This window comes from Lissotriton vulgaris, chromosome 11 (assembly GCF_964263255.1).
Source record: "Lissotriton vulgaris chromosome 11, aLisVul1.2, whole genome shotgun sequence".
Lineage (NCBI taxonomy): Eukaryota > Metazoa > Chordata > Amphibia > Caudata > Salamandridae > Lissotriton > Lissotriton vulgaris.
The window spans coordinates 817724449-817796537 of record NC_141699.1 but is presented as its reverse complement, the minus strand read 5'-3'; positions in this window follow the sequence as shown (position 1 = coordinate 817796537).

Genomic DNA, 72089 nt, shown 5'->3' with positions numbered 1-72089 from the left:
CATCAGTGGGTGAGTGGGTGAAGCAGTGCAGTTTATTGAGCAAAAAATAACACAGGAACAGTGCCCTCCATGACGTGTTTCGCTCCTCCTCGTGAGCTTGATCACATGATGCGTCTCTGCTTACTGACGTATTTAAAGTGAAAGAAGTGCACAATCAGCTGAAGAAAATGAACTATGTTAAAATGAAAATAAACAACAGACTAAGGTACTCATTATGGTCTCTAGATCACAAACTAGAACTGCTATATGTAATACTGAGAGAGAGTAAAGTGCATGATTCATTTAACAGCAGTGAACCTGAATACATACATAGTGCAAAAAATGTCAATTTTAAGTCCTGAAATAAAAGACCAAAACCGGTTCATAATAACTGCTGTTGGGCAAATCTCGTCAAGTGCCGAAAATAGAGCACATAGAATAAATCATCTCATTAAACCTAGCATTCAATAAATACTTCGACCATAAAAAAACAGTGCAAATATACAGTAAATATTCATAAATTATGTAAACAATATCCTAAGATGTATTATTCATCACAGTTGGGTCAAAGTTAGCAGCAAAAGATAACGATTGGGTCAGAAAATAGCAGCAAAAGATTCCATAATAAAGTGCAAGTGCAATATTGACAGGAACGTTTATAAGGGCAAAAATGAACCCAAATGCTAAAAACCCAAGACTACAATGTATATAAAAAAAATATATAAAATAGTTCATTTCAAGAAATGTATGCTATAGAGGAATATGAAAAATAGTTAAAATGCCATAAGATCAACCAGATAGTCTATATAAAAACAAAAGGGCAAGTGCCAAAAAAGTACAAAAAGTGCTGTGCAAAAACATCTTATCAAACTACAGCAATGGGGAAACCCTGAATCACTTAAGCCTAAGCGATCCTATAGTGCAAGTGCAAAATCAGTCACAGATCATCCTAAACATACACAGAGCCAAAAAATATAAAAATAAAAAAATACAAATACCACAAAACTGTTACCACTGAAGCAAATGACCATAAAACCACAGCATATCAAAACTGACTATCAGGTAAAGGCAATACAGACAGTTGTGAAGATCCTCGTTCATGTTAAGGCCATTAGGGACTCATGTGTCAAGAGCTAAGATAAAATGGGATTCTCTTTGTCTCAATAGCTTATCTTGGTTCCCTCCCCGGCCGGGGTTGGGAACAGACCCTAAAACTATATACTCCAAGTCCTTAAGTTTATATATATATATATTTTCCAACCATCGATCCTCCATGCAGCGCACAACTCGACCTGTGCAAGTCGCGGAACGGATCAATTCCACATATTAATTATCTGTCAGAGGGATGGGCGGAAACAGAAGCGAGGAGGCATATATGTATTATGTTTAACAGGCTTTTATTCCAAATAAAAAAATTCAAAGTACACAAGTAGGAGGTGCTCTCCGAATAATCACAAGATGTGAAGCTCAGTCTCAGGTAAAAGCTTTAGAAGACTAGGATTTCTCTTCTCTTGGGTGGTTTCCTCTTCTCTTGGGTGGTTACCTCTAGGTGTTCCAATCTCAAGAGGAGGGCCAGGAGGCTCGTGGAGGGAGTGGAACAAAGGAGAGAAAGGAATGGTAAGTAGGTTTACAGCCCGGTATTGCTCTAGAATGACAACCCTTCACCTCACCACCGTGGAAGTGCTCGTGCAAAGAAGTTGAGTCAGAACAATCAGTTTGTTCTAGCTTTTAGACTCAAGTATTTATGACCCTGAGTTGGCTTGAGCGAGTGTGACTTAATAAAGACAAAACAAAAAACTTAAAGAAAACGTCATAAGGAAAGAAAAAGGTAGACCATACTGATAATCCCCCTCCCCGGAGGATGCTCAACGGGTGCTTTTAAGCAAGGCCCGGTTTCTGGAATCTGCCACCCAATCTCCCACCCTGTTTACCCTTTTTGGTCACGTACCACCACTGGCCGCAACTCTCCAGAGTTGCGGCGGGTCCAATGCGTCCTCCGGGGAACACCACTCCTCACTCCACTCTTCCACAGTTGTCCCGTCTTCGGCTTCTCCTGTGCAGGTAACCTTCTTGGCGGCATCTTACTGGATGACCTTTTTTCCCGTGAATCCTCTTCCCGCGGCGTCTTATCCCGTGACGCTCTTTCACTCGGCGTCCTCCCTCTCCTTTTCACCTCCTACTGCAGCCAGGGATTGGATAGTTCCCAGCACACCCTCACTCGTTGATTGGTCCGTGTATCTGGCTGTTTCGGGACCCTCCTGCACAGATGAACCATAGTCCGTTTTTACTGTTTTGGTTTTCCTTCCGCCTTCACCATTACTCACAGGACAATTACGGAACAGGGACTACCCTATTGTGTCAGTTGGTAAGTCGGACTTCGGTGTGGTTGCTGATTTCTTACACTTCCCACCCCTAACTTTTTGTCTACAAGAATTGGTTCTTAGAGGTATCTCAATAGGTAATCTAAATTGGTCTGTTCTTTCCCTTTTCGGTGGTGGACACTAAAACAGAAGGGTTGCAAAGTGAGGAATCAGCACAGTATTCTTTGATTATGTCTCTTGCTATGAGATAGCTATTCTAGAGGGGCATGATCAGTGTACAGTAGGAACTCTCTACCTTCTAAGTAATACAGTAGAGATTCAATAACCCACTTGATGGCCAATGCTTCCTTCGCTATAGTGGCATATTTAGTCTCTTGAGGAAAGAGTTTTTGGCTAATATAGATAATGGGTCTTTCTTCTTGATTGGTGTCGTCAGTTTGTGATAACACAGCTCCAAGACCACTGTCTGATGCATCCGTTTGGAATAAAAACAGCTTAGTGAAGTTGGGACTCAATAAGAATGGCTTAGACATGATAATTTGTTTAAGCTGTTGAAAGGCCTGTACCTCTACTACAGATGGATGACGGAGGCGTCTTTCAGTTTGGACATTCTTTTTGAGAAGGTCAGTTAAGGGAGCAGCGAGATGTAAGAAATTTGGGATAAACCTTCTGTAGTATCCTATCAGACCTAGGAAGGCTCCAAGTTCTTTTCTGGATCCAGAAAAAGGGATTTGAGAGATAGCAGCTACTTTTTCTTCCTGAGGCTTTATGTAGGCTTCCCCCAGTAGGCACCCCAAGTACTTTACTGATTTTGCTGCTAGGTGGCTTTTTACAGGGTTAATAGTTAAGACGCTCTCTTCTAAGGCTTGTAGGACACTGGTTAAATGTTTTAAATGTTCCTCTCAGGAGGAACTATAGATGATTATGTCATCCATGTAGGCTGCAGCAAAGTCTTTATAAGGTTGTAATATTATATTTCATAAGCCTTTGAAAAGTAGCCGGTGCGCCATGCAGTCCAAAAGGAAGGACTCTAAACTGATATAGACCTTTGGGGCGTTTCAACGGCCGTTTTCTCTCTGTCTTCTTCTCTTGAAGGCACTTGCCAGTACCCCTTATATAAATCCAATATGCTTATGTATTGGGCTTTTCCTAGACGTTCTATCATTTCATCCCTCCTGGGGAGGGGGTAAGCATCGAATTGGGATATCTTGTTAACTTCTCGAAAATCGATGCAAAAACTGATAGAGCTGTCCGGCTTTGGCACTATTACTATTGGGGAACTCCATTCACTTTTAGATGGTTCTATGACCCCTTTGTCTAGCATCTGTGTGATCTCTTTCTCAATAGCTGCCCTTAGTGATTCTGGGCTACGGTAAGGGTGTAGGTGTACCTTTTTCCCATGTAGAGTAAGTATCTCATGCTCTATAACATTAATTTTTCGTGGTAAATGAAAAATGAAATCCAGTATTTGTAAAGCGCACAGTTACCCAAGGGTGTCAAGGCGCTGGGGGTCGTCAGGAAGATTAAGCGAGCTATTGCCCAGAGTCACACTGTGCCGGGCTAACCTGCCTCCGGCACCAGGGATTGAACAGTGAACCCCTGGTCCAGAGGCAGGCACCCTGGCCGCTGCGCCACACCTCTTCCCGTAAAAGGGAAAACACTCCTTGAAAGGGTTTTAAACATTCCCTGAGTTCCTGTGTTTGAGGGTCAGGTAATCTGTATCTATGCTCTGTTCTGCTAGCGATTAAGGGGTTCCTATTAAAACAGGGCGTGTTCCATCCCACTTCTTTAGCAAATTAATATGGAAGATTTGAGTGTTCCTCTTACTTTTGTCCATCTTTAATTTGTAGGTAATGGGAGTTACTTTTTCTTTCATTTTGTTTGGGCCTTGCCGCTGTCCTAACAATTTATGCTCTGAGGTAGGCATCATAATAAGAACCATGTCTCCCACCTGTAGTGTTCACTCTCTTGTTTTCTTATCATACTGTGTTTTCAGGGATATTTGGGCCTGTTCCATATTTGCTTTTACAATATCTCTCACCTATTTCAGATGGGTTTTTAGGTTGAATACATAGCCCAGAAGGGGCTTTGCTCCATCTCTTTCTTCTTCCCATTTCTCCCTTGGCATGTCCAATAAAGTTTGGGGCTGTCTTCCATACAATAATTAGAATGGTAAGTATCCTAGACTTTTTTGTTGCCCACACGGTATGGCAAATAAAGCCAGGGGAAGCTACTTTAGGGTGTTTTTAGGGTGGCATTATACCGCTCCACTTGGTTTGTGGGTGGTAGACTGCTGGTCGAATTGACTTGATATTCAGTTGTTGACACACTTGTTGCATTAGTTTAGATGTAAACGGGGTTCACTGATCACTGATTTTTTTTATAAACAAACTTTATTAAGCACCACAAAGTGATTTGAAGTTGTCATACTAGATATAAGATCACATTTTTTTTTTCTTGAATCGTAACATAAATTTCCTTCATGGAGATGAAATATCTTCTTGCATATTTCAAAATAGATAGGACAATATTGTGAGTATATTGAAGACAATAAAGAAAGTTGAGTGCATACATATGATACAAGTACTATTCGGTACAATACGTATTATATACCTAAACAACCCCGTTACCGTATGACCCCCCACCCTCCCTCCTGCCCTGTCGGTTCTTTTTGAACCGACAGGCCAGGAGGGAGGGTGGGGGTCATACGACCTAGTGTGTGTGCGAGTCACTCCTAGTGAGCAGTTGAAATGGGAATATGACCTACACCAGCCCTTGGAATTGAGGACCGCATCCAACTGGATACATTATGGGGTTAGGGTGATATGTGTGGGGCGAAGATCTAGTGTTTTAAAACCTTCCAGCATAAGGTCCCATTCCATTGAGATGGGGTGTTTGCATAGTCCGCAAGACTCTTTACGTTTAAGTGCCGTACCTTTGGGGGCGCACCACTGTACCACCTCCTCCTGCCTTGCAAATAGAGTAGTGCATCTAGGGGATTTCTATCTCATGTGGATCGCTCATATGGCCAATATGAGGGCAAGGTCGAGGAAACGCAGTTGAACTTTCAAAGCTCTTGTGTGCCTACGAAGACCCAGCAAACACTCCAGTATATTGTCCGTGAGTGGTAAATGTGTGATCCCCCCAAGTGCAGTTCTAACCCCCCCTAGTAGTCATGCAGATGAGAGCAAGCCCATAGCATGTGGCTAAAGCCCGCCTCCTCGGACCTGCAATGTGGGCAGTGATGTTGTGCGTCGAGGAACATGCAATGAATTATTTTTGTGGTTACGTAGGATCTGTGTAACACCATGCATTGTATGAATTTAAATTTGGCATTGCGGGATACATGCTTGGGTTGTTTCTGGAATACTCGCCCATGCTTTATCAGTCGTTGCATCTTCAGTTGTCTAGGACCCTTTTGCTCTAAGGTCAGTGAGTGTGATGGAAACTTGTGTCCGAATACCAACGTATAACCATCTAATAAGATGGCTGCCCTTCCCCCTGTAATAGAGAGATCGTACCAGTTTGTGTTGTAGAGGTTCAGTACGTTGAGGTGCCCATGTCTTCCTAAAGTAGTGAGACACTGCTGCATGAGTTAAATAAAGACGATCCGGTACACCAGTGACTTGTACAAAGGCGTCATGATCAAGGAGGGTTCCATCACCAAACAGCTACCCCACCTCCTCTACGCCAGCGTCTTCCCAAACTCGCAGCTGAGCCTTTGTGAGCCTGCCACCATTGGTTGGTATTCCCACTAGGGGAACATTACTGGCATATGGGATCGCATCTGAGGTGCAAAACAGAGCCTTCCTCCAGCAGTGAAGTGCCGTTTTAAGTAGTGGAGGCACTGCAGGGGGAATTTGTACTTTTGGCAATAACAGGGTATGTAAGTCTCCTCTCTCTAAGTCTAGGGTCTCATACTCTATTTCTTGAAGGTTCCTGTCTGCTGTCCAATACGATAGCCATTGAAGCTGACAATTATAATAATAGGCCCTAAAGTCAGGTACCCTCAATCTGCCCTTGTGGGGTTCTAACTGCAATTTCTTGAGGCTCACCCTGCGTCGGCCCGTCCCCCAAATAAGCTCTTGGAGGATTGTGTTGAGTGTGGAAAGGTGGACTGGGGAATCACTAGAGGTAAATTCACACAAAACTAGGGGAGCACCACCATCTTCGAGATGGAAACCGCCCCATCACCAACAGTGGCAGGGATGTCCAAAAGGATATACTTGAGCGTATTGCAGTAATTGCCTTCAACAAATTACCATCAAATTGGTCTGCCTGTGATCTGTATATCTGGATACCTAGATACTTAAATGTGTAGAGCGTTACTTGTTGGGTATATGTGCCAAAATGTAGTATGTTTGGGTGAGGACCGACACAGAGATAGAAATCGTTTGATTTCCCTTCGTTAATGGCAAGTTCTGAGATACGCTCAAAGGTAGAAAAATGGTGGGGAGGGGCTCTACCCGGGCAGAGAGGTCACGTAGGTAGAGGATTATGTTGTTGGTGTAGATTGAGATTAAGTGTGTGGTGCCAACTATTGGTATCCCCAGGTGTTCAGCTGTGTGCCTCAATGCTATCGCTAATAGTTCTAGGGCAACGACAAATAACTGCGGGTAAAGGGGACAACCCTGTAGCGTGCCTCTGTGTATAGAGTATTCTCGTGAAATATGACTTCCGGTGCGAGCTCTTGCAGTGGGGCCAGTATACAGCAGATGCACCCATTTAAGATATTCTGGGGGAAGATCAAATTGTCGCAGGGCCGCTAACACGTACCCCCATGTAATGGAGTCGAAAGCCTGGCGTAGGTCTGACGCTATGCAGCCAGCGTTGTCATAATCCTCCGGGGTAGCCATCATGATATGGTGCAAGCGCCTGAGGTTTAGGGAAGTGCTGCATGCGGGGAGAAACCCACATGGGTCTTTGTGAATTAGGGTAGTGAGGTAGGGCAGGAGTTGGTTAGCTAAGACTTTACTGAGGACCTTATATGTTATGTTATGTTATGTTAGTGCTATTTGTATTGCGCACGGCTGCTCCAGCGAAGGAGCGTCCCGGCGCACCGACAAGGTGGCGAACACAACACAACTGGGGAACAGAAATAATTATTAAGAAATTGAGGAGTGAAGGATTTAACAAAGCTCAGAAAATAAATGAGTTTTAGCGGCCTTGCGGAAGGAGAGCAGGTCACCAAAGGTCCGGAGTTTCAAAGGGAGAGCGTTCCAGAGTGCGGCTGCCTGCACCTTAAAAGAGCGGCCCCCCACCCGACTGAGTTTGAACCGAGGGGCTCCCGCTAATTCTTGGTCTAGCGAGCGCAGAGTGCGGCCCGGGATGTAAGGGCGCAAAAGTTGGTGCAGTAAGGGAGGTGATAGGCCCTTCAGAATTTTGAAGGAAAGGCACAAAACTTTAAAGTGGATCCGCTGCCTAACGGGTAACCAATGCAAGGCTCGCAAAGATGGACCGGCCGAGCAAAACCTAGGAAGACCTACGATCGCTCTGGCCGCAGCGTTCTGCACTCTTTGAAGTCGAGTTAACTCAGCCTGGTTTAATCCTATAAAAAGGGAGCTGGCATAGTCCAACCGTGCCAAAACCGTTGCTTGCACCACCAATTGGCGAGTTGCGGCATCGAAGTATTTAAGGGCAGGGCGCAGATTGCGCAGGATGCCGAAGCAGCAAGCCGCCGTCCTTTTGGTGTGGCCAACGAAGTTGAGGGAAGGGTCCAGCCAAACACCAAGGTTTTTGATCTCCGCAACCGGAGTGGGGGTCGGCCCCAGCTCAGCGGGCCACCAAGTATCTCCCCATAGGTCCGTCCGCTTCCCAAAGATCATCACCTCCGTTTTTTTGGCGTTTAGTTGGAGACAGTTGGACGTCATCCAACCAGCCACCGCCCTGAGTCCTTCTCTGAATCTTGGGGCATCCACCCCAGAGTCCCCGCTGATCGTGACCGCTAGCTGGGTGTCATCTGCGTACGACACCATGGTCATACCACAGAGCTTCACAACCTCAGCCAGCGGCCTCACGTAGATGTTAAACAACGTGGGGCTCAGTGAGGAGCCCTGTGGGACCCCAAGAGACAGAGGATGACATTTGGACTGGTAGGGCGGGGACGCCACACAGAAGGAACGATCCCTGAGAAACGAACGGAACCACTGGTGTGCAGTGCCGATCACCCCTATCTCCTCAAGACGTTGCAGGAGAATGTCATGGGAGACCGTGTCAAAGGCGGCGCTAAGGTCTAACAAAACAAGAGCCGCCGTTTGACCTGCATCCAGAACTACCCGAAGGTGCTCGACCATAGATAACAGTGCTGTCTCCGTACTGTGGCCAGCCCGAAAACCATTCTGGGTGTCGTCCAGAATGTTGGCACGCGACAGATGACCAGTGAGGGCGGTTTTGACATGCGCCTCCGCGAGTTTGGCTGGCCACGGGAGAAGCGAAATCGGGCGGTAGTTCTCCGATTTTGTAGGGTCGAGAGATGTTTTTTTCAAAATGGGCATTACTACCGCATGCTTCCATTTCAAAGGCACCTGGCCTGATGCTAGCGACGTGTTGATTAAGTCGCAAACCGGGCGAGCAAAAACCTGGTCTCTGAACATAGGTGGCTTGAGCGGGTCGTCCGGCGACCCCGACTTAACTCGGAGAGCCAAGGCCGTGTAAGACTCCAAAGAGAGAGAGGGGAGAGAGTCTAGCACCACCTGATCCAGCCGGATGGGAGGCCCCATACTGCTTTGAGCAGTGGAGGAGGGGAAGGCCCTATATATGGTCTGGACCTTCTCCAGGAAGAAAGCCGCCAGCGCTTCACAATGAATATTGGAGCTGATGGAGTTACCGGCCGGCTTCCTTGCCACAAGGTCTTTAAGGGCCTTAAAGATGGTTTTAACAGGATTCCCACTATTGTGAAACTCCAGAGCGTAGTATTCAGCCCGGGTTCTACAAACCGCACGGTGATAAGACTTGACCGCAGCCATATACAGGTTTTTTTTGCTGCTGTCGTACCTCTTCCTCCAGTCTCTCTCTGCACGTCTGCAGACACTTTTCAGAGCCCTCAGATTGCCATCATACCAGGGACTGGGGGCGCGGGAGCCACCCTTACTGGAAACCATCGGGATAAGGGAGTCCAGGGCCCTGGTTGCCCATCCGCTGCTAATAGAGACAAGGGCCGGTAACTAGATAAGTCAAGGCCGTCTTATGCCGGTTTGCGGAGTGAAATGACTAAGGCTTGCATTGTGGAATGGGGTAAGTGACCAGACTCCAAGGCAGTTTTGTATAGCTCCTCTAACTTAGGAATGAGAGCATCTGAGTAAGTTTCAAAGAATTCTATGGGCAGGCCGTTGTGTCCCGGATCCTTGTTCCGCTTTAGACCTTTGATAGCAGCCCGTATTTAGTGTCTAGCAATGGGCCTGAGAGCGTCTTTTGTGTGTCTGGTTTAAGACTTGGGTATATGAAGCCATTTAAAAATTCATCCACTAAAGTGTCTTCAATGTGCTCAGGTTCGTTATAAAGAACACTGTAATAATTACAAACAGCAGCGTTTATCTCCGGTTGAGTGTGGACCATGCCCTTCTTAGGTACATTAATCCGGGCGATGATATGAGGGGTTGTAAAATGTAATGTAATGTAATGTAAAAGTTACTTATAAAGCGCGGCATTCACCGGACGGTTTCTTGGCGCTATTCACTTTATTCAACAAGAGGCAGGGAGCGGGGGGAGAGGAAATTATGAGTAAGTGCCATGGAAGAGGTGGGTTTTTAGGAGAGATCTGAAATGAAGGTGAGAGGAGGAGAGTCTCAGTTCCAGTGGCAGTGAATTCCAGAATGAGGGTGCCAGAAAGGAGAATCTGAGACCTCCGTGTTTTTTGCGCTTGAAGCGGGGAGTTTGAAGGAGCGCAAGATGAGAGGAACGGAGGTTCCTGGAGGGGGTATAAGGGTGCAGGAGGGAAGAAATAAAGGAGGGACCGGTGCCGGCTAGAGATTTATGAGTCAGGCAGCCAGGTTTGAACTTGCAGCGCTCCGAAACAGGGAGCCGGTGGAGGGCCTTGAGAAGGGGACGGACGTGTTGATGTTTTGGTTGGTGGTAGATAAGGCGAGCAGCCTGATTCTGAATCAGCTGCAATCTGCTGATTAGGTATTGTGGGATGCCAACATACAGGGCATTGGCGTAGTCGATCCGAGAGATGACTAACGCCAGCAGTGCCAAGGTGAGGGCTTCAGTGGTCAGGAAGTGGGCGATTTTCCGGATCTTCCGGAGCTGAAAAAAACAAGAGGACACAGTGGCACTGACCTGGTGCTTCATAGAGAGGTCTTGGGAGATGTAAATCCCGAGGCTTTTCACTTTGTCCGCAGGTTGGGGGGGGGGGCGAGGGAAAGGGGCCAGAAGGTGAAGTTCCAGGGGTTGGATGAGCCTCCGACAAGAACGCGCTCCGTCTTGTCGGGATTGAGTTTGAGATGGTGAGTGCTCATCCAGTTACTGATAGGGCAGAGGGTGGATTGGAAATCTTGAGCCGCTTCGTCCGAGGAGTCGAGATTGAAAACGAGCTGTATGTCGTCTGCATAATTAAATGCAGTGACATTCCTACCGTGGAGGGAGTGGATCAAGGGGGTGAGGTAAAGGTTAAAAAGGAGGGGTGACAGGGATGAACCCTGCGGCACACCGCAGGTGACTCTCGTCCGGTTTGCTGTGAACAGGGAAAGACGGACTGATTGATGGCGGTCCGCAAGGAAGGAACAAACCCAGTTAAGGGCCGTCCCGCTGATGCCTGCCTCTTTGACACGGTCGACTAAGATGGTGTGATCGACCGTGTCAAAGGCCGCTGACAGATCTAAGAGCACCAGGGCTTGGCTGATGTTGGAGTCAGCACCTCTGCGAAGTTCCTCCATAACAGAGAGGATAACCGCCTCTGTCGAGTGGGCAGGTCTAAACCCAGCTTGCTGGGAGTCTAGAAAATTGGAGTCCTCGATGAAGGAGCTGAGGACGCTGGTCACATGCGTTTCAAGTACCTTGCTCAGGTAAGGCAGAAGGGAAATGGGGCGGAAGTTGCCCAAGACCGAGGGGTCGGCGTTGGGTTTCTTTAATATGGGGACCACTTCGGCGTTCTTGAACTGGCTGGGGACCATGCCGAGCAGGAGAGAGTTGTTCAAGAGGGCCAATGGAGGGCCGGGGTAGGTCAAAAAAGCGGTCCGGAGAATGGCCGGAGGGCAGCAGTCTGTGGGGGAACCAGATGAGACTTTGTGGAGTAGGGGGAAGAAGTCTACTTCGGGAATAGGGGGGAGCTGGGTCAGGGAGCGAGAATTGAGAAAAGGAGCGGACTCTGAGAAGGACATTGCTGGGGCCCCGGAGGAGATACTGTTTTTGATTTTGCTGATTTTGTCTATGAAGAAATGGTTGAGGGAATCACAGAGTGCCTGAGAGAGGAGGGGTTTGATGGTCACCCTATCCGGGTGTGAGAGTTCCTCCACAATAGCAAAAATATCTTTAGATTTTTGCGCGGAGTTGAGAATTGTTGTGGAGAAGTAGGCAGATTTAGCAGCTGAGATTGCAAGTTTGTATTCTCCAGATAATTTTAGGAAGTGGGCTTTTTCTAGAGGGTCGTAATTTCGGCGCCAGCGACGCTCGGCTTGGCGAAGTCCAAGTTTTAGAGATTTGAGGCTGTCGGAAAACCAGCGATGTGCGTCGTGAGGGCGCTTAGTTCAAATAGATTTGAGGGGGGCGACTTTGTCGCTAGCAGATTCCAGCCAGTTGATGAGTGTGGCTTCCTGAAAGTCTGGGGGACCTACGCCGGGCGGGGCCGAAGATGTTAGAGAGGAGAGAAAGAGGTCGAGGTCTGCTTTATTCCACAATATTTGGGCCAGCAGCGATCCTGACTTATCAGCCTCAGTGTGTTTCAATTGTGTAAATGCCCTATAGTCAAAAACCTGGAGAGTTTCAAGGTGCTCAGCATGCTGGATGGGTACGTCCCGTAAAGGGACCTGTTTGCCTGGGTCACTTACTGCCGCGGGTTCCAGCTCAGATATTTGCTGTTCTATACGGATAAGGTTCCTATGTACCTCCTGCCAAGCCCCAACTGTCGACCCAATCATCGTACCCCTCACGACCACCTTGAGTGCGTCCCATTCTATTTGATTGGAGGAAGCTGTGTTCTAGTTCTCAGAAAAATAGTTTGTGATAGTTGCAGATAGCACAGTACGAAAGGGGGCATCCTCCAGCAGTTGAGGCCATAGCTTCCAGGTATAACCGGGGTAGGCACCCTGCCCCGTGTAAGGGTGATCTCTAAAGGGCAGTGATCAGAGAAGTTCTTGGCAAAGTATGTGGATTGGTGTATTTGGGTGGTAATATTAAGGGAGCACAAAAACCTATCTATCCTAGTATGGAGTTGGTGGACTGAGGAATAAAAGGAGTATTCCCTATGCCTAGGGTGTAGCATTTGCCAAGCATCACTCAGTCCCCATCCACTCGTACTAGTTTTCAGGGCATCAGCTTGCTTGTGGGCACCAGTACCATGCAGGGGGGGTGGGACCTATGTAAGTCCACGTCTAAGACAGTGTTACAGTCCCCTCCAAATATCCAGGGATATGTATCCCACCCCGTCAAGGCGATGCCTAGGAGAGTAAAAAACTTGTCCTGCTCCACAATTGGGGCATAACTGCTACCTAAAACCACTGGTGGGCCATCGAGGGTTCCCCTCAGCGCTATTAAGCTACCCTGTTTTTTTATGCGTCGGTCCTAGTCTGTAAAGGGGACACTGTGGCGAATCCATATGGCCGCCCCTCGTGCAAAAACCGAGTAGTTAGTAGAGAAGATTTGGCTTCTCCGTTTCTTTCAAACTTGCAAGGCCTCAGTAAAGTGCGACTCCTCAAGAAAAACTATTTGTGCTTTACGTCTAAGGAGGTGGGCACTAACCCGGTGTTGTTTATGCATGCCGCCAAGTCCCCGCACGTTCCAGGTCAGCAGGTTATATGATCCTAAAGTGGTGGAGTGGTCAGGCATGATTCAAGAATGTAAGATGTGCTCCCCCTAACTCGGAGCACATTAACTATCGCAGGCCAGGAGTGCCCCTTCCCCTTCAAACTAATAATACTCGGCTCAGCTATTAAACAGTGCTGGGCCAAACAAATAACAAAAACGTACAAACAGCATAGAACGGTGTGTTCGCTTCATGGGTGGTCACCACGCTATCTCATAATTCTGCTCGTGTTTTTACAATGGTTCTGGCAGCACAACGGGACCGGGGGGGGGGGTACTTTGAGCATTTTCGTCTAGTATGACTGGTCGCCTTAGGCATACACATCTGCATAAAACATAATATTGACAAGTCCAGCAAGCCTGAACAAGGCGACACTCTGGCAGTTTGGGCATTAGATACACATATGGCATCTAAATGATATAACTAGTGGTCCATGACAAGTTCAGTTTAACACAAATTAGGTAGGGAAAAGGAAAGGATACAGGTAGGTTTGGTAGTTCCGCCACATAGCTTGTGTGGCTTTGTTGCATCGGTGACCAAAGTGAGCAGGCACGCCTTGTTATGCATCTGCTAGATCATCCACAGTCTGAGGTGTCACCGAGGACAACAGGGAGATAGCTGCTGCTGAACCGGAGTTGGCTGTTTGCTCTGTGTTAAAGGAGAACTCTCGTCGCTGGAAGGAAGCTGCTGTCATAGTAAAACGCGGCTCATCTGAAAGCGCTATTTGGCAGCGCTTGACTTCTACTGCTCGCGTTTCCCGCTTCGCGGGAAACACTCGTGAATTTGGGTTGGTAGGCGGACAGGGAGACCAGGAAACATCAAAGCCCAAAAGCCATCTGGGCCTGGAGCACCTCCCCGCCACGCCCCCCTCACCTGGCTCTAATTGCTCTACTCCCCCCCCTCCATTTTGTCCCTGTTGTTGTTGTGCCTCCGTGTGCGCTGACCTGAGCCCGCCCCGCCTCCCAGCTAAGACGCCCTCGCCCCTCCCCCCCCACCATCCATTTATGGCCAATGCCCCCACGCGCAGCGTCCACGCGCTTCGTACACGCCGAAGGTGCGCCAAAGGTAAGCCCGTCTACGCCCGTCCGCGCCTGGACCGCGCCCAGCGCCAGACCCCCTGGTCCTCGCTCTCCCCAGCCCTCCCGCATTACCTACGATGCCGCCACCCTCCTAGCCCTTAACCCCGGTCGCGCCCCCAACTGCGTCCAAGCCGCTCCTGGCCACACCCATGGACCATTCTCCTGCTACTCCTGCAAATTCATCGGCACCGACACCATCTCCGCTACGACCACAATACAGACCCCTGACCCCAACCACCTACAATGCATCCTTCTCAACACCAGATCAGTCCACAGACACGCCATTGAACTATGGAATCTACTAGACACCATCTCTCCGGACGTCGCCTTCCTAACAGAAACTTGGATGAACGCCTCTTCCGCCCCAGACATCACCATTGCCATCCCAGAAGATTATAAGATCATACGCAAGGACCGTACCGGCACAGGAGGAGGAATCGCTATCGTCCATAAGAAGTCAATCCGCATCTCAACCAGCTCTGACGCCAATCTCACCAACTCAGAACACCTTCACTTCCAGATCCACATCGACCCCAAGACCACACTCAGAGGCACCCTCCTCTACAGACCACCAGGACCCCGCGCAAAATTCAGCGAAGACATCACGGACTTCATCACTCCACACGCGCTCCCCTCCAAAGACTACATCCTTCTGGGAGACCTCAATTTTCACCTTGAAAAGATCTACGACCGCAACACCACCACCCTCTTGGACAATCTCGCCAACCTCGGACTTAACCAACTGGTCACATCCCCCACCCACATCGCAGGTCACACACTCGACCCCATCTTCACCTCCAGCAATCATGTCTCCTTCAGCCACACCACGGAACTCCTCTGGACTGACCACAGCTGCGTTCACTTCACCTACAACAAACCAAAACCCACCAACCACCTCCAACCAACTCTGCAAAGAAACTGGAACAAAATCACCACGGACCAGATCTCCGCATCGCTCCTTCTCAGCACCCCAGCCCACTCTTCTAACGCAAACGAAGCCGCCGCCAACCTCACCCTATGGCTATCCAACACCGCCGACACCTTAGCACCACTGAAGAAACGTCAAAACAAACCTGCCAACAAAAAGGCCTCATGGTTTAACGATGACCTTAAGAAGTCCAAGAAACTCTGCCGCTCCCTCGAAAAGGCCTGGAAAAAAGACCCAACTACTAGCACCAAGGACGCCTTCAAAAACGCCGCCCGCACTCACCACCAACTAATCCGAAAGGCCAAGAAAACAGCATTCAAAGATCGACTCGACAACAACGCCCACAACAGCAAGGAACTTTTCAACATCGTCAAGGAATTTGCCAATCCCCCGGCCAACTCCAACGACATCACCCCCTCTCAAGCCCTCTGCGACTCCCTAGCCTCTTTCTTCTACAACAAGATTGCAGACATCCACAACAGCTTCGACAACCATCCCGGAGACCAACCCACCCAACCATCTGCTGAACATTCTCTCCCCGTGAACACCCTTAACGACTGGAACCCAATCTCCACTGAGGACACAATCCGCCTGATGAATTCCATCCACTCAGGATCCCCCACAGACCCATGTCCTCACCACATCTTCAACAAAGCAGACTCCATCATAGCACCGCACCTCCGAGACGTCATCAACAGCTCCCTCAACTCCGCCACCTTCCCGGAAGACTGGAAACACGCTGAACTCACCGCCCTCCTGAAGAAACCCACAGCGGACCCCACCGAACTCAAAAATTACCGCCCCATCTCGCTCCTCCCATTCCCGGCCAAAGTCATCGAAAAAGCTGTCAACAACCAGCTCGCCGCCTTCCTCGAAGCCAACAAATCCCTCGACTCCTCACAATCTGGCTTCCGAGCAAAACACAGCACTGAGACCGCCCTCATCGCAGCAACAGACGACATTCGAACTTTACTGGACAATGGAGACACAGTCGCCCTCATCCTCCTCGACCTCTCAGCAGCATTTGACACAGTCTGCCACAACACCCTGTTACAACGCCTCAATAACATCGGAATCCAAGGAAAAGCACTTGAATGGATCACCTCATTCCTCACAGGAAGAACTCAGAAAGTCCGCCTCCCACCATTCAAGTCCGAAGCCACCGAAGTCATCTGTGGAGTACCTCAAGGTTCCTCACTCAGCCCCACCCTCTTCAACGTATACATGAGCCCCCTCGCGACCATCGCACGCCAACACAACCTCAACATCATCTCTTACGCGGATGACACTCAACTTATCCTCTCTCTCACCAACGACCCCAGCACCGCCAAAACTAACCTACACGAAGGAATGAAAGAAGTTGCCGAATGGATGAAACAAAGCCGTCTGAAACTGAACTCAGACAAAACAGAAGTCCTCATCTTAGGTACTTCCCCCTCTGCATGGGACGACTCATGGTGGCCGGAAGCCCTCGGAAAGGCACCCATCCCGACAGACCACGCACGAAACCTGGGCATCATCCTGGACTCCTCACTCTCAATGAAAAAACAAGTCAGCGCCGTATCCTCTTCCTGCTTCAACATTCTTCGCATGCTTAGAAAAACATTTCACTGGATCCCCACCGAAACAAGGAAAACGGTCACCCATGCTCTGGTCACGAGCCGACTGGACTACGGAAACACACTCTACGCAGGCACTACCGCTAAACTCCAGAAGAAACTCCAACGAATCCAAAACGCCTCAGCCAGGATCATTCTAGACATCCCACGCAACGAACACATCTCCGGTCACCTTAAAGACCTCCACTGGCTACCCGTCAATAAGAGGATCACTTTCCGACTGCTAACCCACGCACACAAATCACTTTACGACATCGGACCAGAATGCCTCAACTCACGACTGTCCTTCTACACCCCGTCCCGCCAACTACGTTCCTCCAGCCAAGCCCTCGCCACTGTACCTCGCATCAACAAGACCACCATGGGAGGCAGATCCTTCCCATACCTGGCCGCTAAAACTTGGAACTCACTCCCCGCTTACCTTCGCCTCACCCAGAACCACCTAGCATTCAGAAAGCAACTTAAAACGTGGATATTTGACAAATAATCCTCCCCTCCTCTTTAAGCGCCTTGGGACCCTCTGGGTATGTAGTGCGCTATATAAATTCTCTGACTTGACTTGACTTGACAGGACCGCTGGGGAGCGGAGATAGCTGCTGCTGAACCGGAGTTGGCTATTTGCTCTGTGTTAAAGGAGAACTCTCGTCGCTGGAAGGAAGCTGCTGTCATAGTAAAACGCTGCTCATCTGAAAGCGCTATTTGGCAGCGCTTGAATTCTACTGCTCGCGTTTCCCGCTTCGCGGGAAACACTCGTGAACTTGGGCTGGTAGGCGGACAGGGAGACCAGGAAACATCAAAGCCCAAAAGCCATCTGGGCCTGGAGCACCTCCCCGCCACGCCCCCCTCACCTGGCTCTAATTGCGCAGCAGGACCGCTGGGGAGCGGAGATAGCTGCTGCTGAACCGGAGTTGGCTGTTTGCTCTGTGTTAAAGGAGAACTCTCGTCGCTGGAAGGAAGCTGCTGTCATAGTAAAACGCTGCTCATCTGAAACCGCTATTTGGCAGCGCTTGAATTCTACTGCTCGCGTTTCCTCCTTCGCGGGAAACACTCGTGAATTTGGGCTGGTAGGCGGACAGGGAGACCAGGAAACATCAAAGCCCAAAAGCCATCTGGGCCTGGAGCACCTCCCCGCCACGCCCCCCTCACCTGGCTTTAATTGCGCAGCAGGACCGCTGGGGATCGGAGATAGCTGCTGCTGAATCGGAGTTGGCTGTTTGCTCTGTGTTAAAGGAGAACTCTCGTCGCTGGAAGGAAGCTGCTGTCATAGTAAAACGCTGCTCATCTGAAAGCGCTATTTGGCAGCGCTTGAATTCTACTGCTCGCGTTTCCCGCTTCGCGGGAAACACTCGTGAATTTGGGCTGGTAGGCGGACAGGGAGACCAGGAAACATCAAAGCCCAAAAGCCATCTGGGCCTGGAGCACCTCCCCGCCGCGCCCCCCTCACCTGGCTCTAATTGCGCAGCAGGACCGCGCATCGCGGAACGCGCGCGGGCGGTGCTGGGCTAAGCCCGGGCAAAGGGCAGGCCCTCTGTGGCCCTCAGTGACTGAGGTAGGCTGGGCTGGGCCCGGTTATTTTTATTTGCTCATAAACATACGTGTTGTGTTTAAAACAAAGTGCCGCCTTGTGAAGTTAAATAACAGTTTTTGCTCCATTGACACTGACTGGAGGGCAACCTCAGACTCTCCTCCATTATCAGATTTATTTTACGGTCTATTCATATTTTTAATTACACTCTTCGTGGAAGCACATCTTCTATAAACGACATCCTTTGAAAAATTATTGGAGAGGATGACAAAGAAACTTCACTCTGGGAGATTAGTGGGGGGAAGGACTTGTGCCAAAACAAAATCCAACCCCCTAAGAAATAAATCAGTGAATAATCCTTTACTAAAGGGACAATGTCAGCTTTTTGAACTGTGGGAAAAACCAGTGGAAAAGAAATTATCTGTTGTTGAAAATGAAGGTCTACTTTCAGTTGCCCAGGTGGGGCTGACACAAGTAGTTGATAATTCGGTCCCCCTCTCCTTGATGACAGACCCATTCCAAATAGAAACCATTGCGAGGACCTGCCTTGTACATTCCGAAGCTGATGGTGATACTGAGCTTCACGATCAAACTATGGAGGGAAAACAAGCTAACAATTCACCAGCTCCACAAGTCTCTACACCTTACGTTCGGTCAGGAGGAGATTCCTCATTGTCATCCATTGACCTAGAACTCTGTGGCCGCTACGTGGATGCAGGTAGTTTGAAATCTCTAGATGCCAATAAGCCATCAGTGGGTGCCACTCCATCTGGGTTATTGTTATATAGTAGTATTCCCTCTATAAATGTGCAGGATATGTCCGCGTTGCTAAATGTCTCCAAGAGCCCTGAGCTCAATCTATCTGAAATTTGTCCTTCTGTTGCTGCTGGCGAAAAACCTATATCGGAATCTCTGATTGCCCTGGAACATTTGCTAGCCTCTATATTACTTCTTTTGGGCAAATTCGTGGGCAGCTCTGATTGCATCTTGGATTCTGTCACTCAAATATTGAATACGTTGCTGCAAAAGGCTCCTGAAATGAGTAGTGTCCCCCACCCCGCGGCCGATAGTAGCTTGGCAACGGGGAATGTAAATGCGCCTGCAGAGAACTCTGGTATAAAGCCTTCAGTTATAGTTCAAGAAAACAATGCCACGGTCCTGCCAGTTACTGCGGCGACTAACTGTGTAAAGAATTCAGATCTTGAAATAGAGGAAGAAAATCTGTCTGTTTCAGTTTCAAAAGTGGCACACGAATTATTTCCAATATTCATCCCTGAAAAAAAGGGCAACATGATGATGATCAAGAGATAAAGGAAAAAAGCGGCAAACATAGAAATAATAAAGGGAAAAAAAGGAAACCTGTGCGCAAATACAGGAAGAAAAGACAAAGGCGGATAATCTTTCAAGATCCAATTGTTTTAACTGATAATGAAGATAATGTCACTGACTCTAACCCGGTGACCACAAATTTGGCTAGTGAATCCTGCCGCCCATATTGTGGTCCAGAGATCATTTGTAATACTCTTCCTATGACTGTGGAGGACCTACCTCAGAAGGGTGGACATGGGCTGATTGCCCCTCCAATGGTAGAGATAAGGAGCTCTATCCCGGTCGAACTTGGGGCTCTCAACCCTTTGGCTTCTTCTTTTTCTCCTACAGATGGGGTTGGCGTACGCCCACACCTTTCTTCCCAGGCAAAAATATCTATGTCTTATGTGGACACTTTGGTTTTGGACTTCTTGCCTTTATTGGATGTATGACGTTACAACGCATACCATTACAACTACCTACCATTACAACGCGACCATTACAACGCATACCATTACAACGCATAGCGCTTAGAGGTGCTGGATAGTGGTAAGTATAATTTACTATTCCAACTCCAGTCCCCGTGGACACTAGGGAAGGTGTTGGATAGTAAATTAAACTTATTCCCTATCCTAGAGCGCCCCCCAGCGCAATGCGTTGTAATGGTATGCGTTGTAAAAGTTGCGTTGTAATGGTAGGTAGTTGTAAAAGTTGCGTTGTAACAGGTGTATACCGCCTTTATTTGATGCGGATTTGCCCTTAAATAGATCATGGTTGCTTAAATGTTTCAGTGACTTGGAAAGTCTTCACCTTATTCAATCAAGTGACATTGAGTTAGTTTCTTTGCTAGGTGGAGATAGTGTGTCACGTATAAGGGTTACATTTTATTCTAAAATTATTGTAAATCTTATATTACAGCAAGCGGAGAATTTCCAATGCAGAGGTATTGACGTTCTGCCTATTTTTAGTTTAGGTAATACCACTCATCCCCATAGGATGGCCCAAAAGGGTGATAAGCAAGATGGGGTTCTTTCTCCACTTAAAGATTTAAAGATTTGGGTTTCTAAGGGGAAACGTTCGGTTTCCCAGGTTTTGCCCCTTCCACTAATCCAGAACTCTCTTCCATCAGAGGATAATCATCGGTGGAATTGGCTGCCTAGTGCCCTATCAAATAAGAGCACAGATAACCCCAAATTATTCCATCATCTTTAACAATAAACTGAAAATTATTTCTTGGAATGCAGCTGGGATACATAGTAGTCCAGAGAAACTAGAATTTCTATTCTCGCTGGGAGCAAATGTGATTTGCATCCAAGAAACATGGTGTATTAATAATATTTATGCAGGGAAGGATTACTATGTGTTGGAAGCGCCAGCTGCCCCTTCCAAGAAAGGTCATGCCAAAGGGGGAATTGCTTGCTTGTTATCTAACAAACTGCACTGGAGATTCTCGCATTATATTGACCCAAGTAATCTCTTCCAAGCTATAACAATAGCAAATCTCCTTAGCTCTCCAAATAAGTCTGCTGTCGTAATTATTAATGTGTACATTCCTCCCGAAGAGCGTTTGACCATTTTATTGAAGCATGTATTTCAGTATATTGGACAGATTAAAAATGTTTATTCCCCACCTGAAGTTATCCTAGTAGGAGATTTGAACTGTAAAATTTCTAATGCTAGTTTAAATCTATTTAGAAATAAACCCAAAGAAGAGGCCTATTTTATCCCACAATCCCTCTTTCCAGATAAAATAGTAACTAATAAAAGAGGGAAGATTCTGCTGGAAGAATTATCGGCAGTTGAGGGGCTCATTTTAAATGGGAGATTTCCCTCTGATGTGCCCGCGAAATTCACCCACAGGTCCCCTTTTAGTGCCTCAATTCATGACTATGTGATCTCAGATTATGACATTTTCCCATGTATTCAGGATCTTACGGTATCCCCTACATCCTTGAGTGATCACAGCATAATCATTATAACTATTTCTTTAAAACCTCCCCCACTGAGTCTTGATCCCTCAATAATAACGATGTTAATTTTCATGGATCCTCGGGTAGATGTTTTTGGAATCCAACTGCCATTATAGGTGTGCATGATATTCTATGCAAAACTATATTAGAATTAAACGACTGGCATGGTTCCGAAATTGTTAACTTTGAAAAATGTATGAGGAAGATCATCTTGGATGTGAAAAAGGTTAGTTGTTCTAGGAAAAAGGTAGTTTTTCCTAGTGCATTGCGTATCCTGAATAAGGAAATAAATAAATTAGTGCGAGAGCAATTTTTAGGTAGATCAGGTGAACTAGCAAAAGAAATATCGAGGTTAAAAAGAAGGAGAACTAGATTAAAAGCAAAACTAAAAAAGGAGAAGGAAGATTCCGTATGGATAAACTTGCGGGAAGCAGTTGCGCATGGCAAGGCTAGAGAATTTTGGTCCATAGTGGGTAAGGGATGTGGTACTAGAATGAGCCCTCTCCCCATCCCCATATCTGAAGAAGTATGGTCCTCTCACATTCGGAAGCTGTATGCAGGGAATGATACATCGGCTGCAGATAGTGACCCTGATTTAACACCTGAGGGTCCGATTAATTTTCCTACAGAGAGAACAATAGAAATGACCATAAAGAACATGCGCTCCTCCGGCGCAATGGGACCTGATGAACTCCCTATGACGGTTCTGAAGCAGGAACCCTCACTATGGAGTAAGATCCTTTACCCATTGTTTAAATCCTGCTTTGTTACTAAAACAGTACCTGCCTCTTGGAGGGGAAGTATATTGATCCCTATTTTTAAGAAGGGAGCTAGGGATAACCCCATGAACTACCGTCTGATAGCCCTCCTCGACTCAATTGGAAAGGTCTTTGCTAAATGTATCCTAATATTACTTAACGATTGGATCGAGGAGAATAATATCTTACCATTTGAACAAACCGGATTCCGTAGGGGGCACGGTACATTAGATAATCTCACCGCCCTACATGTAATTTCTGATAAATACACACATGTGAGAGGGGGGGTGGTGTTCGCTGCTTTTATTGATTTCTCCACAGCGTTCGATAAAGTCGATCGTCGAACGCTGTGGAGAAAATTAGCAGCCCTTGGATTACCATCTTATTTATTGCATCTTGTACGTGCTCTCCATACGGATACTTGGTGCTGTGTTCTTCAAGGTTGTGAAAGAGGACTTTCGCACCGAATCCCATCTTTGAACGGCCTTAAACAAGGCTGTCTTTTGGCTCCATTATTGTTTTCCTTGTACACTGTAGACCTTCCTGCTTCCCTGACAGCTTGTGTGGGTATAGCCCCGGTGGTAGGGGGGGCCCCTATCTCTTGTTTGATGTATGCCGATGATATTCTTGTCCTAGATTTAACACCTAAAGGTCTCGCTAATCGGCTGCAAGCTCTACATGCTTTTGCTGACTCTCACTTTATGAAGATTAATACATCTAAAAGTAAAATTATGTGTATTGCAGGGAAAAAGAAGTGCCGTTCTGAAAACTTTGGATGGTTTATCGGTGGCCAGAAATTAGAGATTGTTAAATCCTATACCTTTTTGGGTAAAATAATTGCGGCCAATTTGAGTGAGAGGCCTCATATTGAGCATACTTCACGTAAAGCCCTCGCTCATGGCAAAGGTTTAAATTCCCTCTATCTTGCCACCGGAAAAAGACACTTCGCCTGTTTACTTGAGGTGTATAGGGCAAAGATTCCTGCTACGGTATTATATGGCATAGAACTCATAGAGCTGAAGCACTGGGGTTTCTGTCACAAAATTGAAGGGAAACTCTTAAGATCCCTATCCACCCTCAATACCGCATGCTCTTTGGCCGCATGTAGGCTCGATTTTGGCCTTAGGAGCAGCTGGGTTCAGGGATTATGTGCCCTGGTAAGATGGGTGGTTTGCTCGGCTAGAGCTGAACCGGGTTCGATGAGAGCTCTCCTTAAAAGTGAATTGTTGGGCAACTTCAAAGAGTTCTCACGAATAGTAAGGAACTTTAGAAGAGCTGTGTCACTCTTAAAGTTAGACGAAAGTGTTTTGTTCCTTCACTCACCGACCCAGCTAAAAATCCTGTTAAAACAGGCATCGTGGGAACTCTGTTTTCAAACAGATAAGAATATAATACAAGAAAAAGGGGGTTGTGACCTCCTTCTTAATTCTTATTCTATGAAGTTGGCCCAACCCTATGCCACATGGAATATGCCACATGGTGTCCGCAGATTATGGTTTCTTTTACGAAACGATTTACTGCCCCTAAATCTACTCCTATCCAAATGGTATGGATCCTCTCCTATGTGCAATTTTTGTAATTTGAGTATTCAGGATCGTATGCATGTCTTGTTGATTTGCCCTGCACTCCGCCTATTGCGGCTTAAGTGGTTAAAACCAATATGTCTCCGACTAGGCATTTCTAATGTGAATACTTTTCTACAATTTCTATACTGTCCTCCAAATGAAATGTTTTGCTTCCATATTTTTAATTTTTTTTAAAGGTTTTTTAGCTATTTATTAATGTGCTATGGAGAGATCTGACATTGTTTATTCTTGTCTATTTGTCAATGGATCCAATCTGTTTTGTGTTTGTTCACTGAATTTTTTTCTTCTGTATGTAATTTGTATTGTGAATTTTATGTGGCCCTCGTTGAGAGCCAAAACATAATAAATTAAATTGAAAATTGACAACAGGGTGATACTATGTTCAGAGTCCATTTGAATGGTGCTGTCCTCTAACGAGTCGGACACCATCTGAAGGTTGTCATCGCAAAAGGAATTAGTATTGCCAGTGCCTCAGTCCTGCTACTCATCATCTGACCATTGGTGGCGGAGCTGTGCGGGTCCTTAGCGGCACCGGGAGGGTCACGGCCCTGAGATCTGGTAGGGCTGTGATACACAGAGTCGGATGACCGACCTTTGTTCGATTCAAGGTTCATCACTTCCAGCCATTCCTCCGCATCATTTGGGCTGTAAAAAAATAGTTTTTTGGTCATGTATCATTTTTAATCAGGCTGGAAATAGTAATGTATATTTGAGCTGGACCCACGTAGTTTTTTCTTCACTTCTTGAAAGGAAGAGCATTGGTACTGCACCATTACTGTGTAGTCAAAGTACTGCGAGATTCGATGGTTCTCGAATTGGATCTGCATTAATTCCCTCGCTTTTTGAGAAAGGACATTGCGGTCTTTAGTTCAGTATTTTAACAATCAGGGGTCGTGGAGGTGCCTCAGCTCTTGACGCTCCAGTAGGAATTCCATGGGCCCTCTCCACGCAGACGTATGGTGACAAGTCCTCTTGGGCCACATGGTCTCGAAACCAGATTTCCATGAAGTCAGCAGCTCTGGGACATTCCCTGCGCTCTGGAAGTCCTATGACACGTATATTATTCCGGCGATTCCTGCCCTCTGCATCTTCTACCCTGTCATGTAGTCCGTGGACCTGTTGTTGTAGTTTGTTTATCTGTTTTGTATGTTCATTGATTTGAGGTTCCACGCTGGTCAGGGCTTTCTCATGTGCGTGCACTGTGTCAGCAAATTTCACGTGGTCCGCCCGGAGGAGTGTAAAGCCAGTGGTAAGGGTTCCAATCTGTTGCTCTATTACTTTATGGGAGTCTCTGACTTCTTTTAGATTTAGGTCAAGTTTATAAGGGGGGGACCTCGAGGGACCTTAAGGAGGAGGAGCTGGGCGATGGGGTCTAGCAGTAGATTCCGGTGCATCTGTCGTACCCCCTGTAACAGGATGATTGTCCAAAGTCTTCCCCTGGAGTCTGACCATAGCGTCCTCAAACTCTCACCGGACGTGCACTGTACAAACAAAGGGGCGGGCAGAGGGGCACTGTGCAGCATGTCACAAACACAATGATATCATTCCACAGAGTACCCACTGCACTGGATGTGTCGTCAATCCCCAGAGAGAGCCGAGGCCCACACAATCAGGCTTGTGTATGCTGGTTTCAATCGAGGGCATCCCTGTCCTGGCACAGTAAATTAATGGGTGCACCAAATAGAGTAAGCCTAGGTTAGGCGCGGGCCAGTCACTAACACCACATGCACAACACTGCCAAGCACAGCCCCAAACGCCAGATGAAGACACTCCATAGCGCAGTCCCCAAAGCCCCAACTCCGTCCAGGAGGTAGACACGATCAGGGGGAGCCAAGACTGCCAAGCGCCTCATTCCACCCAGCACAGCCGCGTCTGTGGAGATCGCCCGTGAGGCCCACCAAGTAGGGCGGAGCACTCTCACTCACCAGGGGTCTGGAGAGATTAATCCTTCAGGGCGCAATGAGTTCCGAGCAATTAGCATCCACTTCCGCACTCCACCGCACAGCCACTCAAGCATGGCGGCACTGCTCCATCTGCACTTGCTTCGGGCCAGGTGCAGGCCACGCGGAAAGGTAGGCCACCTCACTATCCGCGCCGTATAGTTCAATCGTGCAGGGGGAGCTCCCACCAGGCCCCGGACACAACACGATGCACCCGCACTCACCGGAGGATCAGTTTCTGCATCAGTGGGTCTCTCTCCTACTCCCACGATCCTCCGTCAAAGCCCCTTCACTATGTGCCGACACTTCAGGGTCCACAAGCCTCAGCTTCTAAGCAGGGTCTGACAGAAGGGCCCAGCCACGGCTGCTTGGGGGACCGTGCCACCGGAGACAGGCAGGGGCAACAGCGCTGTGGCACCGCTGGTCTCAGGGACAGGTAGGCCTCTGTGATATGAGTCTAGGCAGACGTCCAGTGCACCGCTCTGGTCAGGGGTGAGGGACCAGCAGCCCGGGTCTTTAAATCTCACTGCGGTGGCTCCGTGGCAGGGCTCCGCAGCCCCACTGGTGCAGGGCGGGGGCAGTAGTGTCAGGAGGCAAGAGCAGTGAGCACCCCTCATTGTGGCACACAGTGGTGCAGGGTGAGGGCACTACCAAAGCTCAGGGGACGGCGCAGGTGCCCGCGTCATCAGAAGTCCTCAGCCCTCACCGCTGCAGCAGCCGGACATCCTTTGTGGTAGTCAGGCACCGCCGCGCTCCTCCACTCCAAGTCATCCGGTCCGAAGAACCCCAGCTGCCAGCCGAAGACCATCTCCAGGCACGGCGGGGGGGTCAGGGCCGCCAGAGCCAGTGGGAGACATGATGCATCGGCATCAGCAGCACTGAGGCAGTTTGGTTGCAGGTCCACAGCTCCGGCAGACATGGGTCATTGACTGAGTCAGTTCAAATTTGGCAGGCTGGCGTTGTGTGCACCCAATGGCTGCAGGAAAGCGATCAAAGCACCAAAAGCAGGTCCGTGCCCGGCAATGACACAGGATTATTCACCCCAGGGTCCAGAGTCTCACCAAACCATGTCCGCCATCTTAGGCGGCTAGCCACGCCCCCCATTCACTGATCAGTGATAATCTCTTTTGGGAACCCAACACGGGAAAAGATAGCGATCATGGCCTTGGCTATTTGAATAGTGTTGGGTTGTCTTAGGGCGACTGCTTCAGGGACTCTGGTAGCATAGTCTACCAAGACCAACGCATATCGACACCCGCTATGGGAAGGGAGGAGTGGTCCAAGGATATCCATACATATCTGGGCAAATGGTTCGTGTATTATTGTTAATGGTCTTAGAGAGACTCGTGGTGTTATATGTCGGCTATTTTTCTGACATATCGGACACTCTGCAGTATTTCCGGATCTGTTGGTATATTTTGGGCCAGTAAAACCTGTCTATAATGGCTTTCTCTGTTTTATCTGTCCCAAAATGTCCCCCTAAAAGGTGGCTATGGGCCAGGAATAATACTTTCTCCCGAAAGGTTTGAGGCACTAATAACTGAAGTGGCATGGACTTTCCTCCCTTCCTGTATAATAAACCTTGTTGTTTAAAGAACTGGGGACCTACTTGGTTTGGGTCCTCCTGTTCTGTGGCTTGTCTCCATGCTTCCTGGAGAGTAAGGTCTTCATGTTGGGTGGATTAAAAGTTTCTATCATGGTCCCACAATTTGTATCCGTTATTGGTTAGAACCCTTTTAGACCAACTCTTTTTCTCTTGCCTTTTCTGTCTTCTACTTTTTGAGTCTTTGCTTCTGATCCACTCATGATCTTGGTCTTGTGAAAAAGGGGCGGTTTCTCCCCACTCATCTCCTTCCTCCCTTCTCTCACTCAGTAACGTATCTATATGGGGATAATCATTTCCTAGGACCAATGGTTCGGGTTATTTTGGAATGAGACCTACCCGCAAGAGTATGGGGAGGGTGGAAGGCTGATGTTGGATGGAAACTACCATGGGGTACACTTTACTGTCCTCATGTACGCACTGTATTCTAACAACTCCACTTGTAGGGGAAAACCAACCAGGCATATCTTGGGTTGGAGTCTCATTACACTTTGCAAACATCCTGTGTCCACCAATGCGTCTTTCAACTCCCCATTAACCTTTACTCTCCTATGATATGGGAGGGTTGTTAAATTAGTTGAATAATAAAGGGCCCTAGAGTACCCCACATCCATGGGCTCTTCCTTCTGTGGGCAAAAACAAACGATATGGCCATAAGCCCCACCCTGAAACATTGGGGTCCCTGGGGGGTTGGCGGATGGGGTAAGGCAGGCAAAGGGCCTGGCAATAGGGTTAGGGTGTCTGGTTTCCTGCTGTTAGGGAGTGGCTTGGCAGGCTTGAATGGTCCTCCCCCTGGATGCTTCCAGGTGCCTTCTTCCCATCCTCTTTGTTGTTCCTGGGCTCTGTTAAAGGCTGTGGCTATTTCTACGGCCTTCTCCAGGGTGAGGTGCGCGTGCTGGTGGACCCATCATTGCATAGGAGGATGCAAGGAATTAAGAAATTGTTCCAAAATTATCTTCTCTACTAATTCGTCTTCCAAAGCAGTTATGAGTTTGAGCCATCTCTCAGTCATATCACAAATCCTACAATACAGAGCCATAGGGCTTTCTTTGTGTCCTTCATTGATTTGTCATAGTCTGATGCTACAGGTTTCATCATCAATACCCATGCGTTCTAGAACGCTCCTTTTTATCTCATGATATTGGGTAGTGCTGAGGGGATTGGCTGCTTGATACGCTGACTGGAGGTCCCCAGTCAAGAGAGCACCCAGATAATGTCCCCACTTGTCTTCAGGAAACATGGCAGCCCTGGCCAGTCCCTCAAAATTAGAGAAGAAGAAGTCGGGATCTTCCCCTGGGACATACTTTTGTACCACCATAGAGGGAAGTGTGGCATGTCCTCGTGGTTATCCTAATGCTTCCACCAGCTTCCCTACGACAGTCTCCTGTGTCTGCCCTTGTTCTGTCATGGTCTTGTGCAGCTTCTCTCTGTCTGCCTCTGCTATCACCAAAATCTTTTCCATGATTTTCTCTAATCGCTCTTGCCCTTCCACCATCTTAGACAGCGCAGCCTCCATTTTCCCTGATCCCACTTCTGACACCACCTGCTGGAGGGATGGGCGGAAATAGAAGTGAGGAGGCCATATGTGTGTTATGTTTCACAGGCTTTTATTCCAAATAAAATAATTCAAAGTGCACAAATAGGAGTCCTCTCCAAATAATCACAAGACTTGAAGCTCAGTCTCAGGTAAAGGTTTTAGGTGACTAGGATTCCTCTTCTCTTGGGTGGTTCCTTCCTTTCTTGGGTGGTTCCCCCTAGGTGTTCCAATCTCAGGAGGAGGTCCCAGGAGGTTCGTGGAGGGAGTGTAACAAAGGAGAGAAAAGAATGGCAAGTAGGTTTATAGCCCAGTATTGCTCTAGAATGACAACCATTCACCTCATCACCATGCAAGTGCTCATGGAAAGAAGTTAAGTCAAAACAATCTTTTTGTTCTGGCTTTTAGGCTCAAATATTCATGACCCTGAGTTGGCTTGAACGAGTGTGACTTAATAAAGAAAAGAACAAAAAAACGTGAAGAAAACGTCATAAGGGAAAAAAAGATAGACCATACTGATAAGCCCCCCCCCCCCAGGATGCTCAACAGGCGTTTTAAGCAGGGCTCAGTTTCAGCAATCTGCCTCCCTATCTCCCACCCTATTTCCCCTTTTTGGTCATGTACTGCCACTGGCCTCAGCCCTCCAGAGTTGCAGCAGCTCCAATGCGTCCTCCGGGGACCACCACTCCTAGCTCCACTCTTCTAGAGTTGCCCCGTCTTTGGTTTCTCCTGTGCAGGTATCCTTCTCGGGGGCGTCTTCCTGGATGACCTTTTTTCCTGTGAATCCTCTTCCCATCGCACCTTCTCCCGTGATGTTCTTCCATTCGGTGTCCTCCATCTCCTTTTCACCCCCTCCTGCACCCAGGGATTGGTTAGTTCCCGACACACCCTCACTCCTTGATTGGTCTGTTTGTCTGGCTGTCTCGGGACCCCCCTGCACAGATGAACAATAGTCAGTTTTTACTGTTTGGGGTTTCCTCCCGCCTTAGCTATTACTCACAGGACAATGACTGATCAGGGACCATTCTATTGAGTCAGTTGTATAGTCGGACTTCGGTGTGGGGGCTGATTTCTTACATTATCCAACAAAAGAAACTCGCACTTCAGGGAGTCTGTATGAAAGGCAATTTTATTCCATCATTGCCATCACCATCACTATACTAAACCAACGCTTTTTGACCTCAAACGTCTTGATCACGGTTAGTTCAGTCCATCTTTAGTGCCTATATTTGTGCATTTGCCTGCGTTAGCCCATAATGAGGCATTGTGGGAGTTGTAGTTCTATGTTGTAAAAATGCTTAATAATACAAACAACAAGTTCTCACACATATAATATGCAGTGGTATTGGCTGAGTGGACGCATTTAGTATGTTTCTTGTCAACCACTGTAATGATGATTGAATATTTTATATACAGACCTTATACAGGTTTATATGATTAGCAATGTGCACATTTTGTACAGAATTGCCGGTTCAGTGCCCTCTAAAAACTATCTTTTCCAGACAGATCTTAGTCAGTGATTCATTGTTTTGAGTGCAGTGAGTATCTTTTTATAGTGGCTGAGTGCCAACTCCATATCCTTACTCATGATTTGAACCTAATAGTAGGAAGACAAGTATATTGATCTTTTTCTTATTCTTACCTGTCTTTCTTTCTCTTAGTCGGAGAGGGACACTTATGTAATTAAAGATGCACTTTGTTCTTCATCCCCATTTCAACCATGAGGCTGTTTAGTCTGGAATCGTATTATCAATCTTGATTCAAGCTGTCTTGAGTTTTGTTGTTCTGTCTCCACCTCTGCCATCCGCAGGTACTGTTGCTATGCCCCAGTATTTTTATATTCTGCCAGTTGTATCCAGGGTGAGAAGTCATATGTTTGGTCATCGTATAGTTCTGATCATTATATTGAGGAGCTCGAATGAGTTCCAGAATTCGTTTTTTTAGATGACAAATTATGCTGCCAGTGTACCTTTGGCCACAATTACATTCCAGCATATGAACCACATATGTTGAATCGGGCTGATTCTCTGATTTATGAAGAATTTTCATCCCTTAGTATATTTTCCAATGCGGCGGGCTTTGCATTTTTCACACTTGTTGAACCCTTCTTGATTTTTCTGTAGCCATGACTTTAGTTGTAGTTGAGTAAAATGGCTATGCACCAATTTATCATTTAGTGATGGTGCATTCTGTAGGTTATCATGGGTCAGTTGTCCAGATTACATCCAATATCAGGATCCTTCAATAGAACATTCAAATGTGTGTTCATGATTTGTATGATTTCCTTGTTTGTATCATCTTTCTCTTTGATCTTTTTATTTTTTTGTCTTTTGTAGTAGGATGTGCTCTCGAGTTATCTTCCCTATTTTTCTTTTACCTTCATTGATGTATGCTGGTTTGTACCCTCTCTTTAAAAACTTGAGTTTTGTTTTGTTGATTATTTCCCTTGCATCCGAACAATTATGTTTCATTCTTACAAATTCCTCATATGGAATGCCCTTTATTAGGTATTTAGGATGAAAACTCAATCCGTGTAGGATGCTGTTTGTAGCAGTGGGTTTGTGGTATACAGTTGTCTTTATTGTTCCTTGTTAAATGGACACTTGTATGTCCAAGAACTGGATCCATTCTGTATGGTGTTGTAAGTGAAACTTAGGCTTATATCATTGTTGTTTAACATTAAAATATTGAATCAATTCTTCAGATGTACCATTCCATATTATGAATAGGTTGTCAAAAAACCTTAACCACAACCTTCTTTTTTCTATATAATGATCATTTCCGCTTTCACCAAGCCACCGTCTTCTCCCACCATCCCATGGTGAAATTGGTTTAGCTTGGAGAGAAGGAAACTCCCATAGCAGTACCACAACTTTGACAGTATATATGTTGATCAAATAGAAAGATGTTAATTCTAAGACAAATTCAAGCCATTTCAAACATACTCTATACTCTGTGCTTCCAGTCAGCCAATACCATTGTATATTACATGTGTGAGAACTTGATATTTGTATTATAAAGCATAATTACAACATAGAACTGCAACTCCCACAGTGCCTCATTATGAGCTAACGTGGGCAAATGCATAGATATGGAAACTAAAGATGGACCAAGCCAACCATGATTAAGACTGTTGTGGTCAAAATGCATTGCCTTTCATACAGACTCCCTGGACTGCACGTTTCTTTTAAAAATGCGTATTGCAGATTCTTTAATCCCTCAAATATGTCAACCTAGATGATTTCACTGGCCTGGATTAGTAAAATAAGGATATAACAAGGGATAAGGTTACTCCTCAAGTTATTGAAAAAACAAAAATAATATAAAAAAACAAAAACAACTCTGCTGTTTAAACTTTTCAAACATGATTGTGATTTGGTTTCTCATAATTGTATTGCATTAATACAAACCAAAAGTCACAATTTTTTTTTCTTCATCTTGTGTATCCATACAGGTCAACTCCTATCAGAAGAAGGAGATATGGAAGGTCATCGACAAGAATGTGTGGACCCTAGCGGTCTACAAGAAGTGCAGTATGCACTACTAAAATTGATGGGAAGACCTATGATGCTGGACCAAGAAGTCCGCAGAAGTCCAGCTTGGCCATTTCTCCAGCATTCAAAGCATTTGCACCACACCCTGACCTCCCTAATGGTCTGTATACTTGCGGTGGCTATCCCCAGCTTGATGGGCAGTTGAGAGCAAGACAGCAGCATGAAGGGGGTAAGTATTTTTTTGAGTTTTTCATTTTAAATACCTTTTTTATTACAGCAACAAATATTGGCATTAACACCGTTTTCTACATGACGAACACACAAGAAGAGTTCTTGAAGGCATAGTTTTGTACTAATGATAGAGTGAATGTTCCAAACACCACATTTGTGAGTAAGTATTATAAACAAACAATAGTAAACATGTGAGAAAAAATGACAAGAAAAATACGGTTAAACGGCTACATTTTGGATAAAAAAAAACATATGACAATTATGTTTTTAATAAAAAATACAATTTATTTTTGTTAAAAATTACACTTGCATGATGTCTTACTCATTCACAAATGTGTATGTAAACAAGTCTGTTTACTGAAAAATGATTTTAATAGGTATAGATTTTTTAAAAAAGAAAACAGGAATTTGAACACATTGGTAACAGAGCAACACATACCCAAAACATGAATTGTATGCCCTTTTTTATGACCAGATGATAAATCAATAATGAACAAAATAAAGATTATTTAAAGTGACTTTTGCAGATGGCATGTTCCGTCACATATATGTTGAAGTGCCCCTTTACAAAACTCAAAACCAGGTACAAAAAAATAATTCATTACGAAATTTTTGAAATTCATCAAAGTAAAATGTTTTCATATTGTAAATTAAACTGAACGCCAGAACATTTTGTAAAGTTGTTTTAAACAATGGTAAAACAAACTAAAAATACCTTAAGAAATTACCAAGTAAATTTAGAAAAAATGTATATCTGTACTAGAGTGGATTAGAAATGTATCAAGCCCTTTGTATTTACTTATGCTGTAGAAGTGATTTGAAACTACTGAAAAACTTAGTTTTGAATTTCTTCGATAACATAAGTAACTACATAGGGTGGGATAAATTAATAACCAACTTAAGTACTGAATCCATAAAATTTAATTAACATTTTAAAAAGACTTAAGTTACTCAATGTAGGTTTTACCATTGTGAAATGCCCACAGAAAAGAAGCAGCCTTTCAGTTTATATAAATGTTGGTAATACGTTACAGTAAATATTAACACACATTGATTCATATTTTTATTTTTAAAAATACATCAACTGTTTTTGCCTTGTACACACAATGTACAAAGATAGTATTGTTCTATATTAATTTTTGTGACATACATTCACTATTCAAAACAACAAGTCAGAACCATTCAGAGGTGAGAACAGTTTCTGGAGAGAATTGAAAATGGTTAAGAAAAATTATCAAAAATAAAATAGGAGCGGTATTAGAAAATTACAAAACTGTAACCAAATGGTTTTTGAAGATAATAACTACATGCAGGAGATAAAGATAAAAATAAAACAAAGTTTAAAAGCCTTGATGTAGGTGAAATATAACAATTTTGAAAATGATTTTTAAAAAACCCATCATGATTAGTTAAAGTGAAACTATTGTATATGTCTTTACAGCATCTTCAAGAGAAGGTGAAGGAGACATTGGCCATGAAGGTGGGAAAACAGCTGACCACTGTGTTTTCAGTGGTGAAACATCTGACACCAATGGACACAATGGCACGGAGGGTGAGAGGACTGGGATAGAAGCTGCCACCTTGTTGTCTTCTTTGGAGGCCTCTAGAAGGGAACAGTGCCTAGTGGTTTTGTACCCTACCACAACTGTACCAACATCCTCGTCCATTAGCCAGAGACACATTTTGGCTCTCCGTCTTGCTCCCCCTGCAGTTGGTCAAACATAACCCCCTAAAAGGGCTGGGGTCTTCTTTGCGCTGGCACCTCCATCCCTGCCCCTGTCACCCTAGTTGGCCTGAGTGAGGAGGCTTTTGACCTATTATGCAGCATCTCTGTAGGTCAGAATGGAATAGTGAAGGGCATCCAGAGCCTTACCTGTCAAATGCAACAAATGGTTGCTTGTCCTAATGCCATTCATTGTTTGATGTCTGGCATGCAGAAATCACTTGCCAAAATAGCATCCTCCTCAATCACTCCAGCCTCCCAACCAGCTCCACCTTCTGCTCCAACTCTGGTCCCTTCCCTACCCCCAGTCCAAACTCCCACCCCAAGTCCAACCAAGCACACTCACTTCTTAGCAGGCACCCACTACAACCACTACAACAGAAACAAGCAGAACACACAAATAAACACAAACACAAGAACAACATACACACATCTATTGAAACTGCACCCACAGGCACCACAAGCACAACACCCACAACCACCACCACACCAACAACCACCACCATTCCCACAACCACCAGCACACCCACACCCACAACCACTGCAACCACCAGCACACCCACAGCTACCAGCACACCCACAACCACCACCAGCACAGCCACCTCAACTACAACATCCACCACAACAACACACTCATCAAAACCTACAAACTCACACAAAAGCATCCCTATACTCAAAATAAAACCAACCAAAAGGAAATGTACACTCACAAAACTATCGAACACCAGCCACAAAACACAGATCTGAACATACACAACAAACACCAGACCCACATGTAACTGCCAAACATACAGACACAACCACATCGCTCATTCCAGCTTCCTCTACCTTCATAGCCAAATCATGTACCACCCCTCCTACCATTTTTCCTCCTTACAAATTCACCTCTTACCTGTCCTTAATCCCTACTAAACATAAAACCCACCCCTCCCAAGAAAAATCCTTTAAGCCATGCTCTGTGCTCAATAGATGCCCCTTCCTGGGGAGGTTATCCTTTGGAGTCTGCTTAGAAGGCAAGCTGTGGGCAACAAATCGACAGCCTTTTCTTTAGTGAAACCCTTTTGTTCTCCTTTTTTATTTTTATTTGAATAACTCTTTGAGAGAAGTATCTCATTGATAAATACAAATATTTTCATTATACAAAGTTTGTCCTAACATTATTATTCATTTACAATTCATGTTAATGATGAAAATATGAAATACATATTCTTACTATCATTATCATTATCATCATGACAGAAAATGCCACCTTTTATTAAATTACATATTTGCGTAGTCCAAAAATTTGTGATAGAAAAAATGGACATTTAGATTTTGGTGCAAGCATTCATCATGATAATGGGCACTTCCACCAAAAATACAATTGAAGTGTTATTAGAGGTGGGTTATTTTTCACTTAATAAGTGAAAAATAAATACATATGCATTATACCTTAAATAAAATGCATGCAGTAGGCAGAGGTAAATTGTACTTAAATATATTAAATTATTTAAATGTAAAACTAACTTTAATTTTACATTTATTTGAAAAAAACATGTTACCTTGTCTAGCACAATTACTAAACTATATTAAATTTGTGAAATGCAAATGTATATAATTTCATAGTGTATGAAACTAATTAAACACACCTGTATGAACACATTATGAATTTTGATTAATGCTAATTTTTGTGTAAGTGTCCATCATGAAAACAGCTTGCACCAAATTTGAAGAAAAAAATAATACAGGTGTGTTACTCTAAATTTCTTAAACAACAAGACCACATTCATGTGCATTGCACATTAGAAAAATAATGCTTGTAAGAGAGATTTAAATATGTAAGAGTCCAGAGCCATTGTGAACAAACAATGCAAACGTAAACAAGTAAAAAAGTCATCCTTTGATTTTGGCAACAACGGGGTTGATTTGCTTCATTGTCCGGTAGCAGCAGCAAATGAAGGACCTGGACAATTAGGTTTATGATGGAAATTAAAGTGGAAAAAGAAAAAATGATCCGTTTCTGCCTCATTTAGCTTTGAAACCGCCAACTCAGTTGTGTAGTTTTACCCACCACAATTATGTTGGAGGGAATGCACATCATAATTTGTCTGGCAGAAATATTGGCTCTACTGTCTCCGACAGCCGCTTTTGCCTATAGTGTCGTCTATGCTGGAGGAAAATTCGTGGTCAGACACGTAGGAACTCAGTGTATTGAGGACACACCCAACCTATGAGGGTGATTAAAATGTGTGCATGCAAGACATGGAATTTGTACTTGCTCATTAAAGGAACCAAGGTATAGCAAATACAAAACTCAGACATAAGGAAAATCCATGGTTCCTATGGTTGGACCAAAGAGTTGAGGAGATAATCCTAGGGTACCAAGCATGTCAATTAAACAGTGACGCAGATCTTCCATACCTGATCATTATGCAGGTACCCAGTGAATCCCCATCAACACAGGTCCGTAATGATTTTGGGAGCTTCCCTGAAGGAAGACATACTATAGTGGTCATGCACGCCTACTCAAGATTCTCAGTTGTAGAAATGGGGGGACCACTTCATCCGAACATGTTAAACTCAAGTTGGAAAAAATCTTTGTGACTTTTGAGGTACCAATAGAAATCTGGACAGACAATGGCCTGCCATTCCAAGTGCACAACTTCTATATGCATGTAAACAAGTCTAAAATTAAAAATTTCATTGCTGCCGCATCACACCATATTAGCCTCAAGCATATAGAAATGTAGAACAATGCATAGAAGTGGTGTAGCTTGACCTTTTGCCGCCTGGGGCGATCCCAAAATGTTCCTACCAGGGACGGCTGCTGGAGGTACGAGTGGGGTGGTGACAGACGATGACAGGTAGGGGTTGTCGACAGATGACGACAAGCGTGGGAGGCGACAGACGAGGAGGGTGAGAAAACTTACTTTGCACTTGTCACAGCCACCCCCAGAAAATGCCCCTGGGGCAAACCAATAGCACCCCCCCCCCCTCCCAGCTACACTACTGATTCATAGGTACTCTGAATAAAGCTCTGTGCGTAGAAATAGACCAGAGAGAAGACCTGAATGGTCCCTCTACAATTGTTTGCATGCCTACCACAACACCCCCTACCTCATTGCTCAGTGCACACCAGCTTCTCTGCCATTAGGAAGGAGAGTAAAGGATACATTTCCCGCAGCCTCACAATGCACCCTAGAAAGCAGGATATGCAAACCAGTCAAGATCAGAGCGCAGAATAGCACTAGAGCTACAAGAAGCAGGAGAACAGTGTAATGCATGCTAAAGAAACAAGGCACAGTGTTGCAAAGAAACTGACATCTGCGGTGGAAATTCTGGACTTCATATGAAAAAGGCCACTGGACAGTAGTAACAACCAGAGGCACTACGATAACAGCACAAAAGGTGTCAGAGGTCGTGACCAAGACCATCTACGTTGTGAAGTCCATGGAACACCTTAGGAAGAAGGAGGATTTGGAGATGGAAGAAAGACAGGGAGAATTGGGGAGTCAACCTCCAAAGGAAGAGAGTTTCCCAGATAAACCAGAAAGGACCGGGTAATACAAAGTAATATCAAAAATGTTCCTTTCTGTGTTGTTCATTTATAGTGCTTTTTAAATAAAAATAATGGAAGAATATGATTCCACGTATTGAGACATATGTATTTTTATAACTAGATTTCCTATGGTTTACTGTAAATTGCTGTGATCAATCACACTATAATTGAACAACACAGAAAGAATTGGGGAGTCATCCTCTGCCAATGTTGAAACCCCACCATTAACTGAGGAAGGATTCCCCCAGTGTCAGTGGACCATTATCTCCCCCCCCCAAGCCAGAGAATTAAGGACCTCCTCTTATATGCCAGTCCAACAGCAGAGGTACCGCTTGGACTGGGGGAAGTCAGAAACTAAAGTAAGGAGGAATGTAGTGAACCACTCGGCATATATGCCTGATACACCTCGGCATACCCTGCACCCCCAAGCCAAACACAGCGAAAGTTTCAATAAAGGGAAGACCTGCAGCTTGGGCGGAGTGTAGACAAGAGACTGAGTGTGAGAGTCCTCCTCGTGGCTATATCCAAGGAAGGTTCAATGGGCCGCATTACAGGATTGACAGCTCTATCCGCAAGTCAGTAGGCTAAATTATAAAGAACATCATTGTATATGGCAAATCGGTTACCAGTGTTTGCAGGCCTTTGTGAAGTAAAATGCTGGCAGTGCTTTTATCTGGTCTTAAAGGACGGCACAAAGGCAGAAGGACTGGTCTCCCAATTGGTTGCTTGACAACAACTTCAAATTCACGTAACATTAAACGTCAACCCTTACAGCACATTTTCTTACTGATGACGAATCACCTGTTACAAATTCAAAATGTGCACTAACATCACACACATTGAAATAGGAGTAGTGACTTGGTGACACCCCTACCGCCTTCTCACGCTACTCACTAAACCCTACCTACATTGATTGTTCCCCTGATAAATTCTGGCCTGCCAAGCCTTCTGACAATAAATGCGGAACATGCTATTACATTGTACATTATACCGATTTTGGAGCAAAAAGTGCCAATGTTGCATGGAATTCAGAATTTTTCTTGTGGATACTCTGAATAGGTAGAAGGTAGAGCTAGAAAAATGAAGGGGCATAGGCACAAGGATATGGCAACAACTTTATTGTACGATTACTTAAAATCCTTTACAAAAGCAGAGCAAATAGATATACATTTAAAAAAGGTAAAATAGAATAGATAAAATCTAAAAGGGGTTAAGATGCAAAGATGCTATCATGGTCACCCGTACATAAGTTACTTTGTGCAAGAAAAGGTACATTTAGAATTATAACACATGTAGGATATAACATGCAGAGGGTGTACAAAGTTACATCACCAAGGAGGGCTCAGTCTATTAAATATCCTGTAACTTATAAAAGTGAGTGTAGACAATAATAGTATTAAAAGTGCGATGCTGTGCGAGTGCTGGTAATCCGTGAATCATAAATTATTTTACTATCAATTCTGGGGCTGATCGTAAAGTCATTCAAGCAATCACATAAAACGTCCCAATTCGTGCGAGCTCCATCGGCACTATCATGCAGTGCGGGATGGTGCTGTAGCAAATGTTGCAGGGCTGAGCTGCGTTTTTTTTCAGAAATGCAGGTATGCGCTGTATTCTCAAGAATATGGCGCACCCCTGTGTTTTCCTTTGCGCTGGAGCTATTAATAGCTGCCTAGCCCCAAAAAAGACACCCTTGCACCATAGTGCAAGGGTGCCTGCTTGCAGAGATGATTGTTTATGTGCAGAGAGGTGTCCCTTCCTGCACATAAACAATCAATAAGGGTGATCTGCTACCTCTGTGTGTGCTGCAGAATGCAGAATGCAGCACACATAGAAGTAACAAATCACCATTATTTAATTATTGTTTTTGTACAGGAAGATGTCCCTACCTGCACAAAAACAATAACCACCCCTGTCCCCACTGTAGTAAATATGGAGATAAAAAAAAAGTAATTTATTCCTCGATCCTTGGCTGCTATCGCATTATGCACTTTATTTAGATAATCTAATAACCAGGATTTATGCCCTATGAACTTTAGAAAACCTGCGCTCAATATAATGCTGCTAAGTATATGTTCTATGTATATATTGCTGCTACTCTAATGGTGACTTTTGATATGCACATTTTATTGGACAGAGTTACAAAAAACAGACAAGAATTAGTAGATATGGACATTAATTATATCCTGGACTCTTCATTGTTTTTATTGAGGACAACGTAGTACAGTTATTTTTATTCTTTTTGACCATGTATGTATTTATGTGTATGCTTTTATCGATAATGTAATATCCGAATAAAGGTTATCATATCTATCTATCAATAATGAATGCGTTTTGCCTTTTCTATGTGTGCTGCAGTATACATCACACATAGAAAAAGCAAAAACAAGGAGACATTTTTCTCCTTGCGCCAATCTATGACCCCTGCTTTCGCATGACAGTTTTTGGTGCTGCCTCAGATTAACACATTCTTGTAAATCTGGGGCAGCATCAAAAAGCTATGGGTGTTGCGGTGGAACGCCCACAGCAACACCCATTTCTCGCCCCTTTCACGTAGAGACCTGCGTAAAAGGGTACCATATTTACAAAGTGGCGTTAAGCCATAAAAAGTGGCTTAACGCCGCTTTGTGAATATGGTGCGGGGCATTGTGCCACTGGAACGTCGAAAAAAGTGAAGTTCCGGTGGTGCAATCCCCTTATAAATATGCCTCATTTCTTTTTTTAAATCCTCAGAATATGCAGTAGATGATGGATTGTGTGGCAAATGCGACAAATCCATAATTATGCGAAAAACACAGCAGCTGCACAATTGTATAATTCCAGTAACCCTAGGTATGTGCTGCGCGCCGTAAATACCTCACACATGGTAATGGCATTTAGTTGGTACAGTGAATATCTCCACCACATAGAGGATGCTTGTAGTCAGGCCCCAAGTGGCCAATATGAGAATAACCTGTTTAACTAAATGCTGTTTTTGATCTTATTGGACTCTAGATCTGAGCAACTGGCAGGTTTGATCTGTAGGAAGACCTTGTAATACTTTACATTATTATACTTAAGATCTTACATAATTTCCTTTGCAACTGCTCAAACGCGTTATGTCTTTCTGGCCTAGAATTTTTTTTATTAATGCCGAACAGCCGTCCTGGCAGGTGGTTTTATGTCTTTTCATCTGAGGATGTCGAGGTTGTATTCTAACATTGATTGACGGCTATTGCTGGTGAATGGCCCATAGCACGCTGCAGAGCGGAATCGCAGGTTCTGGGTGCCGGAGATGGATTGGTTTTACTTATTTCGAGGTACTTTCAGGCATATCTCTGCGTGATGTGTTTCCTTCCTGTGCCGCCATAAACTGTCCTCATAAATGCCCAATCGGTGTATTGCAATTTCTGTAAATCCTTTTTGTGGTCATTGTTTTGTGTTTAATACTAACAACTCTAATTCTACAAAAAACTCTGTAAGTGCGCTGGGAGCGGAGCTGAATACAAATAATCCGCTTTCCTACTTGAGACACCATGATAATTCCACTTTGCCACATATTAAATTAATTAATGTTCTACTTAATGGCATCTTGGATCTGCATTTAATTTGAGTCATTGTTTTAAATTAATGCACATTTTGCATGACTTTGAATGGTTTCCCTTCATTGGAAACATGTCGTAATGGCGAGAGCTAAAAATAGCATTACTAGGGAACATTGTGTTTTTTCATGGAGCCGGCCGTGGTGGCTCATTAGATCAAAGAACCTTGTACTTTTCGTGCATGTTGTGCATTTCTAATATGGATGCTTTATTTTTATTACATGAAACATTCTATTTTGGTGGATTCAATTAGGAATCTTTTTTTTTTTTTTTTTTAGCTCTGCTTGCAACAGTGTGGTGTTGTAGGGAGTAAATTGCGTTTCACCGGCATCCGCGTCACAGGACGTGATATTCGGACTGCATCCTGTTTTCCGAACCTATTTTAGACCCAGTCCACTCATGTTCAGCGTTTCCATAACCCCCTTTCCCCTCTACCATCTCTCCCGTTTCTCTCTCTTTCTCCCACTCTTACTGATGAGCCAGAGGACCTGTTTTGTGGTACTCTCTATTCCGACTATCTCATTTGTGTTTGACGTGGTCTACCTTTTACTAGATGTAATTTCCACCATCTCTCCCTTGTAATAACAACCATTGTGAAAGTGCAGGTGCTCGTTAAACTGAGCTATAGACTTGGTAGTGGGCGGGATGAGACATGATGATACGAAAACACTTCAATTGAGCATTCATTTTCCCCTTGCGTTGCCCTTGATAGTTGTCTCAAACTTTCCATATGTGCAGAATAACAGCTACATATGCTAATAGAGGGTGGTGTGAAGACATGCTGGGAGCAATGGAAGGAGCACCTAAACCCTGAATGAGTATGGCCATCAACAGCACTATTAAATGTAAATTGATACTTGTATAGCGCATTACTCACCCGCAAGGGTCTCAAGGCGCTTGTACGAATACCGCTGTGGAACCCATCCTGGCTTTCCCCCTGTGAGGCGTCCACTCCTGGGCACCCCCAAAGTGGAGGCCAGGCATCCTTACCGTTGTGGAGATTAAGCAAGCTATTGCCCAGAGTTGCAGAGTGGGACTCCATGATTGGAATAGGCACTGAGGCAAGAATTGTCAGGTCTGTGGAATTTTGAGCCCAAGACCCGCCGAAGCGGGTAATTGAACCCTGGTCCCGGGCTAGACCTCTGCATCAGGGTCTGCCGCTCTAACCATTGAGCCACACTTCTCTATTAGCACTTTCCGGTTAATAATCAATCTGCCTCAGGACAGAAGAGACTGGCATTTAAACCAGTTGCAGGATGTTCCAAATCATGCGAGGAATCCATCAGTGTAATAAAATGTGTTAGCTAGTTACACACAGTGAAGGTCAGACACCAAATGGTAATGTTTCCCTGTTTGGTAATATTTGCCGCTTCTAAATGTCATGCGGTTCCAACTTACTTGCATTTGGAGCCATCCTTATATGTTCAAGGGTGCACACATATACACACAGAACGTAGCATTCCATGCATTTCGTTTCAAATACCTCCTAAGTGTACCGATTCTCTTCCTCTCTGATTTTTTCACTCTCACACACAAACATACACACAAGCAAGCAGAAAAAAACTCTCTATCAGTCTTTACATCTCTAATCTCTCAACCTCCCCCCACTCACTTCTCCCTCTTTTGTCTCTAATTATGTCTCACTCTCTTTACCCCTATTGTATCCTATCATTCTCTACAATAACTCTTTCTATTTCTAATGTGGCCTCTCAGTGCCCCTCTTACTCCTCCCATAGCTGTCACTATCGCTTCCCCCTCTCTTTCTGCACTTCTCCCTTTTGCTTCTCTATCTCTTTCCCCTTTAAACTCTCCTCTGCTACTTCTATCTCTGCCCCATCACTCTTCACCTTCTCTTACCCCACTCTCCCCTCAGCAGAAGGCCCATTGCCCTGTAAGCTTGCAGTGGCAGACAGTGAGCACTGCAGGGTCCTGAGCATGTGCAGAATCCAGCAGGGTAGAGGTCAGGGGCAGAACTATACTGGCCTCTGATGGGAAGGCCAGTAGACCTCCTCCCACCTCACTCGCTCTCCAGGGAGGCTGCTTAGGCCATCTCCACCCCCTCACTCCCACGCTTCATGGACTCGATATCTCACCAGGCTGGCAGGGTGGGGGTTGCTTTGCAGGGGCAATTGAGTCAGGGGAAAGGCAATCAGACTCCAGTGAGAGGCCAAGGGGTGAAAAAAACCCTTCTTACCTGGGTTCCTATGTGGCCACTCATATGCAGGCCCTCTCCGGTCCCACTCATTCAGTCTGAAACATCACTGTGCCCCAGGCAACCAATTCCCCACACACTAATTAGCAAGACGACTAAGTATTGAGGCCCGGCAGGGGGTTGGCGAGGACAATGAGATCTTCCATCTAGGTGGAGAGGGAGCAGAGGCCCTCTTGCCCCTTCAGCAGGCCATTCAGGCCTCATCAGGCTGCCTGCCACAGCGGAATGGTACAGACAGATGGCAAAACGGCAATATGCTGCCAAAAAACTGCCACACAGCTGGCCCTCGGGCACTGGCCCAGAGCCCACCTTATCAATCCGACCATAAGTACTGGTACACTCCTTGGCAGTAGAGGAGTGCCGGTACTCAGCTTGGTAAAAATAAGAAGTGCCGGTACTCAGTACCTGTGAGTACCAGCCCATTTAAGCAGAAGCACTACATTATGTTCATATTGTTATTAGCGATATCGTATTATGAAGATATATGTCTTACTTTTTATCTTCTAGGATGCTTGTGGTGTATGGTTTATTTGTATTGTTTTGCTTCTTGTCTTATTTGATTTCTTGTAAAATAAAATAAAACTGTCAGCAGAAAAAAACATACACCTTGATTGCACTATCGCTCAGAGTGTACCATAAGTTAATAATTATTTGTCATGATCAAAGCAGAGTTTGCTGCTTTGCTAAACAGCACAATCTACTGTCTGACTATAGGCAGAAAAAATCTGGACCAGGAGTAGCAAAAAGTTACCACAGAGAGCCACAGGACACTTGCAACAAGTGGAATGAAGGACCTTAAGAGGTATAGATTACAGGGGACTCGTGGACCTATAGACTTTGATGAAATGGGTTCCAGAATTCTACTGTTTGATGTGTTTGAGGAAACAGGCTGCAGAATTTTACTGTGTCTGATGTGCACCAATGAGCAAACTCGTGTAACATACCACAGGACGTGGAGCTTGAATTTCCGAGTTTATTATCTCCACAGAACATGCAACAGAGCCTCACGCAGCATGGCCTCTCCCACAGCTGCTCCTCCCCACAACGCCTAACGAACATTACCCGGTTCCAACATTCCTAATTAAACATTCCATCCCCGAGCTACCCCTCGAGCTCGGCAATTGCGTGAGCATCCTTCCCCATTTAAAATATAATATTTTATATTAAATATAATATAAATATAAAAGAAACTACAGCTCACAAGAAAATAATTTTAAGAAAAATAACCAAAAACAATATGAGAGGAAAACAAAAACCAACACCCAACAAGGGTGTGGGGGAAAAATAAACAGTTCCACAATTTATAAGTTCACATTACCACGAAACCATCGTAATACTTAGGCTTCACATTCAGTCTACCCGACTTAGTTGTCTTTTGAACTAAACACTCCTTTATAGTACTCTCTTACACACTGTCAGTGCTTGTTTCCACACTAACCTCTCCCTCCCTTTGACGTTTTAACAAGGAAGCATCTGAGTAGAGTTAACAGGAAAAGGGATGAAACTGTGACTCCACATAAGGTTTCCATCCCCATCTGCATCATACACCCAAGCATATGTTTTCGATCTTGTAGTACTTCCCACGTTCAAAGATGTGGGGTTAGAGACCTTCCCCTTGAACAACACCAGCCTTTTAGCATGCCAAACTTTCCCATCATGGAGAAGGGCCAAATAAATTTCATAAGATCTTAATCACTCTAAATGGCTCTGAGTAGATCCCTTATGTACCAGTCTGCCTTTTTCACTTTCGGGTACTCCCCCACCTTAATATCTACTGTCTTCACTCCATGTAGGGGTCATATCTTTGTTTGTTCTTCATTTGTGCAGCCTCTATACATTTCTCACACCACTGGGTGACCAAACAATCCTTTTTGTGTCTCTCAACCAGCCCATGTTATCTTTCATTTTTGGGGATATTCCCCTCATCAGCTCAAAAAGGCTATGCTTTGTCATATCACATATGGTAATTCTGTATCCTCCAACTGTTTTCCTTAACTTTCCTTCCCAATCCATACTATTACTGTTGGACAACTCAATAGCTCCCCTAATCACTCTGCGCTCAACATTACCATTGTTTTATAATCTGTCCTTTAACTGGTGATGCACATTTAGAATGTAAGTGCATCATCAGAACTTTGGAAGTGGTGTTTTGTTCGTGGTTATGTGGAGATACCTGTGTCATTGGGCATCTCCTCTGGTGGGTGTAAGTAAATCGGTGTTGAAGTCTTCCTAGTGTTGTTTCTATACTTTAAACACATTGCCTCCCAGATGATACAAATAGGTAGTCCTATGCAGAATCCCAGTTCTTTTAAAAAGTTTGCAAATATAGCAGAGGTAAACTGTCCTCCATTGTCAGAGACAAGGACCTTGGGGAGTCCCTCACGACAAAACCCCTCTTCTAAAAAATCCAGTACAGGTTCAGAATCTGACGTGTACACCAACTTGAATTCTGGCCATTTAGAAAAATGATCTACCAGACCTAAAATAAATCTAGGCAAACCATTCTTATCCTGTACTCGGCCAAAAATGTCCAAACCAACTCTTTCCCATGGCATACCAGGTACCTCTGTGAGGTGTAACGGTGGTTTAAATATAACCTTGTCTGAATTGGAACACTTGATGTAATCTCTGACAACATTCTCAACCTCTCTGTCTACTCTGGGCCACCAGTATGATGGTTTAACTTTACATTTGGTCTTGACAATTCCAAGAAGTCCCTCATGGCAAAGTTTACTACTTTCCGTCTCAACACTTCAGGTGGAATGAGTTTGCCTCCTCTCAACAAAAAATAATTTTCCACTGATATCTTTACCCCTACTTCCCAAAAAGGGATTAACTCATGCAGTAAGTGGTTCTTCCCTGGCCAGCCACCCCAAACAAAATTCATGACCGTGTACAATACAACGCCCTAGGACAGAGAATTAGACCAATTTTCCTGTCCAAAATATTGTAGTCCCTCAGCAAACAAGAATGCCTATCGGTTCTCGTCCCACTCGTTATTATTTGCATCACAGTTTGGTAAAGGCAACCTACTTAGGAAATCCACAATTCCATTGCACGCACCAGGCACATACTGTACCTCATGTGCAAAATCAAATAATTGCATTGCCAATCTGCTTATTCTTGGAGAAACATTACTTAAGTCTTGAGAAGTGAGCACCCTGGTAAGAGGTTTGTAGTCACTCCTAACCAAAACTTTGGTGCCCTAAACATACTGTCTAAAATGTCTCAAACCACAGACCCCCTCACCCCAGGGTCTCATGCTCAATGATGGAATATTTTTCTTCCGCGAGGTTGAGTGGTCTGGACGCAAAAGCAACCACACAGTTATTACCATCCTCCTGTCAATGGGACAGGACAACTTCCAATCCCTTGTCACTAGCATCTGTGGTGATGCTGCTTTTGCATCCAGGATCAAACTCTTGGCATACCTGGACTGTGCAGATGTCTTCTTTAATGGTCTCAAAACGTGACTGACATTCCGTTGTCCATAAAAATGTGCTACCTTTCTTTAATAATTGCCTGAAATTATTTTTTTTCCCTGAAAAATTGTGGACACATTTGGAGTAAAACTCTGCTAAACCTAAAAAAGAGTGCACCTCATCTTTGTTCTGAGGAACCAGTGCCTTCCTTTTGGCTTCAATTGAATCTGTCTTAGGTTTGATACCCGCTGAACTGATCTCATGTCCCAGATACAAAACTGTGTTCACCGCAAACTTACACTTAGACCCTTCAGTAGTCAAACTGTATCCTTCTAGTGTACTCAAGACCTCATGTAACTCTGTATCATGTTCTCTCTTATCTTTCCAATTGACCAGGATTTTATCCTGGAAATATATGACTTCTCCTCTGTTTTGGAAAAAAAATTGTATATGAGGCATTGGAACATGGTTGCTGCAGAAGCCAGCCTGAAAGGAACTCTCTTATATTGAAAACATCCGATGGGGGCAATGAATTACTAATCTGGCATAAAGGCACCTGTTGGTATGCTGATATCAAGTCTATGATGGAAAACTAACTCATCCCTTTAGTTGAAGATAACAGTTCATTGATTCTGGGTAAAGGAAACCTACCCATGAAAATATTCTTATCGAGCTCCCTCAAGTCCACACATAGGCGAATGAGCACATTGGCCTTCCTTGCAACAACCAGAGGTACCACCCAATCTGAGGATTCAACTTGTTCAATTATGCCACTCTCAACCAACTTCTTAAGCTTGCAAACTACTTCATCTCTTATGCTGGAAGGGATGTTTCTCAACTTATGGACATGCATTTTCTTTAAGAATGATTTTATGGACAAAGCTCGCCAGTTCACCCACTTTGCGAGAGAACACATGAGGAAATTTGCTGACAACATCCACCCCACCCTTCCCAATAATAGTCACAATCAAAACCGGATCTGGGCTGTTGAAATCAAGTATAATGCCGAAATCTCTCGGATCCCACCAACCTAGTACACACGGACCAGAATTGGACACATACAATTTGCATTCAGCTTTCCGACACTTGAAGTCGAAAACTAATTTTCAAAATCCTAAAAGGTCAGTGGCTTCACCTGAGGTAATATGAATTTTTATGGTCAATTGTGTCCCCTAACGTAGACCCCAACGGCTCCATGTACGTGCTTCAAGTACATGTATGTTCCCTCCACAACCAGCTATGAAGACGCAAATACATTTGCGTCCAACGTTAACATGTCCTCTTTCAGATCCACCATGATTGGGTCGCAAATTCAGTTCCTAAGTATGCCGTGCCACCGTCTTTACATGGTGCACTTTCACGTTTTCCTGGCTCTGGCGAGCAAGACCCTGATTTCTGCCATCGAGCCTTTTCTGCCTTCTGCCTCTGAAAGCTGCAGCCTGCATCTGCATCCATGACCCTTGCCTTACTCCCTGCGCGGCGAGCGGTGCCTGGCTCGGCCTGCTTGCCTGCCAAGACTGTATTTTGCCTTCAAGTTATCTGCTCCGCTCCTCGAAAATACATTCCTGCCTAGTGGTTTAGGTAAACATCTCCCCAGCTGCAGAGCAAAGGGCCCGGCCTTTCTGTCTCCATGCAAGTAATTCATTGCTCCCGTTACCATGGTAGGCCCATGGCCCCCTCGCATTACACGTAGACACGTAGTCACATATGCATGCACTAGCAGTCAGTATAGAATAGCCTCTGCCCGAGAGACCTTTCCTTCTAGATAATACAGTTCCTCAAACACAAGATATCAGATATGATTTGGGTTTAGGTTGTTCTGACACGCCAGACTTCTGTCTCCACATATAGTGCTAAATGTCAAGTCCCCTTCACCCTCCAGTTCCACGTCAATCACACGTCATGTTGCCTGCGCGCGCATCCAGCCATATATTTCTGCTGACACTGCAGGATTCTTCTATGGATCCACCCACCTGTGACACTTTTATGTGACGTCCCTAGCACACACCTCCGTGTACGCCCTCGTGCACGCCTTCTGTTACGCACATGTGTTCTTATCTCGTTTCTCTCAGCTGTTACGCCTTCTGTATCCATCACCATTGTATGCTTTTACTATATATATTGTACTCTGTTAATAAAGTATTGTCTATCCCTTCCTGAACCTTCGTGGTGATGGAACATGATACCTGGTTCGAACCATTCCATTACATGGAATAAAACCCTTATAAACTCAGATGCCACGGACTCTGCCTCTCATTTTGATTGAGTTATTTTATTGAACTTTACCGCATAGAAATTCCGCATAGGTAAATCTTTATTTACCACATAATTTGGCGCCCGAATAGGGACCCCTCCCCCACCTTACGCGCCGGCGGTGCGTTGCAGGCCTAGCCCCCTGCCACAGCCGTGACGGACAACTACGCATACCCGCAGGATTTCCTGTATCTCCCTCAGGCCAACGGAGGTGACTGAGACTGCGATCGACACCCAGACGAGGCGGTGAGGAGTGCGGAGGATCCCGACCAGAGCCCAGCCGAGAGAGCAAGGTCCGAGGTGTTCAGAGGCCCACCAGTTCCGAAGTACCTACGTCACGAGTCGAGTCGAGTCGAGTCCGGTCCAGTCCAGTGTCGAGTTTCCGAGGCCTTCCGTTCCGTGCTTCCCGGTGAGTACCGTTGCTGGGGACGCATCAAGACGGGTGCATTAATTTGTGTCCGGTCAAGACGGGTTTGGGTACACAGACCCGGTCTGCACTGTTTTAGCAGTGTATCTGTACTGTTTAGCAGTATATCCAGTATCCAGTTATCAAGTTATCTAGTAAATGTTTTAATGTGTTTTAATGTCGTGGTATGAGTGATTGTTTGATCTTCATTACTGTGTTTATTGTATTAGTTGTGTCCAAGTCCGAGTAAGTATTAAGTATCAAGTATCAAGGTTCAGAATGCCTTTATTCTCGAAATTAAGACAGATAGGAACTAGGAAAGGGATACTCGAGGAAGCTGTTCCCATCCCACCCAGGGACACTCCCGGATATTTTATGTACCACAAGCACGGCTTAGATGCCGTATTATATCTCGACTTGTGGGTGGATTACACTAAAGATTTAGCAGAGAATCAGAAATGGCCCGCTACAGGGACATGGGATGCCGAGTGCATCATGAGAGTAGAGGAAGCGTTATGGAAAAAGAAAGCCAGACAGTCACAGAAAGATGCCATTGAACTATGGCGTAAAGAATCACATAGACGGACAGAGAAAGCACTCAGAAAAGCAGAGAAAAGTAGAGAGGATTCTGAAAAAGCCAAAGAAAAGGAACTACTAGAAGAAGGACAGAGAGTCAGAATAGAACAACACGAAAGACAGAGCAACGCACTTATGACAGGGTTGTATCCAGTCCTGGCCGAGGGCCTGCCTAAGGCGACCCCGGAAATACCGAAAGATCTGCCCCCTCCATTGGTTCCGACTAAATTACGTCACAAGACCGCAGCAGATATTTTCCTTTCTTCCTATTTAGACGACGTAGCTCCCGAATATACCAATGTCCCACCTGCACCTGTACCACCCGCTGATCGTCTGCCCCCAGGTCCGCTTCCTGCACCCCCTATTCATCCGCTTAATCCTTTTGGGACTGGCACAGTTCAGGTTCCAACCCAGTTACCGCAGGCACCGACCCTACAGACAGGTTATGCTCAAGCCTCCGCCTCAGGAGGTGCATCAGGAGGTTTCCGTACCCCGCCACCAGTACAGCGATTAACTGTTAGAGAACTAGCAATGCAACGTACTCCGAAACCAGCCACAATTGACAAGCTTAAAGAGTTTCTTACAGACTGTAGATATGATCCAGTACCAGGCGAAGACGGTTGCATGATATTAGCCTCGATACGTTTAAGACGTGCTGCAAATTTTTTAGTTCTATTTCCAGGAATGCCAGATTATCTAGACAGGATATATCGTTTTGTTCAGACTGGGGAGGGTCAGGAATGTATTCACGAAGCCATGGCACATCAGAAAGTAGACACTCAAAGTATGATTTTAAGATTCCTCATAAACTGTTTCATAAGAGAACGAGACCGGCCTGGTGTGAATAAAGAAGAGATGGAGGTACTAACTACACGGGGTCAGAATATAGCAGACGGAAAACATGATAGACAGAAATGTATAGAGGCCATGTACAGAAAAATCCGTAAAGAAATAACAGTATTTCATGAAAGAGAGAAAGCTGAAAGTGAAGCAGATACTGACAAGAACGAATCCTCACAGGAGGATGAGCTAGATAATACAGGAATGGTAGCATATGTAGGAAAGGGTAGACCCTTTAATAAAACGTTACACCCAGAAAGCAAGAGACTTTTTCACTCTGCTATGTCAAATCCGAGAACGCCTGAACATCTATTTCAAGCTACCGATAAAATACTTCAAGAACGAATGGGGTACCATGTACTCAATTCCATGGATGAACAAGAATTAGCCAGGTCAGCAGTACAATGGGCTGACAATTCCGATAGATATAATGATGACGCATTAGCGCAAACATTTTTGAATCTTTCCCCAGACGAACAGCGACTAGCTGGTATGTACATGATACAACACCTCCTTACGTTGTATAAAAGCCAACATTCTGATCCAGGTCCCTTACCTGATGTTCTAGTAGAGTTACTCATGAATAAATGGAGAGGCCTAGGTACCGATTTAATTAAAGTAATTTTAGAACATCGACACAGATATAGTGCCTTCCTGAATCCACAGTTTGTTTCAGCTCCACCCCCAGAAAGAAAAATGTTTTACATAGACAGACAGAATCCCTTACGAGAAGTACATCCAGTCAGGAATGCCGATGATACCCTTACATGGGTATATGTATACACGCCTATAACTAAAATGGAATTATTGGAAATGAAGAAATTAGTGCCCAGTCATGATAAAGACCCTGCAGGTTTTCACCGTGAAATAAAAGACATGTTACTCATGGGAGATTACACCTATCCCGACATTATGAAAATATTGAAAGTGTTATTGCCTGCCGGTATTTACGAGAAACTCAAAGAAAAAGAATGGGAGGTGGGAGACCAAAAGATTGATTGGGCTGCATTAGAAAACGAAGAAACGACTCGAACCCCAGGTCTAGGTCTTGGGGATAAAACTAAAGCATTACCAGGACTGTTAGTACAGGTTTTGCCACGTTTATTAGCAACTAAAAAGGAGGACTGGGATGCAATCTCAGCCTGCAAACAGAAACCCGACGAAGACACTAGTGATTTCTATTCCCGATTTGAGAAATGTTTTATTATTAATAGTGGCCTGAAAGCAAGTAGCGAGTCATACCCACATCTCTTTGTATCCAAATTAGTCGAGAATTCTCTGCCCCAAGTTAAGAATCGTGTATTGAAAGTCGAGAGCACATGGCAAGCAAACACGCCTTCCCAAATGTTACAGATGTTACAGTACCACCAGAACAGAATTAGGGAAGAACATGATCACGAACAAAGACGTATGAAAGACACGAAAATGAAAATGTTAGTTGCTCAGTCAGTTCCAGCTGACGGTCAGAAAAAGGGCGTGACACAGTCCAATAATTCAGCAGCTCCTGTTAAAGGGACATGCAACTATTGTAAACAGCCAGGTCACTATGTAAACGATTGTGCAGTTTTGAAACACAATATATCTACAGGTAAAACTAAAGAGAGACCGCATCCTCCTAGACAGGACCAGGCCCAACAACATGTACCACAGAATGTACAGCCTATGCATGCTCCACAACAGACAGTACAGACCGTAGCGGTACCGCAGCCACAACCCATTGCCGCAACACAACATACGACACAGCAGATGTACCAATACGCACGAACTGATTATCCCGATTACCAGCGATACACATGTAACAGCCTAGAGAGGGAGGTTGGCTTGCCTCTTATTGAAGTTCCTGTAGATCAAGAGGGTCCTTATGTACATAGTCAGGTATTAGGAAAAGATAGAAAGTTTTTGATTGATACAGGGGCAAGCAGGACGACAATCAGTCACGACGAGGTTCCAGGGGCACCCCTCTCAGGCTCACAGAATGTTTCCCTTGGATTTTCAGGAAAGCCTATTGTAAATGAAGTTTCAAAACCAGTTCCCCTTGCAGTTGGTCCGTTGTCTCGCACTACAGATTTATTGCTCACGAAATCATGTCCAGAAAACTTGCTAGGTATCAAGACACTGAAAGCTCTAGGAGCTGTAATTTGTTGTTCTCCGGAAGGAGTGAGATTGTTTCTGCGTGACTTTAAGGGTCACTATGTGTTGAGAGATATTGATTCCAGATTACAGAATGTTCCTGCACATTTATGGGCACAAGGCCCCACTGATGTAGGTTGTATGCACATTACACCATATCGAGTTACACTGAAACAAGGTGTTGTTTTACCACGAATCCGACAATACAAGTTACCCCCAGATGCTGTAGTGGCTTTACTGAAAATCATTGACGAGCTCATTGCACAAGGAGGGGTTGTAGAAACCGACTCCAACGTTTGTAATTCCCCTATCATTCCGATTCTTAAACGCACTGATCCGAATGCACCTCCAGTTTATCGATTAGTGATTGATTTACGAGAATTGAATAAATGCATTGTACCACAGTACCCTGTGGTCCCAGACATCTCTTCATTATTGACAGCTATTGATTCAGAGGCAACGTTCTTTACTGTAATTGATCTGAAGAACGCCTTCTTTAGTGTCCCCATTGATCCGGAAAGCCAATATCTTTTCGGATTCTGTTTAAATGGCCGAAGCTTCAAATTTGCACGCGCACCTCAAGGATTCACAGAAAGCCCCAGCATCTATAGCCAAGCATTGAAAAGACAACTTGACAGTATCCACATGCCTGCTAACACTGCCCTACTTCAGTACGTCGATGATCTACTGATCACCGCCCGAAGTGAACAAGAATGTGAACAAGCATCACTGACAGTTTAGTATTTCCTGGCTGACAAGGGACACAAGGTGTCTCCTTCGAAGCTACGATTCTGTGTTCAGCAAGTGGTATACCTTGGGCACTTGCTGTCCAAAGGGGGGAGACAGCTAACACCTGACCGCATCCAGTTAATTGTAAATATGTCACAACCCAAGACGCAAAAGGAGGTACGGGCCTTTATAGGCCTCACTTCTTACTGCAGACAATGGATCCCTCAGTATGCATTTCTAGCCAAGCCACTCCTACAGTTGACAACCCAGGAGGCAGCGTCATCGACTGTCCTCCCTTGGACTCAAGAACACACACAAGCTTTTGACGACTTAAAGAAAGCCTTATGTCAAGCACCAGTTTTAGCGACACCATGTTACAGCAAGCCTTTTACACTTTTTGTCACAGAACGCGAAGGTACTGCATTGTCAGTACTCACCCAAGATCAAGCAGGTTCACACAAACCGTGTGCTTATTTTTCTAGTACATTAGATCCAGTAGCCCAGGCGCTGCCTGCGTGCTTGAAATCAGTAGCAGCAACAGCTCTAGCAATCAGACAAAGCGATGCCATAGTGTTAGGACATCAATTGACAGTACAAGTTCCACATTCCGTGGAAGTTCTTTTAAACAGAACACAGACTCAGCACTTGACTATAGCACGACTGACAGGTTATGAATTGACATTGTTTCAGCCACACATAGAAATCAGACGTTGCAATACATTGAATCCAGCTACACTTTTGCCACTAAGTGAGACAGACCCTTTGGCACATGATTGTGTTGAAGTCATTACCATTACGACGAAACCCAGACAAGACTTGACAGACATCGCATTACCAGATCCAGACCTGACACTTTATGTGGATGGTTCATGTATGAGAACAAGTACAGGAGAGTTAGTGGCCGCATATGCAGTAACAACTGAAACTGAAGTCATAGAAACACATCGTATTGACACCCTGTCAGCCCAAGCAGCAGAGCTCATAGCTCTGACTCAAGCCTGTATTCGAGCCAAAAATAAGAAAGTTAACATATACACAGATTCCCGTTATGCCTTCAGAGTTGTACACAACTTCGGAGTCCTCTGGCAAGAAAGAGGTTTTTTAACTTCTCACGGTGCCAAGATCCAGCACGGTCCCCTCATTCAAGCTCTGTTAGAAGCAATACATTTGCCTACAGCCATAGCCATCATGAAGTGTAAGGCACATTCGAAAGTCACAGATACCATTTCCCAGGGTAACGACCTGGCAGATCGAACAGCCAAGCATACAGCTCAGACCCAGACTCACGCAACTGACCTGACAAAGACAGTAGTCCCGACACTGACTCATTGTATGACAGTTAGGGATCCCGCCCTAGATGTAATTGACATACAGACACATGCTACACCAGACGAAATCAAGAAATGGACTGAACTAGGAGGGATCCAGACAGAACAGGGATGGATGACGAAGGGAAAATCTATATGGTTTCTCCCCGACTCTATGGTTCAAGTTATCATTAATACAGTACATAGTCCTGCACATTTAGGAGAAAAAGCCATGTTGGACAGTATTCAAAACCTTTGGTTCAATAAACATTTACGAGCAGCAGCAAAACAGAAAGTGCGTACTTGCATGATCTGTTGTCAGTTCAACCCAGGTAAAGGCATTCCCATAGAGCAAGGTGGATTTCATCTTCCCGATCACCCTTTTGAAGTCCTCCAGATGGATTATATCCAGATGGAACGTTGTCGAGGATTTAAGTATGTCCTCGTAGTGGTATGTGCACTTTCCCGTTGGACAGAAGCATATCCAGTCCCAGATTACACTGCTCCGACCACTGCCAAGCAACTGGTACGTGAATTCTTCCCACGGTATGGTTTGCCCCGTGTCGTGTACTCAGATAATGGTCAGCCATTCTCGTCCGAGCTTATGAAGCAGGTATCACTCCTGCTAGGTTATCAGTGGAAGTTCCACTGTGTCCGACATCCCGAGGCAGCAGGTCTCGTAGAGAGACATAATCAGACCCTGAAAATTCGCCTTGCCAAGATATGTAGAGAGAAAGGCGTTGACTGGATAGTAGCTTTACCAGTTGCTCTTTTTTACATGAGAATGATAGCACATTCTAGAACAGGGCTATCCCCGTACGAGGTGGTCTTTGGTAGGCCACCGAATATGTGGGGGACGCCTCTGCCTCGTAAAATCACAGATGTTGACTGTAATATGCTGACAGATTACCTTGCCTCCTTGATGTCTGCACTACAATCATGTCGTTCACAGGTAGCTGCAGCCTTTCCCGACAACACCGAGGTGAAGCCACACAAGATCGTCCCTGGAGATCTGGTTTTTATCCGCAATTTGGGCAGGAAGAGTCCGCTGGAGCCCCGTTGGCAGGAGCCGAAGCTTGTGTTATTAACAACAAGGACAGCAGTGAAGGTGGAGGGCCGCAAGGGCTGGCTCCACTCGAGTCATGTAAAAAGACACTATGGACTGCCGCCAAAACCAGACTCCCAGCCCTGCCCCCTTCCAGAGACTGATACTAAACTCCCCCTGGTAGAGAAAACTCCTTCTCAAGAATTTCGTATGAAGTTGAGGTCTAGCAAGTCAGACAGTTTAATTGTTTCAGTCCTCCCCTAGGTGAATCGGTTAGACAAGTTCCTGACATGTACCAGTTAGACCCCAATAGAGAGAGAGATAGACAGAAACAGCTCAAGAAACGAGAATATTGTAAATCTCTCCGTAGTCACTGCATAGTGACATTATTGATTATGTTTTTCCTGAGTCTTATGATTATTGCTACAAGTATATTGCTACACATGTACTTTCCTATTTTCACACGTGCACATTCTTCTTCAAATGACACTGTCGAGCATACTTTCAGTGAATTGCCCCCGCACGAGTTATCTTACCGACTTGCGCTGCGCAACAATACATTCATTAGTATGTTACATCATTCCCATCAGACCAGCAATGCTACCAATTGTTGGATATGTGGCCGACTCCCTCCATATCAGAAGTACAAGGGAGTTCTGCCCCTCTTTCCGTACCCGTTCACACACAATGGTTCCTGTGGTGCATGGTTTAGTTTAATAAATTCTTTATATTCTGATTCCGTAGTTTACCAGGGCAATTGGGTATGGGGAAATCTGAACACAGTTTTGCATAAAGTATATTTCCCTGACAAGGAGGGTCTTCCCCAAAGGACAGGGACAGATCTAGAAAATGAAGTGTATGGATTAGGTAATTTTACACTTAACCTCATGATTCTGAATGTCCAGTCCGAAGCCGAACCAGTCTTGCCCGCTATGTCAGTATTACCAGTCAAAGGTGAATTATGTGTCAGAAAGAATGGTTCAGTACACCTAGGTCATAGTAAATGTACTACTGTGATCGAATTCAGTGATAAAGGCAAGTCTACATTCAAAGCTTCCCGTCATTCCTATTTCATTTGTGGTCATACAGCTTATATACGCTTACCTCTAGATTGGGATGGTACTTGTTACATTGCATTCCTTCTGCCACCTGTTTTTCTAGCCCCACCTGATTATCATAGGGACTCCCATCTAGTACACAATAGACCCAAGAGAGATCTCCCGATTGTCGACTATACTGAAACGGCATGGGAGCAGTACCCAGACTTCAATAAAGGTTTCTTTCCCTATTTAGGTGCTGTCTTTAATAGTAAACTGATACGTAAATTAACCAGAACCCTCGAAGCAGTAGTGAATGAAACTACTTCCGCCCTAGGCAACTTAACAGAGGAACAGTCTGCTATGCGGATTGTTGTTCTTCAGAATCGTCTTGTTCTTGACGTCATCCTGGCCGATAGGGGCGGAGCTTGTAGAGTCATCGGATCGAGTTGCTGTGTTTTCATTCCAGAAAACGCGCCATCAGTATATAGAGCCATAAACCGTCTCCACAAGATTGCAAGTCAGATACACCAGAATCCAGGCACCTGGACTTGGTCCGGTTGGTTCTGGAGCGTGTTGTCAGCCTGGGGATGGAAAGTCCTATCCTTCCTAGGAATAGCCCTTCTCATAGTATTCAGTTGTTGTCTATGTCTGCAATGTGGGCCAGCGATATGCGGCTTGTGCGCCACATCATGTATTCCAAGTTCACGTTCAAAATCCCGTCAGAAAAAGGAAGAGCAAATGATGTTATATGAACAAATAGATGGACTAATGAAGATCGATATATCATGAAGGGTCCGTAGGGGACAAGGAGGGAATGAGGTAATATGAATTTTTATGGTCAATTGTGTCCCCTAACGTAGACCCCAACGGCTCCATGTACGTGCTTCAAGTACATGTATGTTCCCTCCACAACCAGCTATGAAGACGCAAACGCGTCCAACGTTAACATGTCCTCTTTCAGATCCACCATGAATGGGTCGCAAATTCAGTTCCTAAGTATGCCATGCCACCGTCTTTACATGGTGCACTTTCACGTTTTCCTGGCTCTGGCGAGCTAGGCCCTGATTTCTGCCATCGAGCCTTTTCTGCCTTCTGCCTCTGAAAGCTGCAGCCTGCATCTGCATCCATGACCCTTGCCTTACTCCCTGCGCGGAGAGCGGTGCCTGGCTCGGCCTGCTTGCCTGCCAAGACTTTATTTTGCCTTCAAGTTATCTGCTCCGCTCCTCAAAAATACATTCCTGTCTAGTGGTTTAGGTAAACATCTCCCCAGCTGCAGAGCAAAGGGCCCGGCCTTTCTGTCTCCATGCAAGTAATTCATTGCTCCCGTTACCATGGTAGGCCCATGGCCCCCTCGCATTACACGTAGACACGTAGTCACATATGCATGCACTAGCAGTCAGTATAGAATAGCCTCTGCCCGAGAGACCTTTCCTTCTAGATAATACAGTTCCTCAAACACAAGATATCAGATATGATTTGGGTTTAGGTTGTTCTGACACGCCAGACATCTGTCTCCACATATAGTGCTAAATGTCAAGTCCCCTTCACCCTCCAGTTCCACGTCAATCACACGTCATGTTGCCTGCGCGCGCATCCAGCCATATATTTCTGCTGACACTGCAGGATTCTTCTATGGATCCACCCACCTGTGACACTTTTATGTGACGTCTCTAGCACACACCTCCGTGTACGCCCTCGTGCACGCCTTCTGTTACGCACATGTGTTCTTATCTCGTTTCTCTCAGCTGTTACGCCTTCTGTATCCATCACCATTGTATGCTTTTACTATATATATTGTACTCTGTTAATAAAGTATTGTCTATCCCTTCCTGAACCTTCGTGGTGATGGAACATGATACCTGGTTCGAACCATTCCATTACATGGAATAAAACCCTTATAAACTCAGATGCCACAGACTCTGCCTCTCATTTTGATTGAGTTATTTTATTGAACTTTACCGCATAGAAATTCCGCATAGGTAAATCTTTATTTACCACACACCCGTAAAACTTTGCGGGTGAACGTCTACTGCACTCAATTTAGAACCAATTTTATCCTTAAACAACTTGGTCCAAATCTCTTTGTTAATGATGGTGAATGGGGACCCGGAGTCAGCCACTAATGCCACCGGATCACCTCCAGCCACCAATTCACAAATAGGTTTCTTCCTGATGGATCCACCCACACACATAACACCATCCTGTACACACAACACCTGCAGATAGTCTCACTGAGAGTCTGAGTAATCATCTCAATCACACTCATCCAAAACACATTTAACAGATTCAAATTTAGAGCATACTCCCACATAGTGACCCTTGATGCTGCACTTAGCACACTTTTGTCCCAAAGCTGGGCACTTTTTATCATGAGCCAGGTGAAAGGAACTACCACGCCGGTAACATTTGCCCCTTAAAACTTCCATCCTAGATTTTAACTTTTGCCTACTTTTATCATCTTTCTTAAGATTACCCTGAATATCCCTTGTAAGTATTTTTTTTTACAATTTATACAACCTCATCTCCCCATCCTTGTTATCAGATGAGATCACAGTTTTAGCACACCTAGACGTGAGCTTTGAGTTGGAAATAAGGGCTGTAACCGCAAGTAAACTGGACTCTCCATGCACCCTCAACATATCCTGCAAATGAGGATTATTGCAATGCATGATTTTTTGGCCACGCAATAATTCATTCTCCAAATTCCCAAATCTACATGCTAAATCCAACTTCCTTAAAGCTGCTACATAGTCCTTGATTTTTTAATTGGGACCCTTTTTCCTATGGGAAAGGTTGTAGCGGGCAATTGATTTGCAATCAGTAGGTGCAAAGTATGCATCCAAATCTACCAATGCTTTTGTGAAAACATCCCTCTCATCTCCTCAACAAGGTTTCTTTTCTATACAGTTGCAAACCTTCAAGCATCCAGGTCCCAAGCAATGCAACAAAATGTTCTTCTTGTCTGCCGACATGTATTCAAATGTCTCAATATAATTGATAACATAGTCCTTCCGCTCCTCTCACTTTAATTTGTTGAATTTATCATTTCTCACCATAAAAGATTGCAGTAAAGGTAAGTTTATAGTGGCCGTAGTGACTTTTTGAGAAAAAACATCTTACTACTTAGTCAGAAACAAAAATAAACCAGAGTACTACAACTTGGTAAAATTACATTGCAGGGGCTTGCCAACACTACTGGGGTGTGTGTGTCACCATGTTAGATATTCCAGAGGACAGCTAGTATGCACCAAGGAGAGAACTTGACAAGACTGTAGGAAGTGTGTGTGTCACTGTGGATGGTATGAAACACTATGAGGAATAGTGAAAAGTGTGAGTATCACAACTAAAGAATACGCTCGTAACAGCCAGAACGACTCAGCTGCTGAGCACATCACTGTAAGCTGTTGGAGCAGTTTTCTGGTAAAGTGGTGTGACAGTCAGCTGCTTGTAACCGTATGTGCAACAAAATCGCTGGTTATAGTGTCCTATAAGCAATAGTAGCCGAATCCAAAATGGCAGCTCGGCGTGCTCATGTCTTCCTCAGCTTCGAGTTGCAGCAGCAACACAGGCTCCCAGAACTGGACTGTGACGTGGATCTGAGCACACAGGAAAGAAAGCTTGGGCTGGGTTCAGACTAAGGTAATGGTTAAAGTTAACCGCTTAAGTTAACTGCTAGGCCAGAACTAGTGGCGGGGTATGAAGCAATGAATACTTTAAGTCAATCACTGGAAAAAACAATATAAGAATGATCTTACCGGTAGCAAATCTCTTGTAAGTTGGTGGTCTGTGGGACAGCAATGGGATCTGGGAGGTTTCCGCCAATATTCTTGTGTAACATACCACAGGATGGGTAGTTTGAGTTTCTGTGTTTATTATTTCCATGCAACCCCTGACACCAGTAACATGCAGAAGGGCGTCATGCAGGGCAGCCTCCATCCGCCACAGCTGCTCCTGTCCCCAATGTGACAGGAGCAGCCTCCAGTAAGTCCCACACAGTGGGATTGCTAAGAAGTCTTTGGAGGCCATGGCCCCCTTTCTCTATCACTCTGCAAACGTGCCTTGTGGCAGACAACCGAGATAGGAGATGAAGTCCAATTTAGTCCTGAGGGTGTTTAGGGGCCAAGAATCCCTCCTGGTACCTCCTGTAAGTCCTACGCAGCGGAATTCCTGAGCGTTGGTTGGAAGCCCAGCACCATTTCTCCACCATTCTACAAACGCGACTACTAGTTAAAGTAGCATATTTCTGCACCTCTGACTTAGAGGTAGTTTTAATCCCCCTGCCCTGTACTAGGGCCTTACAGAGGAGGTCATGCTAATCACAGGGATACCCCAACACATAGTGTTGCCTAGTGTATGTAGATGTTTTCACTGAATTCTAAGTGTCTTTTAGCATAGCACTGGCTCTAGGCCTGGTTAGTCTAAGTCAGTTACCACCAGTACCCATCTGAAAAAGTTGTGGGCACAGGATGATTTTGCAACAAGGCCTCTTTCTGCTCCTGTGTTGGTTCTTTCAGCACATGTCTTGCTTCTTCCTGCACTTTTCTTCGACTTTGTGGATTCTGCTGCTTCTTTCTGCATTTCTTTTGCTTCTTTCTGTGTGTTTTTCATCTTTCTTCACATGTCCTATCTCTGTAGGCATAGTTAGAAACTAGCATTTAAAAAACCTTTCAAACTCACTTAAAAAAACATAGGTTTCAGGCATGTTATAGTTAGAAATTAGCCTTTAGAAAACCTTAGAAATTCACTGAAAAAAACATAGGTTTTAGGGAAAGTTATAGTTAGTTGGACATTTCACTCGTACAAAACCAGAGAAATTCCCCTGTTATAGTTATTTCAGCTAACTATATCTTGTGCCCCTGCAATGCACTGCTGATGAGGTCATATATTACATCACTCATGACATGGTCAGTGACATCACTAATGACATCACTGATGACCTCTCAAATGACTTCACTGATGACATCACTGATGACATCATCCATGTGATAATTGATGCATTTTTTCACACCCTAATATATCCTTTGATACACCCACTCTAAATTACAGACTGGCATTCTCAAAACCATAGACACGCCAACTCCAATAACTACATACCCACTCACTGATTCTTAGGTTTACACACACACATCCACTCACTCACACGTACAGTCACTCATACTTATGGTCACTCAGTACAGGACTATCATATGCACTCATACACCTATATATAGACACTCACACACTGCCACTCATGCTAGAGGTACTCACACACCTAGTAAGTCATGCAAATAATTAATCACACTGCCATTTACTCACCTATACAGTTATACACACACCAGCTCAATTACTCATAAAAATACTAGCACATTCTTACACTCTTATACAATCACTGATCCAAACACGCACTCATCCATACAGCTACTCTCACAATCACACACTCTCACTTATAGCCATTTATATACCCCTACACACATATATACTGCCTTTCACATATGTAGGGGCAGATCTATCAACAGGATTTTCAGTTGCAAAAGCTGCGATTCGCAAAAAAGCAGCACTTACGACGAAAAATCAGGAAAACAGGATGTATGAAGGAAATGGCATCGCAAAATTAAGGAATCGTAAAATGTGCGATTCCTTAACTTTGCACAAGCATTTAAGGAATCGCAAAAAGCGACTTCTTAAATGCTATGTAAGAAACGTTTAAGATTTGCGAATTCTCCTTAATAAATTGCAAATTACCACCAACTTCAAGTTGGTGTTAATTTGCGATTTCTTTAACAAATGCACTTTTTGGCATTTGTGAAGGTGCCATGTGGCGCTCATACATGCCTGTAGGGCATGTATGTGCGCCCTATGCGCACACATGTAAAATTCAGGGGTGCAGCAGGGTGTCCTCAAGACACCCTTGCACCCTTGAAATTATTCTCAATTTGCGATTCTCAAATTGCGAATCGCAAATTGCAAATAACTTCCCAATCATTCCTATGGGCCTCCTGGCCCATAGAAATGAAAGAGAAATTATTCCTTAATTGCGATTTCGCGATTTGCAAATCGCAATTTAGGAATATTAATAAATCGCAAAAAAATTGTGATTTTCTACATACATCCCAAATTGCAATTCTCAAATGTCCCGTAGTTACTCACACATGTACCACTGAGATATACATTCCCTCACTAACACACCCATATACACACTCACCCAGACATACAGTTCATCACAGATGCACTCTTGAAACCATGCACCCAGTGAATCACCCACTCACACATCTATGCACAGAGTCACACACATCCGACCCACACAAACAGTCAGGCACCCATACAGATACTCAGACAACCAATCAATTACCTATATAGACACTCATGTAGCTATTCACAAACCCATGTAGCCGCTTACACACCAACAGACAGATGGATACAGACATTCACACAGTTTAGTCACTAACCCATGCATTTAGTAAGATACGTTTAATCACTCACTTATAGAGTCAGTCACGCACCAAATAAATCATTCATTCTGAAACTTATACACCCACTCATTCTTCAATACGCCTTTCCCTATATATATTAACCATATTTAAACTTTACAGAAACACACAGGCACTGGATGATTTCATAAGTGATGTCATTTGAGATGTCATCAGTGCTGTCACTGACCATGTCATGAGTGATGTAATATGTGACGTCACCAGCAGTGCATAAGGGGGCACGAGTAATAGTTAGCTGGACTAACTATAACTGGGATTTTCTCTGGTTTTGTACGAGTGAAATGTCCAACTAACTAAAACTTTCCCTAAAACCTATGTTTTTTCAGTGAATTTCTAAGGTTTTTTGAATGTTAAATTTTAACTATAACGTGCCTGAAACCTATGTTTGGTTCAGTGAATATATACATATATATATATATATATATATATATATATATATATATATATATATATATATATATATATATATATATATATATATATATATATATATACATATATATATATATATATGTATGTATATATATATATATATATATATTCACTGAAAAAACCATAGGTTTCACACCAGTTATAGTTAGGAATTAGCATTTAAAAAACCTATTAAATTCACTGAAAAAACCATAGGTTTCACACCAGTTATAGTTAGCTGGAAATTTTACTGATATAAAACCATTGAAATTCCCACGTTATAGTTAGTCGGACTCACTATAACTTGCGCGTGCAATGCACTGCTGATGACATCACATATTACATCACTCATGACATGGTCAGTGACATCACTCATGACACCATCCTTGTGACATAGTGACAGACCTCCTTTCACTATAATGTAACCCTTGAGACACATATTCAAAAATAGAAACTGAAATTTTTTAAAAAATGGAGATACCTATATCAGTTACAACAAGCAATTCAGTAATTCCACTATCTATATACACATCCACTCATTCACCAATAGTTCTATATAGTCACTCATACATATACTCACTCATCATATGAAGTGATACACCTATACATCCTGTTACACACCGACATTCATCCAAAAGTTACTCACACACATATTCACACGTGCAAATAAACTATTGAACAACCATTTATTTGAAAATAGAGTTATACACACACTTCCACCTTACTTCTATTGAAAATTACACATATTTATTCTCTTAAACAATCACTTATAGAAACACATACTTATTTAAACAGGAACTCTTACAATCTCTTACTCTCACATATACTCACTTATATACATCAATATTCATATATACTAGATTAAAACATATGTAGTTACTGATAAAGACACTAGTGAGACAGTCATTCACTCACTAACAAACACATATAGACACTCATCCACCCATACAGTCCTGTACATATGTTGTCTTCAAAACACATACAAACAAAGAGTCAGTCACTCATGCATCTATGTGCTAAGTAATACCCCCACCAAACCATATAGACACTCATACTGATACTAATAAAAATATCTAATAACCCATATACATACACATGAGTGGATGTGTATTAGATGGTGATATTACTGAATTGGTTGTTGTAACTGGTATGGGTATATCCACTTTTTTGAAAATATTAGTTTCTATTTTTGAATATGTGTTTCATGGGTTACATTACACTGAAAGGAGGTCTGTCACTGTGTCACAAGGATGGTGTCATCAGTGATGTCATGAGTGATGTCACTGACCATGTCATGAGTGATGTAATATGTGATGTCATCAGCAGTGCATTGCACGCGCAAGTTATAGTGAGTCCGACTAACTATAACGTGGGAATTTCAATGGTTTTATATCAGTAAAATTTCCAGCTAACTATAACTGGTGTGAAACCTATGGTTTTTTCAGTGAATTTAATAGGTTTTTTAAATGCTAATTCCTAACTATAACTGGTGTGAAACCTATGGTTTTTTCAGTGAATTTCATAGGTTTTTTAAATGCTAATTCCTAACTATAACTGGTGTGAAACCTATGGTTTTTTCAGTGAATTTCATAGGTTTTTTAAATGCTAATTCCTTTGTATATCGAGTTTCTAACCTTTTTTTTTTTTACAATTTGCTGTTTTTTTTTAAGTATTCATTTTTTCTTATAATTTTTTTCTTTTGCGCTCTGGGTGCGCGCTCCCGGAAGCTTTCAGCTAAGCTCTCCTGTAAGCTTCTCCGTGCGCTCATCTGAAAGCGCACCCAGAGCGCAACTGTCGTTCGTGAAAAAAAAATATGAATGAAAAGTTAATAATAATGCAAAACATTTCGTACCATACAAATAAAATTAGTTTTTTTTAATATGGAAAATGATTATGCATTTCTATAAAAGATTGATGACGTCACTTCGGCGCGCAACGTAAGTGCCCTCGGAAGCGCATACGTGCGCGGCGCATAAACGCACGGAAAAGCGCCTACGATCGCGCCACGTTTGCGCCCCGGAAGCGCCTACGATCGCGCTGCGTAAACGCACCCGGAAGTGCTCCGGAGCGCGCAGCGTAAACGCGTCGGGTCATGTGACCCTCAAATAACACTTTTCATTGGTTGCTAACAGTTTTTTTTTACAATGAATGAAATCCCCACCCATTTCCTTCACTTCTTCTTTCACTTTTGTGACTGAAAGACCTGCCTTTTTTGCTGCTCCATATTCCTGGATTCATCATGGCTGCCAGACCATCCAGCAGTGAAGATGACTTCATTGATGAAGAGCCTCCTACCCCAAAGGTGAAGGAACATTTCATTTGGAAATTTTTTAAGTTTCCAGAAGGCCAGAAGAAGGTGAATGCACCAAAAGTAGAGTGCAGGATCTGCAAACAGGTCCTGTCACGGGGTAACCCCCAAAAAAAATACTCTTTTGGGAACTTTACGATGATCCGACATGTGGAGAGGAGGCACCCCCAGAATTTTGCCCGGGAAAGTGTCAGGGCTCTGGCACAGGAGGTTCCCAGAGATGGGGCCTCTACATCAACAGGAGGAGCAACTTCTTCTGGAAGAGACCAATCTCAGGGGCAGGTAGCCAACATCCAACCTGCATTCAACCATGGGCTCGTCAGATGCAGATACTGCAATCAACTCCTCACCTATGGGGAGCAAAGTGTCCAGCTCATGGTTCGGGCATTAGAGAACCATCACTGCCCTTCCCACCCCTAATTTTTTTCTTTTCTTTTTGCTCCTGTTGAGCAGTTTCTATTCCCTGTTTTTGTTCCTCTTCAGTTAAAAGAAGAAAACCAAAAGTTCTTTTCAGAACTACCTCCAATTCTCATCAAAGAGCTATAATCTTAAAAAATGAAGAGTAAGTGAAATATAGTGCATTGATAATTGAAAGGAGAATGAGTAAGAAAGAACAGAAAGGTATGAGAGGTGAAAGGAAGTGAAGTAGGAGGAATGAAAGAAGGTGAGTGTTAGAAAAGAAAGTTATGACACAGTGAATAAACTGGAGTATTTCTGACATATCTGTAAACACAAAAGTAACGCATTGCAGGAGTGCGTCACAAAAGTGACGCAACTCCAGTAATGTGTCCTTTCACATGGAAAAAGCACCATGTGAAAGGTTTGCTGTGAAGCAGGCGCAAGATTTTGGCGCAACTGCATCCTAAAAGTGACGCACTGCGTCATTATTACCAAGCTTTTTGCAAGGAACACCCCCTCTGCATGCATTATACCTGACACTATTTTTTAAAAAGTGACGCATCTAGGTACATGGGTCACTTTTTAAAACTCTGCGCCATATTGTATCTGCATCAGGTATATTGTATGCAGAGGGGCAATCCCGCGCAAAAAGCTTGGTAATAACAACGTACTGAAATCTATGAGATTTCCCTGCGTCACTTTTAGGATGCTATTGCGTCAAAATTTTGCGCCGGCCTCGCATCACTTTTATGTTTACACATATGTCAGAAATACTGACGTATCTGTAGCTCCTTGCAACATGATTCGTCATACATTAAATATGACACATCTGGAATGTCATAAGGACTGTGGACAGAAAAGTGACGCATCACACCAGCAGTGTAATAAAATGTGCCTCGTTGCACTATATTTAAAGGATGCAACAGCATCCTAAAAGTGACGCAGTGAAATCTCAAACATTTCACTGCGTCGCTATTACAAAGCTTTTAGTGGGAGAACACCCCCTCTGCATGCATTATACCTCACGCAGATATAATGTGGCGCTTGATTTTAAAAAGTGACCCATCTACCTAGATACCTCACTTTTTAAATATAACGCAACGCGGCACATTTTTTTACACTACTGGTGCAATGCGTCACTTTTCTGTGCGCACTCCTTATGACATTCCAAGTAACGCATTGCTGGAGTGCGTCACAAAAGTGACGCAACTCCAGTAATGTGTCCTTTCAAATGGGGAAAGCAGCATATGAAAGGTCTTGCCTCAGTCTAACACCTGCTGTAAAGCAGGCACAAGATTTTGACGCAACAGCATCCTAAAACTGACGCAGTGAAATCTGAAAGATTTCACTGCGTCGCTATTACAAAGCTTTTTGCGGGAGAACACCCCCTCTGCATGCATTATACCTGACGCTATTTTTAAAAAGTGACGCATCTAGGTACATGGGTCACTTTTTAAAACTCTGCGCCATATTGTATCTGCAACATGATTCGTCATACATTAAATATGACACATCTGGAATGTCATAAGGAGTGCGCACAGAAAAGTGACGCATAACACCAGCAGTGTAATAAAATGTACCTCGTTGCACTATATTTAAAAAGTGACGCATCTAGATAGATGCGTCACTTTTTAAATATTGCATAACAATGCGCATTTTTTTACACCGCTGGTGCGTCACAAAAATTGACGCACAGGAAGCGCAAAACTAACAGCGCAAGGCCTTCATAAATATAATCCTGGATTTTCCCCGTGCTTCGCCGGTGCGCGTACCATGCGCTTCCCCCGCGCAAAACGAAAAAAAAATTTTAATGCCCTGCAGGACCCTATTTTAGTCCCTACATCAAACCTAGGGGGTCAGAGGGGGTCTACTCTTCCCCCTTATGGTCATTTGCCCCTTTTTTTTTCAAACCCCTTGTGTCTCGATTTTACCGAGACACAAGATGGCGGCCGCTCCGGACTGTTTAGAATGTTTACAGACAACTGAGAGCCAATCAGCTTCCTGCGCGCAAGTCGCGTGTCGCGCCGGGAGCGCTCACGGGTGCGCGCACGGGAGAGCGCCTATAGATATATATATTTTTTTGAACCTAAATTACTCAAAATCCACTGGAGCACATATCTTGAGACATAGCAAAGGCACATCGGGCTACCAGTCCCTACAATTTTGCCAAGTTTGGTGGAAATCCATTCAGCCGTTCGGGCTAAAAGTGAAATCGACCGCCCTATGGAAATTAACATGGGGAAAACGCGTTTTGGGACCCCCCTTTTATCTCGGCCCCCGCTTGACGAATCCCCCCCAAACTTTCAGGGAAGGACCGGACCGCCATGAGACCATTTTCCTGAAAATTTCAGGCAGATTCGTCAACCGGCGCCAAAGTTATTCAAAATAGAATGTTGAGATTTAACATTGAAAATTATCCTAACTATAACTACCTACTGGCGACTGCCAGTAGGTAATATATATATATATATATATATATATATATATATATATATATGCAGCAACCTCCGTTTCCCTCGCAAGCTCGTCCTCCAAAGAAACACGCACAGGAAGCAGACACGGACCACAGAAATTTGGATGCTGGATTCTTTATTCTGCTGTCGCCATAACGTTTCGGCTCACCTGAGCCTTGATCACATGACAGCGTGTTAAGGTGAAGGGTGAGTTTTTAAAGTGCAAGTGCAGTAAATTGATTGGGTCACAGTTTAGTTAACAGTGAATACAGACCTGAGTTCACATCATAATATTGTGACAATTCATGGCTTCTCATAGTGCATATAAATAACGCATTGTATTGTGGTCAGCAATATATGATATATTTCATCAAAAATAACTTCCCATATGCATCAACGTTAATATTGATTAAAACAATACTGGGTTAAATCCCCAACGTACAATGTAGTACCAGGTTAATCTCAACCAAATTTATATGGGTAACCTATACCTAATGTGCTAAAAAGTGTTTGAGCAAAGTGCAAATAAATAATTATCAAAGTTATAAAAAATAACATAGATCAATTAAGACAGACTGAGTCCAGCCTGTTTAATCCAAAGTGATGGAGTTGCCTCCTGTGCTCCTTAATTTCAATTAGTTGAGGATGTCGAACAGATCCCTATTGGACACAGTAGAAAATACTAGTCACAGAAGACATGCCGTGAACACTGTAAAGAATGTGTAACAAATATCACGAGCATAGAGAAGGAGAAGAAATAACAGTTAATACATATCACATCACATATGTCTCTATCCACTCAGACATTCAAGTGGCTAGCTAGTAGGGGGTATAAGTATAGTGCAAAATAGCGCAAAACTAAAGCATCAATCATTAATTCTGAATTACATTCTATAAAGATGTGCATAATGGTTTAAGCTTAAAATCAAGAGTCATGTTAAAATAATAAATAGTAGAAACACTAAAAAAACACTATTTAATAATTTGACTCCAGCACTATTGATTATAAATAAAGACTACCTTACTAAATACTGCTGGATCTTAATGTAAACAAGTATATAGGTCCTCTGTGAGGTTCAACCCCCCAGGCTGCTTGGTATTAAGCCGCAGAATTTATTTAGTTTCCAGTTTGCACAGCTTTGCCTCTCTGTTACCCCCACGTCTACTGGCTAGAATGGTGTCCACCACAAAGTATTTTAATCCTTTGTTGTTGCTTTGGTGTAACTGCTTGAAATGTCACGCAACTGGGTAGGTGTTATCCTGAGATGTAATTGCTCTAAAATGTGTATGTGTAAACGATAGGTTCAGTTCATTGGTATTAAGATCTTTAACAAAGGTATCTGCTTCTTCTTTGGTACCATCCCACACACAGAACACATCGTCAATAAATCTCGCCCATTTCTTCACATGTTTACTGTATAGAGTATGGGGTCTTACAACATGCTCCTCCCACCACCCTAAAAAAAGGCACGCAAAACTTGGGGCAAAACAAGTGCCCATCGAAGTCCCCATTAGCTGTCTGTACACCTGGTTATCAAATAAGAAATAATTTTCAGTTAGGCATCTGTGAATCATACTTAACAGTACCTCAGTGTGCATCAGGTAGGAGGAGGCTAAAAATACTGAACATAATGAAATGAATAATAATGTGACATGAATCTTGTATAAAAATGTAATTTGAGACATGAAGTAATGTCTGATGAGAGAGTATGTTTTCACTGCTAAGAAGTCACATGTATAGGTCACATGACTAAGTTTCCGTTTTCTTTTTTGTATATATCTTTATTTGAAAGAACACAACCTGTCACTCGTGAGCAAGCGGCGAAGGCTGCGAAACGCGTTGGGTGTTGTTGCCGATTAAATCACTTTAACAAGAAAAATTGGGCCTTGACTCTCTGTTGTGTGAATGAAAAAGACAGTGTCTTCTTGGATTTAAAGGGGTAAGACAAAACCCCGTCGAGGCCCGCCATTGTCAAAGAGGCGCAGGCAGAACTTCGTCATTATTTTGGAATATATATATATATATATATATATATATATATATATATATATATATATATATATATATATATATATATATATATATATATATATATATATATATATATATATATATATATATATATATATATATATATATATATATATATATATATATACATACATTACCTACTGGCGGTCGCCAGTAGGTATATATAGTTAGGATTTTTTCTCTATGGGACTTTTGAAAATTCTATGTCTAATAACTTTGGAGTTTGTGGACGGAATCGGCTGAAATTTCCAGGAAAATGGCACATTTTGTTTCTAAGCAGCCCCTGAATATTTGGGGGGGTTTCGTCAAGGGGGGCCGAGAAAAAAGGGGGGGTCCCAAAACGCATTTTTCCCATTCATTTTTCCATAGGGCGTTTGGCCTCACT